This window comes from Musa acuminata, unplaced genomic scaffold (genome assembly GCF_036884655.1).
Source record: "Musa acuminata AAA Group cultivar baxijiao unplaced genomic scaffold, Cavendish_Baxijiao_AAA HiC_scaffold_1139, whole genome shotgun sequence".
Lineage (NCBI taxonomy): Eukaryota > Viridiplantae > Streptophyta > Magnoliopsida > Zingiberales > Musaceae > Musa > Musa acuminata.
Window position 1 is genome coordinate 2,861,258 of NW_027021351.1, and position 61,243 is coordinate 2,922,500.

General features: G+C 37.9%; 4 protein-coding genes across 10 annotated transcripts in view; 2 read left to right on the top strand and 2 right to left on the bottom strand.

The window, feature by feature from the left end:
• The window catches only part of LOC135671363 (uncharacterized), a 27,567-nt gene extending 17,949 nt beyond the window's left edge, over positions 1–9,618 (top strand). The window contains exons 2-5 of one of the 2 annotated variants that reach the window (XM_065179430.1): positions 5,462–5,628; positions 5,715–6,014; positions 7,931–8,194; positions 9,166–9,618. In XM_065179430.1, the coding sequence (XP_065035502.1) occupies positions 5,462–5,628; positions 5,715–6,014; positions 7,931–8,194; positions 9,166–9,540 (1,106 nt within the window). In that variant the 3' untranslated portion in view covers positions 9,541–9,618. The remainder of the gene's footprint in view (positions 1–5,461; positions 5,629–5,714; positions 6,015–7,930; positions 8,195–9,165) is intronic. The other variant, XM_065179431.1, reaches the window with a different exon arrangement.
• Positions 9,619–11,318: 1,700 nt separating this feature from the next.
• On the top strand, positions 11,319–42,943 carry LOC135671512 (uncharacterized). 6 transcript variants are annotated; one of them, XM_065179690.1, is made up of 11 exons: positions 11,319–11,852; positions 15,201–15,618; positions 15,815–16,150; positions 17,860–18,505; positions 18,613–18,799; positions 22,733–23,090; positions 23,701–23,838; positions 30,855–31,209; positions 33,590–33,815; positions 37,021–37,242; positions 41,891–42,943. In XM_065179690.1, the coding sequence occupies exons 1-11, from the start codon at positions 11,335–11,337 to the stop codon at positions 42,042–42,044; spliced, it is 3,558 nt and encodes a 1,185-aa protein (XP_065035762.1). In that variant the 5' UTR covers positions 11,319–11,334; the 3' UTR covers positions 42,045–42,943. The 6 variants fall into 6 exon arrangements, with proteins under 6 accessions (XP_065035762.1, XP_065035765.1, XP_065035767.1 ...); XM_065179693.1 differs by having other exon boundaries at positions 23,701–23,811; XM_065179695.1 differs by having other exon boundaries at positions 23,701–23,811; positions 31,026–31,209.
• A 3,119-nt stretch (positions 42,944–46,062) lies between these two features.
• Positions 46,063–50,773, bottom strand: LOC135671350 (probable anion transporter 6). The gene is made up of 2 exons (XM_065179400.1): positions 50,649–50,773; positions 46,063–47,828 (listed from the first exon to the last, which is right to left on the bottom strand). Exon 2 carries the CDS (start codon positions 47,575–47,577, stop codon positions 46,258–46,260), a length of 1,320 nt encoding a protein of 439 aa, XP_065035472.1. The 5' UTR covers positions 47,578–47,828; positions 50,649–50,773; the 3' UTR covers positions 46,063–46,257.
• Positions 50,774–57,516: 6,743 nt separating this feature from the next.
• LOC135671508 (gamma-tubulin complex component 3-like) lies at positions 57,517–60,743 on the bottom strand. The gene is made up of 3 exons (XM_065179681.1): positions 58,336–60,743; positions 57,864–58,247; positions 57,517–57,752 (listed from the first exon to the last, which is right to left on the bottom strand). Exons 1-2 carry the CDS (start codon positions 60,582–60,584, stop codon positions 57,992–57,994), a joined length of 2,505 nt encoding a protein of 834 aa, XP_065035753.1. The 5' UTR covers positions 60,585–60,743; the 3' UTR covers positions 57,517–57,752; positions 57,864–57,991.
• Between the last annotated feature and the right edge of the window lie 500 nt (positions 60,744–61,243).

Sequence of the window (61,243 nt, forward strand, 5' to 3'; positions counted from 1 at the left end):
AACCCTTAATTATTACTTTATTCAATATTCATTTAGGTTTTAATTTGATTACTTCTCATTGCACTCTTTGCATAGCTACCACTAACTCTAGACCAAACCTAGGATGCTTCGATCGCCTTGTCAACGTTGATTACTTTATTCAATATTAATTTGGGTTTTGATTTGATTACTTCTCATTGCACTCTTTGTAGATCTACCACTATGACTGTAGACCGAGCCTAGGATGCTTTGACCAAGGTCTGCCATACCGAAGCGTACCGCCCAGTATCACTCTTTGTAGATCTACCGCTATGACTGTAGACCGAGCCTAGGATGCTTTGACCAAGGTCTGCCATACCGAAGCGTACTGCCCATGCTGGGCGGTACGTACCGGTCCGACAGGTTACCGGTACGCGGATCGCCCGGTACCGCTACAGTGCTACAGTATGAAAAAATATAAAATTGTTCGATACACCAGGGTGTACCGCTCGGTACACCCTGATGTACCGCCCGGTACACCGGTACCATACCGAGCCCGGGTCGAAATGTCGGTACGGTATGGTATGATGAACCTTGGCTTTGACTGTCATGTGAGCTCTGATAACGGAGCATGATGAACTCCAGAGTAACATGGTCGAAGTGTCTTGGTACCATAAGCGGGGAACTTGAGAAGCAATAGGAGGTGGAGAAGCGTGTTGTAGAGGATGCTCGGGTCGATCGACAATGTTATTGCGAGATGGTGCGCAAGCTGCCATCACCTCCCTCCAACATATAGTGAAGTGCCTCATCGTGCAGTCAATGTTGAGGAGGCTCGTTATCCGGAATACAAGGTCAAAGGGGTGGCAAAATTCAAAGGCTTGTGGTGATTATGGATAATCAACCGAGCTCAAATCCAAGTTTGGCCTGTATTATGACTCAAGTTCGACCAAGGAGCACTAGATCCAATTTGGTCCCTGCAATCACCATGAGTTGGACTTGTCTTGAGAAGACCTCACTAATTATAAGTCTAGGAGTCCCTTTCATGGGACTAAGAGTTGAACTCTAATGAAAGTCCTCTAGTTATTAAAAGTCTATGAGTCCCTACGTGGGACTAAGAGTTAAGACTCTGATTGAGAGTCCTCTAGTTAGGAGTCTTCCCTCTTCACAACTATAAGGGTGGTTGGCAACCCTTGGAAGAAGAGGAAAAAGAGGAGAGAGATGATGACAAGAGCGAAGCCTTAAGAAGATGAGCTTGCATGCTCAAGATGTTCGAATTATGCTCAAGAAGTTAGAGCTTGTTGCTGACGAATTCTATGCAATTGCATGATTAGGTTCCTTTATCAAAAAGCAATCTCGATCCTTTTTCTCTTTCATATTTCTCTTATTCCAATGTCCCTATCAACCCTCCCATAAGGCATAAATTCACTTGAAGGATTTGATCATTAAGTCCTTCCCCAAACAGTTCACGTGGTATCAAAGCGATGATTGTCATTAATGAATAGTTACCACCAAGCAAGAATATAAAAATTCAGGTGAAGAACTTCATGAGTTGGAGATGCAACATCGATTATCGAAGAAAAGAGACAACACGATGGCAGAAAGGTCTCTAATAGCATCATTAGATCTTGATGCTGAAGTCGTATCACTCATGCAAAAGATGGAGGATGTGGGGTTGGATCCGATCCTAAGCTAACACAATAACAAAAGATGTAGATAAGCGTGGTGTAGCAAAGAGGAAGGAGCTATCTTCCGTCAAATACCAAAATTGGTTTGCCAAAGATGCACTGCGATGACGACGATGACATTGTAAAACCGATGGCAAAGATAAGGTTTCAACCGTTTCGAGTTGAGGCCTGGATTGATATTCCCACCTACAATGACTCCAGCAACATAGAGATGTTAGATGCATGGCTCGATCAACTTGACACTACTTTACCCTATAGGGATATAGTAGCGAAGACAAAGTCATGCTTGAGCGACTCAAGTTGACAGACGATGCTCTAGCATGGTGGAACACCTACCTGTGAGCCTACAAAGATGAAAAGATGATATGAGGGCAATTTAAAAGACTCATCCGACAAGAATTCTACCTGATTGTCTACCTCGAAGATTAGTGGAAAAGATGACATAACTTACGCCAAGGATGACACCAATCTGGGCAAAGACTACACCATTAGTTTTTGACGACAAGCTATGACACTCGGAATCTCTCCTGATAGCTATTCGATGGTGATAAAGTTTACCGTTGGTTTGCATGCCTAGATGAACACCCTATTGAGCCTCTTCAAGGTTCATGACATCTCAAGCACTAGTAAGATAACTATAATGATCGAAAGGAAGATCAGAATCTACAATAAGAGGACTACTGAGAAGGACAAAGAGGGCTACTTGAAAGCCAAGAAAAAGTCTAAGAATAGTAAGAATGCTTCTTCCTCGAAGAGAAGTGATGTCTTTTGGGATCACTATAAAATTGTAAGACGAGACATATAAGGGAGTAGTTGCAAATGGTTCACCGAGATTTCTCGAAAAAGTGAAAGAAGAATGACCAAAATCTACAGACAGCAACTGCGACCATCGACGATGATCCTACCGAACTTGTTGCTTTGAAATACTATTCCATTATTGAAAAGGAAGTTCTCAACCTCCTTTGTGTCTCTTGCACCCATAGCAATTCAGCTTGGTTGCTTTGAGATGGCAAAGCAACGTGCGTGTTGCCCCTTCCGTCATGTAGAACCCTTGTGAGTTCTCATCGTGAGATCCGCCATGATGTCTTGCAGATGTTGCATGGACTCCTTAGTATTTTTCGCTAGTCGGTCAACCCAAGAACCCATCATGTCGATCCGAGACTCTGCTTTCTCTTGCGAGTTCTCTCCCATAAAGAACTTTCGCTAACCTTGGTAGACAGTAGGGTGGAGGCAGACGAGAGGAGAGAGATCACATGAAAGAGAGAAAGAAAGTTGGTGGGGAGAGAGAGTGGAAAGAAAGAAATAATAAATAGCTATCAAAACTAGGAAAAAAATGATAAGGGTATTAAGTATGAAGCCTTGCAGTTTTAACAATTACATCAGACCAAGGTTCATAATTTTGTATTGTTCCGGTGTTTCGAACTCAGCTCGGTACGGTATGATATAAGTATACCGAGCGGTACGTTTCGGTATACCGCTCTCTGCTCGTGTGAGGAGGAGGTTTCCTTCTCCCCGCACTCTGCCCGTGCGTAAGGAGGAGGTTTCCTTCTCCCTACGCTCGGCGACGTTGCTCTGTTTCTGCCTGCGTGGGGAGAAGAAACCGTTTCCTTCTCTCCGCGCAAAAAAAAAGAGAAAGGAAAAAAGAAAGGCGATGTCGCTCGGTTTCTGCCTGCGTAGGGAGAAGAAACCGTTTCCTTCTCCCCGTGTGGAAAAAAAAAGAAAGGCGACGTCGTTCGGGTTCTGCCTGCATGGGGAGAAGAAACCCGCATGGGGAGGGTTTTGTCTCCCTGCGCAAAAAAAGTAAAAAAAAAAAAAAACACCTCGTTCCTTCTGCCTGCGTGGGGAGAAGAAACTGCTTCTCCCCCCGACGTCGCCAAGGCGTCGTCGAGGCTTCTTCTCTCCCCGCGTGGATGAGCAGAAGTTGCCGATGATGCCGAGGCCTCGTTGCCTCAAACGAGGAGGCGACATCATCTACGGCGTCCGGGGGAAGGTAGCGACGGATCGAGATCGTCGAGGGAGAGTGGCGCCGAATCTTTAGGTTTTCTCTTTTCTTCTCACTCTGCTAATACCATTCGGTAGCAGGCAGTGACGGCTGATTTAGGGTGATAACGGAGCGAAAACAACCGCAATCAACACTACCGTCCGGTAACGGGTGGTTCGTGTATCGGTCTACCAACGGACCGGTACGTATCGCTCGGTACGGGCGCTATTATTCGAAATTAGAATCCTTGCATCAAACTATATGTTAGTAAGATAATTATAGTGATTTAAAAAGCACTAGGCGCTAAGGTCCCAAAATGCTCGAGGTTCTAGGCGCTTGCCCGAGCGTAGCAAGACGCTATGAAATATTTAAATATAAAAAAATATAATATAATTGATAAATATGATTATATAAATAAAAATATGACATTAAACTACTATTAACAGTAGTTAGAGGGGGAGAAAAGAATTGTTAAGATGGAGAGAAAAATTCACCGACAGTGGCGACAACGGAGGAAGCTGCAGATGACAGTAACGGTGAAAGCTACTGACAACAGCAACAACAGCGGCGGCAATTGTGGACGACGACATCATGGGCGGAGGAAGCTTCAGAGGTGTCTGTTGGTGGTGGAGGAAGCTGCAGTCCTCTCCCTCGACGGTGGAAGGAGCTACACACGGAAGCAACAACGGTGGAAGGAAGCTGCGGACGATGGCTAGGCCATCGGACTTGTTCGTCGGCGAGAGAGGAAGCCTCGGTCCACTGTGTCTACAGCGAAGGTAGCTACAGAAAGCGTCGTCAGCGGAGGCAGAAGCTGTGCTAGGGTTGATGGCTCGGGGTCGCTCGAGGGTGCGGGGGGTGGCTTTTGCAGGAAAGAAACTGGCTAGTTAGTTCAATCGACCTAACTAGCCGTTGTTGAACCGAACGAAACGTAAAAGTCTGGTTCAGTTGCTTCATTTGAACCAGGTGCTCACCCAAGGCGCTCGATGCCTAGGTTCAGGCGAGCGGCCAGGAGGCACCACTAAAGCGCGTCGCCTGGTCCACCCTTGAGGCACTTGGGCCTCACCTCACATCACGCCTTGCCCGAGTACCTAGGCGAGTGCTCGAGCGCCTATTTAAACCACTGGATAATTATACTGGGTGGTAAGCCTATGAAAACTAGTGGTTTGCATAGCGGTTGGTATGACTGATTCTTTAAACCTTGGCATCAATAAACTACCAGATTATTGAGAAGCAGCTGTAAGCCTAGTTATAACTGTTTTGGGAACTAGACTTTAGAACCTTGCTTACTTCTACGGTTCATCTTCCTGTATTAACGACAAAGATGCCTTTTAGTGGTGACCAAGATGATCTCAGTTAAGGTGGCTAGATTTCTAGTTTACTAAGAAAAATTATACAAGAAACCATGGTATATGAAAAAGAAAGCAAAGGAACACTATTTCTATCTTTCAAACAACAATCTCAAGGCTCATGCTTCCTCTTTCTATGTGACTCTGAACTAGGATGATCCTTGCAACTAGCATTGACTTAAATTCCTTCATGCTGCATTAAATGCATATCTTCTGTAGCTTAAGGATTTGCCTCATTTCATATAATTTCCAAATTCAATGAGGACTTGTAGCTTTTTCCACAGTCTACCACGTCTTACTCATTACATTAGATGGTTTATAGTTTGACTTGAGAGGAAAAAAAGCAGCAGCAGTAGCAAGTAATTGCATGATGCATACTTTCGGTGGTGCTTAAATTGTTCTTGTTTGATTTAGCCTGTGACTCTTATTTTGCAAATTTGGCTATACTGATATTTAGTGAGTAAATTGGACCCTGTGGGAGCATGTGACAGACGAACTATGGGCGATGAGGTTGGGCTTGAAACTTCTTCAAGAAAGGGCAACCACCCGTTCCTTTTGGTGGCCATATATCAGCAATTTGCCAGAAACTTTTTGTATACCTATTTTCTTTTCGGGGGACGACATAAAGAACTTGCACTATGCTCCACTAATACATCAGGTATTGGATATATATATATTCTGGTCAGTCAGGTTTAAAATATATGTCAATATACTATCTCATAAACATGTTCTATACTGTTCCAGGTAAATAAGAGATGTCGTTTTCTTCTTGAGTTTGAGAAAGAGATAAAAAATATTCTTGACAATGTTTCCTTGAGAAATCATCCCTTTGGAGGTCAAGATGTAAATTCATCTTCACTTGGCTGGGCAATGTCAGCAGTTTCTTCTCGAGCATTCCAGTTGTATGGTGAAAGTCTTTACAGTGACAAGCATAAAAACATCCCTATGCTCCTTCCGGTCATTGATATGTGCAATCACAGTTTTGCTCCTAATGCTCGAATTGTTCAAGAGCAAAACATGAACAGCCAGAACATGTCAATAAAGGCAAGTTCTTCTGGTGTTCTATACTTCAGTAAGGTTCTTCTATTGGATATTCATTTTTGTAGAAGCTCATTGGTTGAACTAGTAATGCATCAATGATCATTAGTTTCTTTGTTTCATCTGTCTTATGCCTGCTGTTCTCTCTCAAGAAGTCTTTCTGCTTTTCTTTTTTTCATTTCATATTGAGATTTAGTTATATATTTAGTTTTTTTGTTTTTATCCACTCTCAATAGGCAACAACCTTTGTGCACATGTCCATGAGCTTGAGTATGTGAATGAATGAATAAACTTATATATATATATATATATATATATATATATATATATATAGAGAGAGAGAGAGAGAGAGAGAGAGAGAGAGAGAGAGAGAGAGAGTGTGTGTGTGAATATATATGTATAAGTTCAGATCATGCTTATGATGGGTTAATGAAATTATACTTGTAATCTTTGCCTTAATGATGTCATGTATGCCTTACAATCCATGCAGATAAATTTCTCTAAAGCCTAGTGCTTGTTCTATAATAAAAACAAAAGTTGGATATTGTAAATGAAAATAGTTGAAAATCTCCCTTCATGTGATGCCACGTCATCTACCGGTTTGAGGCCATTTTTGGCGTATTTCTGCTTTCGAACTGAATTATAAGTTATCTTTTTTGTCCATTTTCCCTCTGCTTATTTTAGTCTTTTTCTTTTGTCTTCTGGATTCATACCATAAGAACTCCTGCGGAACCATTATTTTAGAACTATTCAGTGTTGTACTCCTTCCTGTTACCATGTTCTTCTCTTTTCCTGTAGCTTGAAAAGTCTTTATCGAACCTCAAATTGTTGTGACAAAATCAATCAAGTAGACGATTATATGCCTTATTTGCTTTCTAGATTTAAGACATCTCGACTAGAATTGTCATCTAGGGTGGTATTTACCTTCATCTGTGCCAATGACCCAACAACAGTTACCGTGTATGCCTCAATTTATTTGCCCATGAATTAGTGGTCAATTGGATGAAAACAACGACCATCATGACATTGGTTTCTGCATTCGCATGGACTTCCAGACTAAAGTTGAATTTGTTGTCCAAATCATAATTTGCCTGGAAACTAGTTTCCACTGGGTTTGCAGGCAAATTTCTGATTTTGACAAAAATCTATTAATCTGACTCACACTGTGTTGTAACCCTAACATTGCGAAGTATTTTCTTTCTTCTTGTGTCACTACATTATTGTTTTGTATCTTTATGTCATTAATCTGGCTTTCTGTATTGTTAAAATCCCTTCTTGATGCATAAAGAGCAATGTTTATTTCATGCATGCTCAAATTATCGGGCACACAGGTCCCAAAGACGAGGCAGTATTCCTCATTTCAATGGCATTCTTATATTGAATTTATAGCAAATCCTTCATGTCTACTGTAAGTTACTAGGTGTTGCAATAACATTATTAAGCTGGCATACTGAAATTTTTTGAAATGTTGCTTGAAGCAATTTGCTTATTTTTATATGCTTTTCCATATTTTTTTCTTTTCCTGATCTTGCATACAAACATTAAGATTTGATAAGATGAAGGAAGATTTTACGTGCTATTTTTTTGGTATTATTAACTGCCATAATCACACTATTTGAGACATCAGTGGTTAGGTGACCATTCACATTTGAATATAAGGATTTCTATATGCAATAACACATATGTTGGATTTACTTCCATTGTAATTCCAAATTAATTTGACAATGCATTATTTTCTTTACATGTATTGATCGACAAACATCTTTATACCTCATTATCCATGTTGGGATGCAACCTCAATATTGGCATGTGTTTATGCTAGTTTTTTGTGTGGACTGTCTACTGAGTTAATAAAGTTCTGCTCATTATCTTCCATAGTTCCATAGTTTTAGGCTTATGTTTTGTTTATATCAAACAAGCAGGTTGTAGCAGATACGCAAATTAAGCAGGATACACATGTCTTGCTCAATTATGGCAGTTTAAGCAATGATTTTTTCCTTCTGGATTATGGTTTTGTGATTCCATCAAATCCACATGATCATGTAGAACTGAAGTATGATGAGGCTCTTCTTGATGCTGCTAGTTTAGCAGCTGGAGTTTCTTCTTCCAGCTTTTTGTCTCCATCTGACTGGCAGCAGGACATACTATCTCGCCTAAATTTACGGGGAGATGAGGCTCTTCTCAAGGTTTTCCTTCTCAACTCATGAATTTACAGCCTCAAAGACAATTTCCAAATATTACATTTGAACATGGAAATTTAAGAAGATTGCGGAACAGAAGCTTTGTAAAAATATTTTCTACAGCACAAGTTAATCAGCATAAAGCGGCGGGAGTGCAGGGGATGGTTCTAAGAATTTTAGGACTAGAATGACACGGGCAAGCTACAAGGAATAAGGTTAACACTAGACTTGGGCATTGGGATCAGGCTGAATAGGGTCATCAGATTAGCTTGGCTGGAATCCATCATCCATGAGAATGAATATAACATGTTGGAGGTAAACTGACAACTTTAGTGCTATGAGCATTAAATAATTTGGTAATTGAAGAAAGCTATCCACTATTTGGAGAAAGAGGCAGTGTTCAAGTATTTGGTGCTCTCTTATGATTTCATTTGGGAATAACGGAGAGGGGATCCAACCATGAGAACTAATTGTGTTAAATATTCGAGCACTGCCCCCACAAGGATTCAGATATAGAACATCTTCAAAATGAAGAGGGGACCAAATCACTGGGCCAAGTCCTGGTTGGAAGTACTTCTTGATATGTTACAAGCAGGGTTTTCTGTGGATTACAACGTTGGAAGTAAGAGCATATTTCATAAATAATCACTCAAAATACTGAAGTTTGATTCAGTGACTTAGATACACATGAGAACATTCTTTTATGATCTATTTTAACTTGATATGCTAGATTCATTGTACCTCCTGGACATGCTGAATAGTGCCTTTTTGGAGTTGTTGGTTACTGACGATCATTCATAAAATTTTATAGTTCCCTTACCTTTTATGACCATTAGCATCCCTGCAAATGATAGCACAGAAACTAAGGGGCTTTTCAAACTGTAGCTATTTTCTTAAAATATGTTTCTTTTAGAAATATTTCAGGAAATTCTCGATTTCCAGATCTTTCTGAAATTTATTTCTTTTGTTTCTTTCAGGTGACTTTAGGTGGCCCTGGATTGGTTGACGGCCGCTTGTTGGCTGCCCTAAGAGTACTGCTCTCAAGTAACAAAGAAACAGTTCAAAGGCACGATTTGGACACTCTCATGTCGTTATCAGAGGAAGCTCCTTTGGGAATGTCCACCGAGGTTGCAGCTCTCCGAACTGTGATTGCTCTCTGTGTTGTTGCACTAGAATCCTTTCCCACAAAAATAATGCAGGATGAGTCCATCTTAAAGACTGCTATATCCTATTCAACTGAATTGGCTGTCCGGTTTAGGATGCAAAAGAAGTTGACGATCATAGATGTCATGCGTAAGCTCACTCAGAAGGTTAAGAAGATATCCAAGATGGAATTAACTGCTCAGAATTAGGCTTATATGACTTGTAGTGGGTTTTTCTCGACTCTTAACTAATGCCTTTATTTCAATAGACAAAATACTCTTTGATTATTTTCTTGTTTTCGAATGTCATTTTTCTCTGCTGTAGTTTTCTTTTGGCATTAAAGAGGGTGGGTCTCGGTACAATAGTAAAGATGCTCTTTTGCGACCTAAGAGATTAGGATTTGAGTTACGAAAATAGTCTATTTAAATATTTAAATGTAAGGCTGTATACATTAACTCTCCGTATTGGTGGGAGTCTTGTGCATTGGGTATGTTTTTTTTTGTGATGACATGCAGTTTGATCGCATCATCCGGACTGACAAAGACCTCTTGTGATGGTTGAACTTGCTAATCTTGTGATTTTCTATAGCTTCTTCTATGACTGGACTGTCTAGTTTTTATGGAAAACTAGGTGACTCAAAAATATTTTCAGGATACTTTGGGAGTTTTGGAGGAGTACAGATAGTTTTGATTTAAAGTCTATTTTAGCATTCATCACATTGTTCATAAATAATTTTGAGTTTTGAACTCTTTCTCGTGCTAATGAAGATTGCGATTCCTGCAATCTTGAAGGGCCTTTCAATACTAAATCCGGTTCGCTTGAATCTGTATCCTTTTCTCTTTTTTTTTCTTCTTATTTTAATATAATTTTAATCAAAATAAGTCAAAATTGAATAAAATATCATCAAAATCTCAAACAAAAATTTTAATTACAAAATATATGACATAGGAAATATTTATAAAGAGTTTATAAAATTATTTATGAAAAATAAAACATAAATAATTATTTTTATATATAATTATAAAAACCTTAAAATTACCAAAATAAATAATTGTCTACACTCATTTCAAACCTATGGGAAAAACTTTCACTTACAAAAAAATTCAATGACATATGATCTTACTCTGACTTAGTTATATTTTTTAATTAGTGTCAAATAATAGTGTGAGTCTATTCAGAATTAGGATTACTAGCGTATATGTATGATTTTTGCAAAATATAATGTAATGAAAAAGTTTGTAATGGAATAAAAAACATAATATGAAGCTTTCTGATTAAAAACTTAAAATTAGCACACTTTCAACTTCAAATAATTTAAGAATGTTGTAACTTACCAATTTGAGATATGAAAAATTATATAAAATTATAACAAAAAAAGAATTCAGTGGAATATGACTTTATTTGACATAATTATGCTACTATTTGAATAGAGTTACAATATTTTTAGCATTGTTTAGAAACAATATAACCAAATTCAATATTAGGGTAAGATGGAAGTAATAGATATTATTACTAATTATAAGTAATATTAGTTGAATATTTTAATATTTGATTACTTGATGAGCTAATATAATGACACTATATTTATTTGTTATTTTATTTAAAATATATAAATATATAATTATATTTTATTATTCAAATAAGACAGAAATATAGCATTAGGCTGAACTTTTCTTTATTATCTACTTTCAATGATCCTCTCAAACAAACTGAGAATGCCAACAATCCAACAAAGAAAATGATATGATTATATTATTATTATTATTATTATTATTAATTTGTAAGTTAAATTTTTTAATATATAATTGATAATATATTAATATTTTAATTATTACATAAATTGGCCTACATAAATATATTGGTTCACTTGGACGGTCGATGATGAGGGATCAAAACCATGTTCAACGGTGGAGAGCCAAGGCGTGACCGGCTTAAGCGGTGCCCGTGAGTTGGTCGGGGTCTTACCTATAAGTGGCTCGTCCTCGCGTTCCGTCTCAAACGCGATGGAGGCGGAGAGATCAGGCGGTGAAGAAGAAAGGCCGGAATCAAACGCCCTAAAACCCTCCCTCTTCCCCCTCTCATCAAACATTTCTCTTCCCGATTCGTTCCCCTCCAGTGCTCCCCAGTGGCTTTCCAACGCCAGCTTTAGCTTCGACGTCTCGTCCCTTCCGGGAAGGGGAAGCGACCGGCCTCACTGGGAGGAGCCGGCGAGCCCCGACTCGGACGTTGAGGCCTCTGGCGCTGCCGCGGCTGGAGATCCCACGCCAGCATGGCGTCCTCAACGGTCCTATGATCTCGTGCCGTCGTCGCCCTCGGAATCTTCATCTAAGGACGAGCGTCGCTCGAAGGGCAAGGAAAGGAGGAGGAGAAAGAGGAAGAGGGAGAAGGAGAGATTGGATGATGGCGCTTCGAGGAAGTCGGAGGTTCGAGCTTGGGCGGGGTCCGATACCCAGCCGGCAAAGGAATACTATTTCGACGCTCATGGGGATAGGGACAATTTGGCGTTTGGATGCCTTTACAGGTTCGTGTACTCCCCATAAAGCTTCGCGTTTTTCTTGTGAATGTTGCTGAAATTTTTCCTCGTTTGGCTAATATTATTTAGTGGTTGCTGTTTCTGAGGCAATTCTTTTTCCGCAACATACGCTGGTCACCGTTAAGCCTAATTGTCGTGTATCAGTAAACTTGAAATTTAGTGGAGATGATTGGGGCTTTCATTTTATAGTGATATAGTGTAATGTTTTTAGAATCTCTCACGTGGTTCTTGGTATGCTGAAGACTTCTGTAGCTCTAACTTTCGTCATGTATATTTTGGGTTCTCATGTTCCCTGTGAAAGACCAATGGTGGAACCATTATTTTAGTTCGATGAAGTCATTATTAAAAGTGTACCTAATTGTTCTTATCCATGCTTATTTGGAGGTCATACTAGGTTTCTATTTTGTGCTGTGATCTTCGTTGTTACTCTGGTCTGTCGTTGTGTGTTATAATTTTTTACTATTGTAAGTTAGACAATGTATGTAAAGTACAATGGTGAAGGATTAGTTACGTTTGTGATGATGGAGCAATTCAGTTTATATGTTATTTGAATAAATCTTATTTTGTTTAGAGATATTTTCCGTAAGTTGTCACATGACAACATCTATTCAAGACAAAGAAAAAGAAAACAAATGCAGAAAAGAGTGGAAGAAATAAAGTTCGTTATTGATTGAAGATATTAAAGATTCATCTCTATAAAGATGAAAGTCTATCAATCAATAATATCATTAAAAAAAAAAGATTATCCTTCAAATCAAGTCAAGAATATTATCTTTTTTTGTAGGAAACAATAGATCGTATATTTTATTTGATGCGATTATAATTTTTTATTTCTCTAATTTCCTTTTTATTCTTGTACTTGAACGGTTGAACCTATAAAAAGGGGCTAGGACATTATAATGCATCAATCAGAAGTTGGTCAGTAAATTGAGTTCTTCCTATCTAATGTGCGAGTGGTGTGAGGCCACATTTGTTTTTTCGATAGAATTATTCCATTGTCCACATGCGAGATGTGTGGAGGTATGATACCTTCATTCTAGGAGTTCGCTCCTTGAGCCAGAGCGAGTCTAATAGTTATCTAAGTTTTTTTCTATTATGTTTCAGTTATTATCTCTTTTTTTCTCTCTATCATCAGAAGAAATCTGTTGCTACTCGTCCTACATTAACTAGTAATAGTTACATAGGCTTAATTAATATTACTAGCAGGAATATTTGCTATTATAGGAGGAGATACTTTGTAAAATATGTGATACAGAAATCTTCTTTCGGGTCCTTATACTAGGCACTGTTGCATACTGATTAAATTCAAGTTTTGGTCCTTATACCTTAATAATTTTGAAGCAAATGACCATAATTGTGCAATTTTAACTGCTAATGTCCTCCTCAGGACATCTGTCACTAGCTTGCTTTGCGTTTTCCCATCATTGCTACTTATTTGTCATGAAGTTTCACTGCATTATAATTTTAATTTTTTTTTGTTCCAGAAGAGCTACTGGTGCAAGTTTTGTGATAGGTCATCTCTTTAGAAACTCTGCTCTTTATCATTGTGATGGGGTGAATAAGTGATTGTAGGAGAAAAGGAAACAAGCATAATAGCTAACATATAAGACCATCTGTTCTAGTGTTGCATTATAAGCCCATCTGGTTTATAACATGTCAAGCTAAGAAGTGGTCAAACATCAGTCAATATGTCATTAAGATCCAGAAAACAAATATCTGACAATATATTTGTACTAATTAGTATTTACTGGTCTAACCAAGAGTTAGTACTAGACCATATAGATCATTTTTCAGTTTTGAATTTTTTATTATTTTTCTGGTGATATTAGGAAATATGGGTTGATATTCTGGTCCAAAATAAAGGTCCAACCAACTTAAAATCCTTGAGTAAGATTTTCAACAAATTTGTGGATCTAGATAAATTCATATTTAATATGCAACAACAACAAAACCGTAAATCTCAATTATTTGAGATTGGTTACATGGATCTTTTACTATCATTGAGATCTGTAAAATGCCATATATTTAGTTAAGTTTAGAGTATCTGAATTTTTATTTATAGTTTCTATTAGTCTTTTTAGGTCTCACTATCATTTTTAGAATAGTAGTTCAGAGTACTTAAATTCATATTTAGGATGATTCCATGAAATTCCTAAAGCCTTTATCACATTCTCTGCCACTTATCTCACTACCATTTTGGAAAACAAATTACAGTTAGTTTTCTGGTTCCAATCTGATTTGGTCCAATGATTTTGGGATCTGTCCACACTTATGGTGTTTCCCCTTGATGTCAAGGTCCCTTGATGCCATAGTTTGTTTCAATCCAGTCTTTTTCAGTTTTCGGTACCGAGCCCATTCCAGATCAATGGCCATATCATTAGAGGTCTGGTCCATTTCAATGTACCAACATATGCTACATCGGGGTGCACCATGGTTCAAGGAGAAAGGAGGACAGGCTGGAAGGAAGTGGTGGAGAAAAAGAGACGCAGAGGAGGCAAAGGAGTTGGAGGAGGAGGAGGAGGATGAATATTACATGGGGGCAGTGGTGGTTGGCAGGGCCCTGAGGCAGTGGATGTGGGCCAGGGATGACAGGCGATACCGCAAGCGACAAATGCTGCAGCCTCTGCAAGAACAAGGGTGGGGGGTTGTGGATGGATGATTATGGGGTTTAAAAAATAAATAAAGCTGTTAAATTAAAAAGAAAAAAGAACCATGTGATCAGCCCTGTTTCAGAAGTGGACCACTCGGTTAGAGCAGTCTGCCTGCCAGTAACCAAACGGATTGATATGTATTGGGTGCTACATTTTAGATATGGAGAACCATGATTTCAAAGAAAACTTCAATCTGTGTTCAAATGTTATTCTGGATCAGTGGTTCAATTGTTGATTCATTTGCTCCGAACTGGTCTAATAATTTATTGCAGAAAATGTTTCTTTTCCTAATGTTCTTCTTCATTTTGTTACTTCTTTTTCCCTTCCCCTTTTTCTCATGCTCTTTTTTGTACATCTTGTTCAAACTCACATTGAATGTGGTTGCATTCTCATTATTGTGAATTGATGCATGTCTCTGTGGTCTATGGCTAGATATGTTCCGTTTAGAAAGAAGTTGGTTGGTTCTTGGATTAGTATGAATATTATTCAATTATGAGATAACATGAAAAGTTACTTAAATTATTTATCTGACTACTGCATCAATGCTTTATCTGTAGCCATTTTGTTGGTTTTGAGAAACATTCTTTGTTTCATATTTGGAATTTAATAATTGTTTTAATTCATGTTGTGGGTTGTAGAGCTCCTGAAGGAAACACTTGAGATATATTGGCCTTTTGGTTTGTAGGATGGACATTGCTCGTTACAAGATTCAGGATTATGGTGATTCATCTCAGACCAATTTCTGGGCATTATATCGCTGGAGAACTTCAGCTTTAAACATGGATACTGAGGGAGATCATGATGTACTAGACCACAAGCTGAAATCAGGAGGCCGTTATTATTCTGCAAAATTTACTATGTTAGAACGTAATAGGGCTTTTAAGAATACTAAATTTGTTAATAGAGCCATGTCTTCAATGATTCCTGGGGATTTTGTGCCGCTGTTAGATTCACATTCTTCCTCTGAAAATGTTCCATCAAAAAATGAAGAGCTTGAGGAGTCTTGGGAAGATGAAGTGATTCAAAGGACAAGAGACTTCAACAAAATGTCCAGGGATTGTCCTTATGATGAGAAAGTTTGGCTAGACTTTGCTGAGTTTCAGGTATTCACCTACCTTTTTGTTTTAGATTAAAGTTGGTGTTGAGATTCTATCTTATGATTTTGAACAGTTAATCCTTACAGCATGAACTAAGTTAAACATCCTATCATTTAACATTTACAGTTTTCCTTCTCTTAATATCAATCTTGAGTTCACGAAGTACTTGGTTGAAAAAAATCTATTTTATGTCAATGATCAGGATAAGATTGCAAGCACACAACCACAAAAAGCAGCACGAATGCAGATGCTTGAAAAGAAAATTAGTATTTTGGAGAAGGCAGTGGAGCTTAATCCAAATAGTGAGGAGCTCTTACTCTGTCTCCTGAAGTCTTATCAAGGCAGGGATAGCATTGATACTTCCATTGAAAAATGGGAGAGAATACTCATCCAGCATTCTGAGAGTTGCAAGTTGTGGAAAGAGTTTCTACTTGTCTGCCAAGGAGACTTTTCTAGGTTCAAGGTTTCTAAAATAAGAAGAACCTATGCTCATGCAATCCAAGCATTATCCTCAGCTTGCGACAAGCAGCGTAGGCAGGTTCTATGTTTTCTTTTTTTATAACACTGCCTATTTACTTTTACATATATCATTTTCTTTTATCATAATGCTTGGATTATAGATTGATTAAATATAATTATTATTCTCCTTCAGCTTATGTTGGGGAGAACTTACAGCATTCCTTCCTTTTTGTATATCCTTGTTGTTTATGGCTTTGGTGTTGTGACCTATAAGGCCTGATAGATCTCTTAACTACATTTAATTTATACCTAACCTTATCTAAACTTCAAATCCACATTGTTTAGCCTCTCTATCATTCTTAGTGACACTTAATTTTACTTAAATGTCAAATTCGTAATGTTTAACCCTGGTTTCATTCTTAGTGCCATATCCATAACATGTTCAGGGCCTTTCAAGAACATGTATGTTGCACCATGAATGGAACCTTGAAAATTTTTTAAGGCCACCAGGGTCTTTGCATTTGTTTCTTCCTTTGTGGACAGTCCTGTAATGAGGATAAAGTATTTGTGTAGCCACCTACATGTGTAACTATTCTTGGACTTATAAGTTTAGTGTTTGCATTAATATATGGGAACAACAATATTGTATAGTAATTTGTCTTGATTATAATACTATGTTTTCCTAGAGCTTTCTGTGAAAATAAGGCCAGGAACACATGCAGAACTGCAAAAAGCCTTAATTGTCCTAGTCATATGTGGTTGGCATGGGTTGGTATGGATGGGTATTTTACTATTTCAACCATGTATCGGTATACATACCATTGGTTTTCGCTCAGTTTTGGTACATACTGGGTGATGGGTGTACCGTCCAGTTTTAACCAGGCCTACCTAGATGTAGACAGTACTAATAAACTTTTTTTAATCTTTCAGCAGTTGTGATAGCGGTCACACTCTATTTCTCACACTCTCTCTCACCTCTCACCTCTTCGCTGCACCCTACCACCTCTTCCTCCACTTAGCCTTGTTGTAGTTCTCTCTTTTGCTCATCGTGGTCACCACCTCCTTCTGCCGTTAGATCTCTTCTATCTCTGCCTTCTCCTCATGCAGTCCTCATCCATGGCCAGTCCTCTTTCTCGGCATCCTTCTCCAATTCCACACATCTTCTTTCTCTCTGTGGTTCATAGTTCATACAACACCAACCCATATCGAGTGTCAGTACATTAATCCGTACTAGTACCATGCTAGTTTGTACAGATCGGTGTTAGCACCAGAGTGTCTGTACATTAATCTGTACTGGTACCATGTGTTAGCACTGGACTGAATTTTAAACCTTGGTTGTTACATGCAGAATTTGTAGAGTGCACATTAGAGGTGGTGTATGGTGGATAAGGCAAGTGGTGCTTTTGGAATGGAGATGACTTGATGGCTTAGAAAGCAAAAGAAACTTTGACAATTTTCTATCGGCCAATCCAAGCAAGATACCTGTAGTATAAAAGAAATTGTTGAGATTTGTGGTTCTAGAACCTCAAAATGATACAATGGACTCCAAGAAGTACTTGCTGTGCTTTGGTGTTGAAAAAGTGTACCTTTGGGGTTCAGAAAGTAACTTTCCCCCTGTAATGCCCTCTTCTTTTTCTTCTACAAATTCATGATTGAAGCAGATAATGAGTTGGGAAAATGATTTTCTTGTTGTTATATTCTTAATTAGAAAGTCAAGGGATCTTTTCTCTTCTCTTACTTTTTATTCAAGCTTATTAACCTTGGTCTATTATGTTCCTTCTGATACAGGAATTTGCAAGTTTGCAATCAGGTGATTCTTCTCTAGTTCAACTAGAACTTGGCCTGGTTGATATATTTGTCAGCTATTGTAGGTTCGAGTGGCAAGCAGGTTACCAAGAATTAGCAACTGGTTTATTTCAGGCTGAACTTGAGTACAGTTTGTTCTGTCCTTCCTTAACTCTCAGCTCACATAGTAAGCAAAGGCTCTTTGATCACTTTTGGAAAAGTGGTGTTGCCAGAGTTGGGGAAGATGGTGCACTTGGTTGGTCATCCTGGCTGGAAAAAGATGAGCAGAATAGGCAAAATACTACATCAGAGGATAGCACTGCTGAGACTGAGGTTGGAGGCTGGAGTGGTTGGTTTGAACTTTCATCAAAAAAGAATGTCCCAAGCAAAGATCCAGAAGTATCAGTGGATCTTCCCATTGATAATGAAAATACTGAACAGAACCTTGAATCTAAAGAGAACCTTGACACTGAAGAAATTCCTCCAGTAGATGACATTGAAGCTTTGCTGAAAAAGCTTGGGATTGACATAGATTCTGAGCCGAACAGTGAGGTTAAAGACACAGAAACTTGGAATAAATGGTCAAAGGAGGAGTTATTAAGGGATAGCGAACAATGGATGCCTATTCACGAGGACTCTGGTTTGTATGGTCGACCTTTTTCTCCTTTTGTGATGGATGGTTTTACCTGCTAAATAGTTCTATAAGTCTGTCTTTTATGTACTTCCATAACTAATGATCCTTATTTATATGAATAGGTGAAATTGGAAAGTCTGTATCCCTTCATTCTGATGATAATTTAGATGATGATCACAATGAACAGCTTTCAAGAGTTATCTTGTTTGAAGATGTCAGTGACTATCTATTCTCATTGTCCTCAAAAGAGGCACATCTATCGTTGGTGTTTCAATTTGTTGATTTCTTTGGAGGCAAGGTTTCTCAATGGTTAGTTGCACACGTGATAATGTCTTTTGTTATTATCAATTAAACCATGATCAAGAATTATGTTATTCTTTGACATCAAGCATCTACTTAAAGTTTAAAATATTGATTTTACACAAAGAATCATTTTCTTTCTAGTTTCTTGTTACTGAATGACATTGTTCTTAGTTCTTGGATACTAAAGTTTTTAAATTCTTCTCCTTTTGATCTTGACCACTATTTTGCATTTCATGGTAGATGGTTTTCAACGTAGATAACAGATAGCATATGAGCCATAAGCAGACTTTGATATATATATATATTTATTTATTTATTTATATACCACCAGAAGATGTCATGTAAATGGGAGATGGCCAAATGCTGTTCTTCATTTACAGTTTACCATACATATCTTTTATGTATATTGGATACCTTAGATGATATTAGAGTGTCAAAATGAAACACGATCATCCACAGTTCACATGTTTTGTGAATCATGAAAATGTGAGGTCAGCATGGGTGAGATAGAAAAGGGAAAGAGTGAGCATGAGAAATAGGGAGAAAAAAAGGAAGATTAAGAGGAAAACCTGGTTACAGTATGTGCAGTGGGATAAGAGAATAATTGCCATATGCCATGAAAAACAAGGGGGATTGTGTAATCAGAGTTCAAGAGTACTTTTTTATTTGGACCTCTCTCATTAATTAACAATTTAAAATTGGATCAACCATAGTTTCCTTGAGCATGTTTTTATCAATTTATGTTGGTTTATAAGTCCAAAAATAAGCTTCCTTTAGTAGATTCAAGCTCTTTTCTAACTGAATTATATGGCCACTGGGCTTTGAGCTTCCAGTTATAACATCCGTATAGTCTGCCGTCACTAATTATTGGAGGCTGGAGCAATAAATTTTAGCTGAATATTTGTAATTGAACATTTGGTGCTTTTGGTTATTATAAAGCAGTTCTAGTTTATATCTTAGGTAGCCTATGAAAGGAGTATTCGGCTGAAGAACTATATATGGAATAGACATGTAGGACCATATATTGGTTGGACTTAAATGTGAGGGCTTGTTACATGATGCTCAAAAACTGTATGTCCTTTGCAAATGTAATATGCAAAGTACATGTACAGCTAAACAAAATCTAATATACTAAATCACCAAGTATAACCAATCTGGCCATGTAGGCTACACATGTAATTGATATTGCTACACAAGGTAAGTAACATGTCAACTAATATAACTAATGATTCCATATCATAAAGTTTGGTCAATTCAGAGAATTAGAAACAAATTCAGGAATTAGGCTTGAATTTCAATAGAAATTGATACTTAAATTATAGATAGATGTGAATTTGAATAGGCCATGTGATGGAATCATTGTTAGGCCTGAAGTTGTTTGTAAAACCCCAGTTTAGGTAAGTTAGATTGTGCGTCCATGAAATTGTTCACAATTAAGATCATTAAAGAACAATTGAACCAGGAGTTAATTTAAAATGCACAGTCTCAACATGAAATTTAAATTTATACCACAATGAAAGTAAATAAAATAAATTAAATTGTCCATTCCAGAGGTGCTTATGTAATTCAATAAAAAAATTGGAAAAATTAAAAATTAGTGTACCAGAATTGTACCCAATTGGATTATATTATGATTGATTCAAATCACAATTGTCCTGTATGTCTGGTTTCTAGTTAGACTAGGAGTGCTGGAATTTGGAACGGAATCACTGTCCTGTATGTCTGGTTTCTAGTTGTATACTTGCTGGTTTTTATTGAGTTTAGATGTACATCTAATATGAAGATTTTATACATCTCTAGCCAATTAGGTTCTTGGTGACTTATCCTGTGTGACTGAAGTTATTTACCAAATCAATATATTAAAAGATGTGATGAACTAAGAATAAAGATGATAGATGCCTTACATTGCTTTGTGGGCCTCGCAGATAAGTTCTTTATAAATGTGAGAAATAGATCTAGAGGGAAAACTATCTAAAGTTCAATATGAATGTTTTGCCTTGAATACTATATGATATTTAATTGGCTCTATCTCTCTACTCTTCTGTATCTATTTGAGCCAATCTCTCTCTCTCTCTCTCTCTCTCTCTCTACACACACACACACACACACACACACACACACACACATATATATATATATATATATATATATATATATATATATATAAGGTTTTCGTCGAGGCGTCGCCTCTCTTCACCCCGTGGCGTCGATGATCCTTCTTCCTGCGCACGGATGAGAAGTTGCCAATGAGGAGAGTGGCGTCGATCTCCAGGAACTCTTCTTCTCCCTTATCTTTCTTCCCCTTCTTCGTCTTCTTTTCCCTTCTCCCTCGGTCACCGTCCGATTTAGGACGATAGCGGAGCAAAAACAGCGTCGATAAGCCCCAATCGACGGTATTGCTCGGTAGCAAGCGGACCGGTATGTACCGCCTGATACGGGCGGTATCATTCAGTATTGCAAACCTTTTCGGGTAATAGGGTTTGCCTTTCGAGTACCAGACTCATTTCGGCAAATTGTTGGAACAGTATGTATCGATCTGTACTAGTGTATCGACACATGATACATTGGTGCGTGTTGGTGGCTCGGCGATGAAGAAAAAGAAAGAGAAGTGGAAGGAGCAGTAGAGGAACATAGGAGGAAGGAGGAAGGAAGAGGGACGAAGAGGAAGAAGTGGAGGAAGAAGGAAGAAGAAAGAAGAGGAGGAAAAGAACAACGATAGCGAGGCAACGCCATCATATGCGATGGCGAAGCAATAGCTGTAGCAGTGGGGAAGCGAAGTAGCAGTGATGGCAAGGGCAAAGTAACGATGGTGAGGCAGTGGCCCCTTACGTGACGACGAAGTAGCAGAGGTGAAGCGGCAGCGACGAGGTGGTATCACCTTACGCGAGAAGAGGGCTCGCATTCGCAAGCCCTAATCTCTTTTTTTTTCTTTTTTATGTTGATTTGAACATGGGCCCCACCATTTCTTTAATTATTTTATTAATTTAACTGGACTGCTCGATATAGGGTGGTCTATAAACTGGTTGCCTATCGGATTAGTATGTACCACCTATATTTGGCAGTATACTGTGGCACGACAAACCTTGGTGTGTAATGGCTTACCTATTAGGTTGAGGGTTGTATGAAGTTTATGTTATCGAAAAAAAAAAAAGGGGAAGGGTGATGAGGTCTGCAAAAGATGGCGAAAGATGTTTGAAGCCTTGTAACATGTGCTATTTTCATTGTTTTATGTTGATTTTAAAGACAGGATACTTTTTAGTTTTTTCCCCTGCTACCTCTCCTCTTCATTGCTCTAAACCTTGTTTCTTTATCCTGCTATGCTTTCTCATTAGTGTGTCTTAATATAATGCTCTTTTCTTAGTTCTTTTGCCTTCACCAGTATTAGTAGTCGAGGTACACCTTAATACAACATCATTGAGAAAATGGTTCCTTTTTTATTTTTTCCCTTGGTTTTTTACAGTGTATACTCTTTAATTGAGGTTATATTGCATGGTATCATATGGAAAATTAAGTTCCTAATGGTGTAGTAGTAGTACCATGTATTATTGCACGGTCATATTTGAGGGCTCCTTTATATCTACTCTCTGAAAAGTTCTTTTTTTTTTTTTTCCATTTTCTCCAGCGTTAGAATAATAAAAGGATATACAATAATGAATTATGTATTACTTTTGTTTCCTTTTGATTAAGCTACTGCTCATTTGAATGTTGCTATATTATAATATTTGTTCTGTGCTCAATACTGTTTCCCATTGCTTTTACATCTGGAAAAATTTTCTTGTGCCCTTTTGTGTGTTCTAATCGAAAGCAATTACAAGAATGTATTATCTCTTGTTTTTACAAGTTTTTTTCCCTTTTTTCCTAATTGTTTATTCTCTGTCATAGCATTTGTTTCAATGGACATGCTTTTCTACCTTTTGTTAACTGTCCCTTTTTATTCAGGGTAAGTACAAATAAGTCAAGTTGGATTGAAAAGGTTCTCAGCTTAGAGACAGTGCCAAATATTATTTTAGATGACCTAAGGACTGTTTTCCAACTGGTAAACAAGAGACAAGATCCTCAAAGCCATTTTGTGTTGGAACCTCTTTTAAGCCATGCAAGTATCTCATTGGGAACTAGTACCATGAAGTTCCTTCGAAATGCGATATTACTTTTTCTTGATATTTTTCCACGAAATCACATGTTAGAAGAAGCCCTGCTTTTTGCCGAATGTTTGTTTGTGTCTGAAATGAAGTCTTCTAGTTGCTCAATTAATCCATCTCGAGCATTGGCCAAAAGCTTGTTAAAGAAAGATCGGCAGGTACTCTTAAATTCTTTACATTTATATATCTTTTCATTTACTAGAGTATATGTTTCTTTTTTTTTGATAAGTAGAGTATATGTTTCTTTGAAGAATGTATGTGTATTTTCAGGCATTTATGATTCTAATTCATTTTATACTGTATTTATTGGAGACAGATATCTGTTTTGTTTGTACATTATCTTTTTTCCTCATTTTTGATGAACCATTCTTGTTCCAGAATATTTTGATTTAAAGCCAACTGATTTTATTTATTTATTTTACAAAATTGATTTGCGTATGTAGTAATTGTTACTTCTTCCAGAGCCAACATGTGTCTTAGGTTTACCTCTGCTAGCTTTTAAGGTGAGTTCCATGCTACAGTAAAGGTTGTCTGTGTGATGATGTTGACCTATTCAACATCAACCCAAATTGGAACTATTGCAATTATACTTTCTTTTCATAGTCTCAACTCCAAATTCTTCTTGTACTCCATTTTGGGGATATTGTCAATCTCTGAAGTCTGAACAGTTAAATATGATTTTCGGATTCGAGCTTGCTGTTTGACGAATATTTATAGATTTTCTCTGGTTATGCTCTTAACTTCAATATTTTATTTCTTGTGAAAAAGGATTTACTACTTTGTGGTGTGTATGCACAAAATGAAGCCACCTATGGGAACATTGACATGGCAAGGAAGATATTTGACATGGCATTATTGTCTACTGATGCACTGCCTGTGGTAATTACTCAAATGTTCATTTACTTGGTAAACTAGATTTTTTCTATAGACTTAATTTTTCAGTATATCTGTTATACATCATTTCTGGAATCATGTGTAAATCTTAACTCATGTCATATAATTAGGCATTTTTTATTTGTGCCCTATACATTTTGTTGGCCATGATTTTAAGTTAAGTGCCAAGCTTCATGCTTATTTTATTGTTTCATTTATCCATCTTTTAGTGATGTAGGTGCTGATGTTTAACTTTGCTTTTTATGCTTACCTAGTGATGAACACATTAATCCAAGGTGGATTTGCTTGGCACTTACTCTAGATTTAGTCCGATCTTGTTAGCACTCAATAGCCTACATAGACTTATAACCATGGTTATGGAAACTAAGACACCTTTAGGGTCTTCATTAAGAATGGAAAATGAAATGCCACTCGAATCCCCTTGGGTTGGCGATGAACGTATATTCAAGTTTAATTGAACTTTTTTTTTATTTTAGTCTAGTTGTTTTTTCTTTCATTTGGACTAATTTAGTACTTTAGGGGGGTCTTTTAGAGGGTTTTTTGAAAGAAAATATAAATTTCTGTATGACAACAACTCCTATGTTTCTATTTTTGTTTCTTAGATTGTTTAGAACTTCAAGTCCAATAAAAAAGGAAGACAATAAAAAAGAATGAAAGAAATCAATATTTAGGTTTCATTGAAGTTTCTAAATCCTATTGAAGATTTACCCCCAAGAGGAAGTCCCATAATAATTAAAGAGTCTACAAAGGAAAGGGTTTATCAATCAAATATCTCACAGCAAGGAAGATTATTTTTCGAAACAAATTTTAAAATGATCTTTTTCAATAAAAAGAAACAATAAATGATTGATTTGCTTTATGTAATTTTGTAATTATATTATTTGTTTGTTTTGTTTGTTTTCTTTCTTTATTTATGCTTAGGGATATAAAAAGAGGGAGTGAGAGAGTGTAACTAAATCATCAGCAACTCAGTGAATGAGTTATATAAAGTTTTCCCACAATGTGAGTGGGGTGAAGCCACAACCTTCTCCCGGTACAAGGTTGGAGGATTTGGAATAGTTGCAAAAACATTTTCTATTTCATAATTTTCTTTTCCTGTCTTCCACTTGTATTACTTTAATTCTACCATTGTATAAGACCTGAAGCCCCAAAATCTCTATTGTCCTAAATATTTTCCTGTCTCCCACTTATATTACTTAAATTCTACCATTGCATAAGACCTGAAGCCCCAAAATCTCTATTGTCCTAAATATTTTCTTTTGACGACGCTGTTTTATCAAACCCTATTCTGCTTGTTTGGAAGAAGTGGTTCAACCCCATGATGAATTTACATTACTCGGAGAGGATGGCATCAACGTTTATCTGTCTCCTTAAAATTAGTGTATGTTAACATGTGAAGCCTTTATTTTCATTGTTGAATTGATTTTTTTTATGAAACAAGAATGCTAGGGTTTGAAGCGTGTACCCGCTTATGCTTCATATCAAAGTGTGTACTCGCCCAGTGCCTACCTTTTGCCCATCACCATCGGTTTGTCCAAGCTCCTAGCATTTCTCTTCCTCCTCTCCTCTACCTCCCATGTCTCCTCTTCCTTTTTTCTCTTCTTCCTCCCAGTGATTTCAAAAGGTGCTCGGGCACTCGCCTAAGTGCTCGGGCGAGGCAAGGTGAGGCCCGAGCGCCTCGTTTACTATCTAGGCGGAGCGACACGCTTCAAAGAGGCGTCGCTTGTGCGCTCACCGAGCCCAGACGTCGGGCACTTTGGGCGAGCACTCGGGTTAAGGCAACCGAACCAGCATGTTAGGTCTAGTTCGATCGCATTTGCATTAGTTGGTTCAATCGAACCAACTAAAGTACTGATATTAGCCTCTCTCCATTGCCCCTCGTGACTTCCCCAACCCTAACCTGACTCTCGTCATTGACATTTTCTTTATGATGTCGCTACTCTCCGCTGTCGCTGCTCTCCACTTTGCCTCTCTCTGTTGTCGCTGTCGCTACTCTCCGTTGTCACTGCCACTGTCGTTGCTCGCTATTGCCTCTATCGCTGCTCGCTATTGCCACTATTGTTGCTCACCATTGTCGCTGCTCTTAGTTAGCAGCCTCGGTTTCTTCTCTTCTCACACTCTTCTCACACTCGACTCAGTATACTGTTAACACTAACAGTATACTAATAGTATACTGTTAACAATATGTTTTATTTATTAGATTAATAATATATTATTTCGATTTTAATACTACTAACTTTATTTATTGTTTTGAATTTTGAGACTTTTGTTAATGTGATATTATGACTTTATACTTAAGATTTTCTTAATTTAATATCATATTGTTATTTAAATAATTATATTTATTAATTATATAATATTTTTTTTTATATTTTAGTGCCTCGTTTTGCTCCGGCGAGTGCCTGGGCGAGCGCCTAGTGCCTCAAGCATTTTGGGACCTTAACGCCTTTTAATGCATAGCGCTTTTTAAATCGCTGCTTCCTCCTCTCTATCTTGTCTTCTCCTCCTGCATCTCCTCTGCTTCTGTCTTCTCCTCAGTCCCCTCTCTCTTCTTGGTAGGATTGTACGCATCAGTGTATTGTTTGTTAGCATGTTGGGACAAAGAAAGAGTTATCTCCTTCTCTCTTCACCTCCACCTCTCTGATTTCTCCTAGGTTTGAATGTGATCTGAAATTAAAACTGCCTAACTCAACTGATATCAAACTGGATGAACACTTGACATAACATGGTCTTAGCATTGTGCGAGTTCGACTAAGGCTCCGTATTGATATTGGATAAAGATTTAAAATCTTAGTGCCAATAATGGATCTAGATTAAAATGGAGATTTAAACTAGATTTAAATGGATCTAGAATTTAAGCTAGGTGGTTGATGATCAAGACTAGATTCTGCATAGTTCCAGGCTAGATCCAAATGGTTCAACCCTAGGTTAAGATAGATTTAAGCTAAATATTCAAGGATCAAGGCTAGATCCATTTAGATTTAGTCCAGATCCATGAGGATAAAGGCTTGGTCATCATGAATATAGTTTTAATCAATAATAATCTGGTGATAAGTTTAGTACAAAAAGACCCAAGATTGAGTCTACATATAAGAGATCTAACCTAATATGGAAGAACGAACATTTGTCCTAACCTAATTACATACCTTGATTTGAAGAGAAATTGGACCAGATCTTGAGATTGAATCTTTTTTTGTGAGAATCAACCTCCCTTAATTGTTTTAGAAGGAAATTAGAGAGATTTAGGTGACTTTTGGGATAGTTTAGGAATAGAACGAATGTTAGAAAGAAGGGAGTGTTTGAGAGGGAGATGGGGTGAAAGGGGGGATGGCTGGTTAAATAAATCCAAAAGTATGCTACTCAATTTATATAAGCCAACCATGGGATGGCTATAGAATCAGTTTGACCCGTGTTTGACTGCAGTTAGAGACACCTCCATCAAAGTAGCTTGGATACAGGGACTCAAATTGAGTTGAGGCATTTATTGGGAGGATATGGATGCATTTTGAAGGTTGTAGCTTGGACGGGAGACACTGATATAGTCACGAGGGATGGCTGGGTCCCCCTAGTCCACTTAGGAGGGGTACGAGTCCTTGCTTGTGGCGCTTCATCACAAGTTCCCACCTTTATGATCTGCCTTGTTTCCAGGGTGGATGACTGGTTCCCTCTAGTCCACAAAGAAGGGGAATGAATTCTTGCTTGTGGTGCTTCATCACAAGTTACCACCTTTCAGATCTACTTTGTCGTGGAGCATTGATATTGCCGAACCAAAGCATAAGATAGTTTGGAAGTCCAACATCTAGAACTTTGTAATAGGGCTGCTTGTTCTTACTTCAACTTCTCAACTATCGTGTAAACTTGATTATCATTGTGTCGAAGTGTCAAATCAAGTTAGTGCCACTTTGTTGAACTATTTCATACCAATAGTAGTTTCAGCTTCCTTGAGATCAGTGCAGTAGATTGACTAGGTATTTCTCACCTTGGAAGCTGATGGGCATATTGATGCATCTAGTTAGTTCATCAGTCATCAGTAACCTGGATTGATCAAAAAATTTTAATGGCTCTTTTCTACAAACCGATTCGTTTCTCAAGATCAGTTTAAATGAAATGTATGTTGGTCTGTTATCTAGTCTCTGTGCACTGATGGGGAAGCTTTTCAAGCAGGCAGTAAATTGCATGGTGGTGAGAGAATGTACTTGTCTGGATAGTACAGAATGAGATTTCTAAATCTTGGAGTGGTGGTGGTGGTGCCACTGACTGATGCAATCAGTGGAGTCATGGGTGACTTTTTTTTTTTCGGTTTCAAACAATTTGTGTCCATGCTTGTGGCTGCTTTAGGTAAGAAAGTTGATCCTCAGCTAATAGGTTCTCATTGGCTGATGCAAACAATTTACTGGGCTTTGAGTATTTCAGTATGTAATTACTTCCTCAATTGACCTATGAGCATGACATTTAAATTTTGATTAGAGAGTTAGGGAAGTATATTGATTACCTTTTCAGTTCTTGGTGATAATAATCCATTGATCTCTATTGTTGTAGCATGTAATGATTCACCATGTATTTCGTCGTCCTTGAAGGCTTGGTTTCATCACCGCCCTCAAAAATTTGTAGTCAAGTGAGTTTCCAATATGAGATACCACTTCTATTGGTATGCCTGATATTCCAGGGCTAAAACTGCTAGCATCACTTTGCTTTTCTGGTTGTATCAGTGCAATTGAGGAGCTACTTGGTTTAAGGAAGCTTGTTGGTTGAAAAATGAATTTTCTTTCGTGTAAGGAATGCTGAGATGTTGTTGCAGCATATGTTGTGATGCAGTGCCTTGATAATTTGACCAATTATTCTATTGTTATTATTGGAAATTCTATATCACTTGTTGCGAAGCCGGTTCAAAAGCCTATTGTCTGACATTAGGCACTGTAGTATACTTGTAGAAGCCATACTGGGGCTGTTGACATCTCAAAGAATTTGGCGGTGCTAGTCATTGTAGGAGAGCACGGGCATTTATTGATATCATTGAAGTTCATAAATAGCCATGAGCATTGGAGCATGGGTTGGACCACTTCTGGTGGTGCTCTGCAGGAGAGGTTGATGAATTCCTAGTATTTGCCTGAATTTGCAGCTGGTAATGACAACACAAATGTGTTATCTACATGATGAGGCTGTGGTGTGGATACCTAAAGCCCAAGAGCATTGTCTATATGGTGTGTCTATCCCCATATCATGACCAACCACATAGGAAGATTTTGTGTAGGTTCTTTCTCAGGATGATGGTGATTAGAAGTGCATCTGTATTCGTCAATCCATTCCCATTTCCTCTCTCGGTTCAATCTTTGATGAAACTTTGCTTGGTAGGTTCAGGGTTTGTTTTGTTGGAGTTGGGAGTAGTAGTGCTTTTACCAACTGGATCACATGAATTCCTTCATGTTGATGGCATCTAGATGTTCCTCTTCTAATCTCACAATGTAGTCGCTGATGTCTTTAATCTTGGGAACACTATAAACATGTCAAACACCTTAATAGATATTAAGGACATTGAATTGATCCAATATCGATCAAATTTTGATTAATAAATCAACATTAAAATCACTGATCGCTGCATTAAAAAAATTTATTAAAACCTATTATACCATCACAAACATATGATCCAATCCTTAAAATACATGAAATATAAGCATTTGACCTATTAAGTCATACATCACAGAGAATAGGCTTAATCATCTCATAAATCAATAAAAATCTAGAAAGAGAATACATATCGCTTGGTTAAAAAGTTCTTAATTCTTCTAAATTAGCCTCCTAAATTGATCCAATCCATGAATTGTTGTTTTGTTGAGTTTAGGAGAGTGAAAATGTGAGAATAAGAGAGAGATTGTGAGTGAAAATGAGTTTGAGAGAGTTTAAGAGAGTATGAGAGTGAAATGAATTGAAAGAGGGTGGAGGAAAGGGTTTAAAAACCCTTTAGGATTCCTCCAACGGTTAAATTGATCGTTTGAAAATTGATATAAGTCGGTAATGGTCGAAATCGATAGGTACCACCCAGTACAGGTCGAACCATTACCACCCGAAATAGCCCCATATCGCCTGATATGGGGTCAAAATTTTGGTACCGCCCGTTAGTGGGCGGTCTGCGTGCCAAGAGGCTCTTAGACCAGTACATACCGCTTGTATCGAGCGGTACACATCGAAATTAAAACCTTGATATATATATATATATATTCTTTATTTTGTCATTTAGGTTCTACCTTTCATGTTTGAGGAGACGGGACACTTGCAAGAGAACTAGGTGGTGATGTCGTTTATGTGGGGGAATTTTATCTAATTTCCTCCAAAGTACTCTTGCTTATTTTTAGCAAGGACTCGATTTGAAGAAAACTCGTGGCGATAGGTCATTCCTATCCAGAATGCAGTTTGATAGTATTCCATATTAAGGTTCAATTGAATTAGGAATATATCATATACAATAAAAATGGGGTAACCCTGTAACCCTTTTTCCTTTCCTGGACCATATAGCAAGTTCATTATTTGACTTATATATAATCTATAATTGGCTAGTACCACTATTATAAAATGCTTCTATCTTTTGATGTCTGCCCACTATAGATGTGTATCAGGGATAGCATATGCTATGCAAATATTTTGACCATAATTATCTGGTTGGTGATTGTAATCAAGACTTCTTGTTTTGGGGGCATCTGCAGAAATACAATGCCTTTTCAAATCTAGCCTCATGTTTAACTGTTAAATAATTGCAGGAGATTTTAGTTTGTCAATAACTTTCTATTGCTTATACTCACTTATTTTGTGCAAGTCTGTTTGAAGTTGTCTATATCTATCTTGGGAGGCATTAATTGCTAATATATTGAAAAAGATATTTTGCTTTTCTAGTTTCTTGGAGCTCAAAAAATGGTTTTTGGTAAAGATGCAATTATCACCATATAACTTATTACTAAGGCTGTGCAGCTAACTGAACTTTTGACAAACTCAATGTCTGTTTCTCTAATATTTTGTGATTGAAACCAATGTATCAGGATCTTCGTGAAAATGTTCCACTTCTATACTTATGGTATGCTGATATGGAAATAGCACTATCCACTTCTAGCAGCAACACTGAGTTCTCGCAGCGTGCAATTCACATTTTGTCTTGCTTGGGAGGGAATGTGAAGTATACTCCTTTTAATTGTCAACCATCGCCTCTGCAGATCCTGAGAGCACGTCAAGGATTCAAAGAACAAATTAGGAGCTTGCGAAATTTGTGGGCTCGTGGTTCTATAGGGGAACATTCTATTGCTTTTGTCTGTGCAGCTTGTTTGTTTGAGACATTAACCAATGATTATTGTACTGGTATTCAAGTTATAGAGGAAGCCTTCTCAATGGTACTTCCAGGTCATTCATCTGCTCTTCTCCTCTGTTCCTTTATTCGAGTTCATCTCTCTCTTTCAACTAATGGTACTTCATCTAGTATGCCTGGGTACTTGTTATGACATAATTTTCTTTTAATGTCATGCTAACTTGATGTCAAATAAAATGCTATATTTACTTATTCCAATGCTTGTCCAAAGGAACAAAATTGACAAATGAAAATAAGTATTGCAAATAGATGGACCAATTTTTGGATTTATAGAGCATTATATTACTGTGCTCTTTTGATTATGTACCCTTTTTGCTGGTAGGCTATTTTCTTTTTTGTCTCAACTTGTATTAAAATCCATTGTCAAGAACTCAAGATAATGGCAAATCCTACAAATAAAAATGCATAAGTCTACCACTAATAAGAGATCCAGGTAGGGTCAATGTACACAGCCGTAAGTTTACATATAGAGAGGCTGTTTTCGTGAAGTTGCAAGGGAGCAATGTTACGTTGTACCATGCATGGAAAATACAACAAATATTGCAAGGCTCATTGAGACTCTGCATGAGCTTAGCTTTGCTTGAAGCTCAACCTTCCTGAGGTGAGCTTTAGTTGCACCTTGTGAGCCTTTTGAAGGTGTCCATGCTCCTTAGCATGTATATATATTTTTTCACTAACACGGTCTACTATTAAGTGAGGTTCATTTCATTTATTTCTTTGATCTTATTTATTTGCTAAATAAGTTGAGGTCTCTTCAGTTTGAGAAAGGAAACATGATCAACTAGTATAGAGGAGAAGGTAATCAGGTGAAAGGTGTGATTATAAGGTCTCTGCATATTCTGTTTGTCTTTGTCATTATTCAACTTTGATTCTTTTTTATCTTATGGGTGCTCGTGTGTTGTTTATCTTTGTCATTATTCAGCTTTGTTTTTTTTTGGTTTATTCATTTACTTCCTCTCTATGGGTGCTCGTATGTTGTTTGTCTTTATCATTATTCAGATTTTTTTTCTTTTTGTTTTATTTGTTTACTTCCTCTCTTATGGGTGCTCGTTTGTTGTTTTTCTTCTCCTCTTCTTTTTTAACATTTTTGGTTTTTTTAATTTTCCAGCTACCATGAGTAGTTACACTAATTAGAATTAGCCACAGTTTATTTGTAATTATTTAGACATTTCTGAATGATAACTACATCTTAGTTTATGTTTTTATTCCATTTTTATTTATCCTGAGTTCTCTAATTAAATGTGCGTTACTTTATAGTAATGGTCTGAGTTCAAGAAGGTCGTGATGAATCTTAAATTGCATCAAGTTATGGTTCGGCTGAATATAGTCCGATCACCGACAGGTACACGGACCAGCACAAACTGGGCACTCCGGTCCTGTTCTATTTATATATAGTATTCATTTTTCCTTTGACTCAGGGTTTGGGTTGTGACTCCTTATGCTTGTGAGATCTTAATCCGCCACTTATATGCCATCTCTTCCTCCGCTGTCTCCTGTTCTTTTTCCTCATCCTACATCCTCTTCTTCCTCCTCATCCTTCTTCTTCCTCTTCATTCTTCCTTGTCTTCCTTCATCTCCCCTTCTTGCAAGATCTTAATCTGCCAACCATGCAAGATCTTAATCCGCCATCCATACTCCTCCTTTGCCTCCTCTTCTTCTTCTGCTTCCTTCAACCTCTTCTTCCTCCTCATCCTTCTCTTCTTCATCTTCATTCTTCCTCGTCTTCCTTCCTCTCCTCTTTTTGTCCTCTTCTCTCCCTCCCCGAATGATATCATGGTATGTTCGTATTGTGTGTCAGGATGCCGAAATGAACAGGGTTAATGTATCATGTGTCAGTATGCTGAAACGGATTGGGCTCATACCGGTTTGGCCATGAACCAGCATGGTCCAATAACTGAAACTGCAATTCTTAACATAAAGGTTTTAAATATTCATTTAATAGTTCTGATAACCTGTTAGACTAGCATGATACCTGATATCATTGAAGAAAATAAAACAACAATTTATTGAATGTTACTAAGTTGTATGTTTATTGTGGGTACCTAGTTGAACCAATAAATAGTGTTTGGTACTAGTTTTGAAAGATATTTAAATTCCTAACATGCATGTAAAATGTAACTCAGAGAACTAGAACGAAAAGCTAGCAATTTTTCATGGAGCTTTCACATACGAAGTGTTTATCATAGCATCCATTCTCTTAAAAAATCAATACATAGGATTTGCACTTTAATTTGGTTAGTTCTACTTTCTATTGCTATAGATGGGTTAGTTTTGGGTATGACTACATTTAAGATTTTACAGTTGTGACTTGTTGGGAATTCAGTTCTGCAGTATCTTAGGATTAGGGAGAATTTTTTAGGTATGCAGATCGTTCCATCTTTTATTTTTAGATAATCTGAACTGAATCTTTTTCAGAGCGAAGAAGTCAGAGCCTGCAACTTGAATCCTTGTGGGTCTATTACATTAAGGTGCTTGAGAGACATCTAAAACAGTTCAAGTTCTCAAGGATATGGAAAACCACATTACAAGGGTATCAAATATATCCTTATAATCCAAAATCATTTAGAGCCATGTTACAAGTGAACTACCATTATAGTGTGTCAAGCAAAGTGCGACATTTATTTGATGAATGCTGTCAAAGGTAAGGCTTCATCTCAAACAACCTATAGTTTCTTGATCTTTTGTTTGAATTTAACTGAACAGTGCAGTAATGATGTTTTCTTTTGAACAGTTGAATATTTTATCATTTGTCCTTGAATTGTATATCTATCAACATTTGAGTTGAAATTTTTGACTCAGTTTATCGTAATAAGACTGGAGAATAATTAAGTTTATTTATGTTGGACTTTAACTTGATCTATTGTTTTCTGTCACTCAAGCTCTTTCTTTGAAATCTTTATGATTGTGTGCAAGGGTTTAACTTTTGACTAAGAATTAACATAGGCAACCTACTGGATCAATACAATAATATCGGTCTAGTGGGCAGCATACTGACCTATACTGCCATGCCCAAGGTCAATGAATTAGGTAATAAAATAATAAAAATGAATGAATGATACCAGTACTTAGTTGGACTGGTAAACAACCTATACAAATGAGATTTAGAACCTTTTTTTTCATGCTGGATAGCATTGAAGTGGCTTGATACTCCAGAAAAGTGACACCATTGTGGCATTTGTGTTTCGTGTGCAATGGACTTTGATGCATTCTTCATGATATCTTAGTGACTGGCCCCCGAGCACCTTGAACTGATTCAGTTGGGCGACTTCGCATGTTTGCTGCCTACGCAGGTGCCTGAGCCTACAAACTGGGCGGTCTAGGTGCTCGCAGGCAATAAATATTCTAATCATGATTCGGAACATAGGATCTTCTGATTCTATGACCTAGATGAAAGTTGGTCAGTCAATTCAGTTTAATTGGATCCTAGCTTGGACTTGCAAGTTGATTCAATTATATAGGTTTAAAAGATGAGAAAAAGAAAACATTGATCTGTTCTAACCGACTGACCTGCTGTTAACCTAGCAAAGAAACCTTGCTGCCTCGTCTTGCCATGCTACCACATTTCAGCATCTTGCTTGGCCGCCTCACCTTATTGTCTCGCCTCACTTTCTCACCACCCCAACTCATTGGCTTGCCTTGCTGCCTCTCTGCCTCACCTTGTCGGCTCTCTGCACCACCTTGCCACCTTACTGCCTTGTTGCTGTGCTTTATGTAGCTCCTCTTCTCCCCTCCGTCCTCTCTATTAATAACCCTCTTTTCCTTCCCTTCTCCACCTTCTGTCTCTCTATGATAGCACCCCTTCTCAAATCCGACATTGCACTTTATTGAAGGAGACAAACAACTTACTGCTACTTGCTGTTATATTTGCTGTTATATGACTATATCTATTGGACAGATAGGATATAGGAAAATGATTAATCACTTTAAGAATGATTAATTAAATTGATTAATCATCTGTTCCATTATTGTATAACTAGATAGGAGAATCTATTCTATTCTTCTTCTTACAGCAGTATCTAAAAATGCATTATTATTGCATAACTGAAAGCTGTTTCATATTTTTTATAATTTTTATATTGGTGAACATCTCGTTTTGCTCGGGTGAGTGCCTAAGAGAGAACCTAGCACCTCAGGAATTTTGGAATGCTTGTGCCTTTTGGTGTCCAATGCCTTTGACAATATCGTGAAAAGGGAATATGGATGTTTAACAAAAGAGATTTTTTTTTGGGAGATGATCTTTGGTAGTAATAAGAAGCAGTGAGGTCTTCAGACGCTCACTTAGGTGCCTAGGTGAGGTGAGGCATGAGAGCTCACTCACTTAGGTGCCTAGGTGAGGCGAGGCATGAGAGCCTGGTAACTGGTCTGCGTTGGCGATTGTGCTTGGGTGATGCTTATGTTGGTCTTGGGCATTGTGTCACAGACTTAACTAGTTATACCTAAGTCATGTAATATTTTTACATGTCTGTCTGCAAATGGATAGTCTGCTTATAATCTTTCAGGGTCCCCAAGGATCTGCAAAAGAAAAAATGAGTTAGTAGAACCATTAAACTCAGGATCCCACGAGCAAACATTTTAGCTAATACTTGTTAGGTAGTGTAAAATACAAAGGTGAACTTTGCAAGCTTTGAACGATTATGCAATAAAGGAACCAAGGTAGCTCATCGCGCCTAAAAGTCCCTACGAACAAGTGCTCATGCCTCTTAAATGTAATAACCCAATTAGTCCCATATTGGAAGTGGGCTAAAACTAAGGTTGACTTATAAGAGTCTAATGGGCGAACTACTATTAACTTTAGCTTAAGTATTTTGGCCAATGGTTTGGGCCTCAACAAAGTTAATAGGCTAATTATCCCATCAGGTTGGGTTGTAATAATTGGTATCAAAGCTGAGTTAGTATTAGAGCATAGTGAGGAGCTCGAGTAGGAAAGGACTACTCGTGGACAGGGCCAGAGAGCACGTCACAACGTGGAGCCACCATTGGGCCAAGCCCGTAAGTAAGGGAGATTATAATACCCTGATTAGTTCCACATTGAAAGTGGGCTACGAGTACGATTGATTTATACGGGCTTGATGATTGAACTACTGTTAACTTCAGCTTAAGTATTTTGGTTAGTGGTTTAATCTCAACAAAGTTAACAAGTCAGTTATACCATTAGGTCAGGTTTTAACACCAAGGTTGATTGTTTGGGTCAAACTTGACCTGCTTTGGGTTGATATTATATGTACCGTCCAAAACAGGTTGGTCCGCATACTGGTCAGTAGGCAGACCAGCACGTACCATTTCAAGTGTACGTCCAACATTGTTTATATGTAAGTTTAACATGCTGTTATACTAGATATTACTATTTTACGAGATTTTTGGTTGGAAATGGAATTTCTAGTACAGGCCCGGTATGGGTGTACCATTTGATTTACCTTCGTCCATGCACCAATAATCTACTAGACTGGTAAATATCGCTTGTCCCGAACCATGCCGGACAGTATTATGAACCTTGTATGTAATTATATATTAGTTGTCACTTGGAGTTCCTGAAAGTTGGTATCATGTTTTGCACTTGTTGCACATGGAGCAACCATAAAAAGGCCACTCTCAGTGGGCACCAGAAAGCATTTCATAGCTGTAAACTAAAGTGTCTATTATTGTGACAAAAAAAGTTCCAATGCTGGATGTTGATGTCAAGTAGCTGTAGGTCCTATATCCTTAGGTAGATAATGATTGGAATGATCTTGCTTTCTTGCTCGTTTTTGCTTTGTTGGCCGGCAAAAGATTCTTCAATTTGTAATTATATCACATCATTCCTGCTGAAAGTCACCTTCTAATCATATCTTGCTTGCCAATTTCCCCAGATATCCATCTGTAATTATGTTTCTTTTCGCATTATCCTTTGAAATTGGTGGAGCTGGTTCTGAACACAGGATTCATAGTCTGTTTGAGAAAGCACTAGCTAATGACAAGTTGCAGAAGTCTGTGTTACTGTGGCGCTGCTACCTTGAATATGAAGCAAATATTTCACGTAACCCATCAGCAGCAAGAAGAATTTTTTTTAGAGCTATTCATGCATGTCCATGGTATGAGCTCTGCGTTCATAAATTAAATTTTGTTAACTTATTTTCTGCTCTTTATTATACTCTCCTGTTCCTAATTTGGAAACTATTCTAGTGTTCAATGAAGTGCTAATGGGTGCCTACTTGCTGTGTTTTTATCAGATACTCTCATTTTTTATGTCCTTTCTGCTTAGTATATAATAATTATTTTCCAAATAGTTCTTTTGTTGATTAGAAATTGTTGTTTTGTGAATTTCTCCCATTGAAGAACTTCCACATTTTCTGATTTCTTCTATCTGGATGAATCTGTGGTTGAACTTTTATTGATTGTTTGTTGACCTTGAACCATCTCTCTATATATATTTTTTGTAAGGCTTTCAAGGGGTTAATCATTGTTATAAGTTATATTGTGATTCTCAAGTCATAAGAGAATCTAGATAGTTGATAGAATAGGAATCTTTTCTTCTTCTACTTTTTTTCTTTACTTTTGATTGGTTTTGATTCTGTTAAAAGGAGGTTTGAAGAAAGTCAGTCTAAAATTTTTTGGGATATATTTTCTTTTTTGTTTTTAGGCTACATTCGTGGTTTTTCATAAGTAGATTTAGCTTACCATAGGTCTAGTTAGGTGCTTGAGTTAGATCTTGATTGGTTAGGGTTAGACCTAGGTCATATTTGGACTCTTTGTAATGTCGAGAGGGAAAAACAATGCACTGATGTTTAGCAAATTGACAAATTTCACACTGAAATGGAGAACTGGCATTGTTTATGAACACTGAAGGCAAAAACTTTTGCAAATAGGGAAAGCTTGGGTGGCCTAATCTATAGTGCCACAACATTATTTCACTACTAGTAGAGAGGGTATTGTTATTTATTGTCAATTGAGCTTGTCCATTCCAAGTAGCATCCTCTTCAAGATAATAAAGTCCTTTACTCTCCTTAGCATTACTATCATCCTCCCCAAATACAGGTCCTGAAATTCACTGTGAGAAGGTAAGAGCTTAGCAACACAATGCAAATTCTTTTGAGTTTATTAATAGACAAGAAGTTACAAGATAAGTTGGGAACATGAAGCATAGAATTCAATACAAAGCAAGGTTTTGAATACAATACCGTACCGGTATGCTCGGTATGATACGATATAGCGTACCGAGCGGTATGCCTAAACATAGCGAAACCAAAGTGTAAAATCTCCCGATAAATTATACAACACACAAACAGATTAAAGGCAGGAAAACACTGCCTGATAGTACTGGTGCCATAGTTCAAAATCTCATTTTGGCAACCCTAAACACACTAATAGACGCAAAAGCCCCCAGGAGCAGCGTTCACTAGGCTTTAGCTATCTGATCCGAGCATAAACCCCAACGAAAACCCTGAAAAATCTAAAATAACGGAGCCAAATCAGTCTTTATGCAAATAAACAAATAGGAGAACAACCGAACAAGCAGATCCAATCAAAGAAGGTCAAAATCAAAGCGAAAACCGATTGAGAAACAACGAATCGACTCCCCAGGCGGTGGAAGGATACAGTTAGCAAAAGGAGCAGGGGCCACAGCTGCCATGGTCGGATCTGGAGGTCGTGGAGGAGCTGGAGTAGTGGGCGATTCCAAAAATGATCTGATGGCCCAATTCTTGGAGAGGGTGGCTGGGGGGCAGGAGAAACCCTAGAAGAGAGAGGAGGAAGAGGCAACCACCACGAGAGTGACGGAGAGAGGGTTCTGGTCTTCCTCCTCTCTCCCGCCACGAGAGCCTAATTCTAACTCGATACGAGGCCAAATGACTGATACCACCCGGTAGGAAGCAGTTTGCATACTGGTTTGCTGGCGGACTGGTACATATTGCCTGTACCGGGTGGTACGGTACAGTATTGCAAACGTTGATACAAATGAATTTGAAATTGCAATCATGCCTTTTCTTGCTATAGAAGAAAGTGATCCATCAGCAACTTTTATTTTAGAGTTTCCAGAACAAGGTGTAGGAGGAAAACAAACGTGAAAGGTTGGTCATATGGTCTATCATGCCTGAATCTACGATCCAAGGAGCCTTATAACCAAAAGAAGCAGACAAAACTGTGAAACAATTATCTTTCTTGGCCAAAGAGCAAGATGATGAAGAAGGATTAGGATTTTGGGACTGGTTCAGAAACTTAAAAAATTGTTCAATTTGTTCTTTCGTGAACAGAGGCATTTCTACTCCTTTAGAGTTGATGGCAGCTTGATGGTCTACTTGAAATCCTTGGTTATTAGCCTTCTTTGGAGCTCGATTGCTCTTTCAGTTTATTGGTTTTCCATGTGTCTTCCACCAAGTTCCTCTTGTGTGTCTTGGTTTATTGCAAAAATGACATCAAACTTTGCCTTTCTTATCTCCCTTCCTTTAATTACGTTGCACAATATTAGCAGCAGAATTAATTTCAGCTGTCATAACAAATGCAGAATTTTCTGCAGCCATAGATGGAGTAGAAGATCCCATCATGACTTGTCTTCTACTTTCCTCTCTCCTAACTTCAGAGAATATAGCTTGGAGAGACGACAATGGATCCTTCCCCAATATCCGCCCACAGACTTCATCTAGTTCTTTGTTTAAACTTGCCAACAATTGAAAGACTCGATCACTCAAGCATTTTTTGTGTACCGAGCACTATCAGTAGCATATGACCATTTTTTCAAAATCATAAAAAATATCAAGCTCTTACCAGAGTGTCTTCAAGGTGTTAAAGTATTTTGTAACACTAGTATTACCTTGTTTAAGATCTCTGATCTTGTTTGTAATCTCAAATACTTGAGCTGAATTATCCATATTTGAATATGTCTCGACCATAGCATTCCACAACTCCTTTGCTGTTGGCAAAAACATATATGTTTAGCCAATTTCTGGTTCCATAGAGTTTATCAACTAAGATATGATCATGGAATTTTCAAAATCCCACGCTCCGAACTTGGGATCATCCTTTGCAGGTGTTGACGTTAATCCGGTCAAATAGCCTATCTTTCCTCTTCCTCGAATATACAACTTTACAGACTGAGACTAACGAAGAAATTTTTGCCCGTTGAGTTTGTGCATTGTAATCAGCAAGGATGGTTTGTTGCCTAAGTTGTTTGTTGGAGATGGAAGCATTGGTTTCAGCTTCTCTCCTCCAGACATAATGGTGCAAGTTTTTCACAAGCAAACAAGGAAGAAGAAATAGTTGGGATTGATCTTAAGAGTGGCATAACAGAGGAAATTTTTTTTAGCAATTAAGGCTAAAAAAAAGAACAAAATGATTCTAGTAGGAATCAAGCTTTCATACCATGAACACAGAGGTATTTTGCAAAAGAATACAATTTTTCTGTTCATCGTTTTCTGTATAAAAGGAAGATATATAGGCTGATTACAAGTTGTACAACTAAAGAAATTAATTCTGTACAATATTTCATTCTAATCTATTTACTATAATATGAGCTGATTTGATCCTAATTGTGTGGTCCAAAATAGGAGATAGATTCCCTTAATCATAGGATTATAGAATCCCTTAATTATGAGGTTTCCTATATTCAGAACCCCTTAATCATAGGATTTCCACGGTTAAGATATGATTGTCAATTTGTATTTTCCCTTCAAGAGCAATTTCCAACATGCCTCCTGGTCTCACCTAGTTGTGTATCAGTAGAAGTATGTTACACTACAGCTTTACTTTTCGGTTATGGAAAAGATGTAAGTTGAATCTGACAGCTGAAGGTCATGCTTAAACTTTGGCAAGAAAATCCCATGGGTGGGACCTGGCCCATAAAAGATGAGCCACCAACTGCTACTAATTTGGATTAGTGCTGCCATCTATGTTTTATTTCTTGTTCTCCATTCACCTTTGGGTGCTGCATGTTTATCACTGGCAAGACTTATTACAAGGAAGGCTCTTTTAAGTTGTTTATTCGGCTTTGGCATATTGTTATGTTGACAGAATCTACCATTCTTTATCTTGTGAGTTGCAGTTATTCCAGTAGGTTAGGCCTTCTGTTTCTATGAGATACTGCAGATGGCTTTAGTACCTTGACTTTCATTTGGTTGGTCTGGTTAGTTAAAACCATTTCCTTTTTGTCAGCAATTGATTGGAAAGTCAGAGCATGAGAAACAACACTACTTCTATTTGCATGATTATATGTATGGCTTCTTGTTACCTCTTTAAGGATTGCCAAAAAGTTGAAGAGAACCTGCATCCATTGCTTTGAATCTGTGAATACTTTGATGTCCACTGACGCACTCGTAGCCTGTTCAACTCTGGATACTTTGCATTCTTTTTTCGGCATACTAGAATATAGAAATTCTTCATTCTTGCATAGAGCACAGTGGAACTCCATTTAAGAGTTTCAAGTCATACAGAAGCTTTCATGTATCATGGATCATCTATGTTTTATCAGTATCATGGTAATTCTTGCGGTGCTCTTTTTCTGGTGTTCTCTTGGATCTACCCTTGATGAGTAGGAATAAGCTATTGAATTTCTTGTGACCTTGTTAGTAGTATTGAAATATAATCAATTGTGACTGTTTAATTGGTTTATTTATTTATATTTTGCATCAACCTGATTCTGTTGCTGTTTCTTAGTCAGAGGAGGTACATTCATGAGTGATGTTTGTTACTTCTATGACAGAATTGTATATAGGTGTTGCCACTGTTAATCCACTTTCTCTTTCTTTCCAGGTCAAAACGGTTATGGCTTGATGGGTTTCAGAAATTGAGCTCTATTTTGTCTGCAAAAGAGCTATCAGATCTCCAGGAAGTCATGCGTGACAAGGAGTTGAATCTTAGAACTGACATCTATGAGATCCTCCTGCAGGATGAGGTGCCAGCATAATGACAGATTGTTTCACATTCTGTGGTTCCAATATGCTTGCGTTGTCTACTGCTGCTGATTGTTCGTATTCTGGGATAACAGAGTAAAAGGCTTTTGTTGTTGATTATTCAAATTCTCGGATAACAGACAAGATGATGATACGATGTTTATGTTGTTGTTGATTATGAGATCCTCCTGCAGGATGAGGTGCCAGCATAACGATAGACCGTTTCAGGTTCTGTGGTTCCAATATGCTGATTGTTCATATTCTGGGATAACAGAGAAAGGCTTTCGTTGTTGATTATTCAAATTCTGGGATTACAGACAAGACGATGATACAATGTTCTGCGTTGATACCATTTGTGTAGGTTTGCTGCTGGGGCATAAACCTTTGTCCTTGAAGAGTTTGCATGAATAATCAATCTGCCTGACCACTTGCATTACATTCTCTGACTCTCGTACGAGCTACCAGAGGTCCAGATTTATATCCCAGTGTTTAAGTGTTGTGGTTGCTGAAGGCAGACGTCGGTAGGAGAAATTATTCATATGCAGTGTTTTTTGAACTGGAGCAGAGAAGGGGTAGCAGCAAAAGAGAACAATGCTTTATTTGGTTGTCAGCTGCAGCGATGAGAATCCAGCGGGTTCATGGTGATACAATGACTACTTAACAATCTGTGTATTAAGGCTTTTGTGACATTTGGCTCCTTTTCAAATGCAAAACAAATAAATGGATATCACACTATGTTTTGCTAAAGCCATTATTAACAGCAAACAAGCTCTTCTGCTTCTGAAAATTAATTACGGCCAAGTTTGAATCAGAGGAAGGGGATTGACATGTAGCAAGTTTCAGAAGCGTCTTAGTTGCCTTGTCATGATAATTTATAGTTTTCATTAATTCAACTATAAAAACTTATGTCTCATTGAGAATTCCTGGTATAATATTTGAGTCAGGGATAATATTTGAGTCTATATTATTCATATGAGACTATAAAGGGTGGTAGACCTTCATAATATAGGGTGGTATCTGCAGCTTCCTAACCTTCATAATATATTATTCATTTGGTTGGTCTGGTTAGTTAAAACCTTCATAATATAGAGTCAATGATAATTTGAACGACGGTCCATCTTCTCAAAGAGACTATAAAGGGTGGTAAACCTTCATATCGACCCAGGGATAATATTTGAGTCTACAAAGGCGGAGGCAATGAGGGAGGTAGTATGAGTGGTATCTGACGCATTATAGGGAGAATTATAGAGAAAATATATTATCAGATAATTTTTTTGGGATAATGTGCTATCATCTCAGTAGAAATGTACTATTGAATGGTAAATCTATGACTCAGATACGTGGGATGTTATTTAAGCCCACTTGTCTATAGGATAGGATTTGATTCCTTCATAATATTTAATATGTGTTCGACTATCTAATTATTATATTTTAAAAAAAATATGAAAAGTATATGACATGTAATATAGGGTTAAGGTTGATTAGCTCATGTGGTTTTGTTCATTTTTCATTTAACTTCTTATGGTTTATTCGTATTAAAATAATTATTATATTTTAAAAAACATAGCACAATGACTCTTATCAAGTTTGAGTTAACAGACGTTAAAGTCTATTTACATGATATGCTCACTCATAATAAATTATTAATATAATGATATATGTAGTTTTAAGTTTTAAAAAAAATCTATTTTAGCTCATATAGTTTTGATCATGGATCACTTAAGCCCTCATGATTTTGTCAATATTTAAAATAACCCTTACATTTTTTAAAACATAACATATCTTTTGTCGAATTAATAGACATTAGAGTTTGCTTGCTTATGTGACATGTTGACTTACAATAAATTATTAATATAATAATACATATAATTTAAATTAAAAAATTAAGATTATCATCAATTGCGGGAGGAGGTGTCGTTGTGGAAGTGACCACCAGCAACAGTATCGAGCCATTGCTACCTAGTAGGGTTGTCATACACATGCAACCTCTCCTATGCTAACAACAAGCTCGGGAACTTTCGGTCCTACCTTAGGTGGATGTGCATCAACTAGTCTGACGCTATGCATGCAATGGTCTCCTGATTCCTCTTCCTCCTCTCGGGCGTCTTTGTCCCTACCACCTCTCACTTCGTCCTCTCTTGGCCCCCACCCATTGCGCCTATGACGTGGTGGTCCAACTCTCCCTCACCTCCACCTTCGGCCTTTTCTACCTCTATCTCTTCGCCTTCGTCCACTACCACGGCCTCCATAGCTTCGTTTTTTTCAACAAGATAGATATTTTTTTTAACTTAAATTATACATCATTATATTAATGATTTATTGTGAGTCAACATGTCACGTAAGCAGACTCTAACGTCTATCAACTTAGACTTGACGGGAGGGGCTTATATGCTATGTTTTTAAAAATATAGAGATTATTTTAGACACAAACAAAAAACCATAAGGGCAAAAATAGATTTCTTTTTTTAAAACTTAAATTACATGTATCATTATATTAATAGTTTATTATGAGTTCAGAGGGTTAAAATGAAGAGAGACTTATATGCTACGTTTTTAAAAATGCAAAGATTATTTTAGACGCAAGTAAACCATAAGGACTTAAGTAGTCTATGAGCAAAACCACATGAGCTAAAATAAACCTTAACCCTATAATATATATATGTATACCATGAAGAGAAAAACAAAAGGAAATACATCGATAGGTAAATACAAATAATAATGAATGTGATGAAGTTGAGTTGTTCATTATTTTTGTACTTATTATTTTCTTGCGTAAAACGCATGTGTTATTTTTACTGATATGATGTGAATAGTATAAATGTGTCAAAACTCTTGCTTACTCGTCCCGCGAGCGAGGCTTGCTTACTTACTAGCTATTTTATTTAAATACTCACCTTCTCCTGTCTCCTTGTATCATCGAAGTATAGGATTTTATGAATTGATGAAAGTATTGATGATAGAAAAAAAAAAGTCTTGTATAGTGTTAATCTTATAAATATAGTGATTATTATTTTTATAGTTATAATGTGTATTTTTTTTTTCACTTGGGTGATTGTGAGTTAGACTGATTTTTTTTTATTTTTCGCAAAAAGTATAGTTTGACTTGAATTAGTCTAACTCATGACTCTTTTTAATGCATCTGTCACATCTCAGATATCGGAGCATGACAATACTACAGATGATAGAGACATGTTTACTAAAGAAGAATCTCAGCTTTTTAGTATTGAACACACAGGATTAATTATATATTATTCTTTTTAATTAGTTATCTTTAACATTCTGATCTCTATACTTTCAGAAGTTATATTGAGATCCTTGTACTTACGAAAGTAAAATTTCTATACAAGATTAAAAAAATAATTTTATGATTAAAAATAAAAAAAGAGAAAGAATTTTGTTGGAACAATCAGGTTAAATATTTCACTTTTGTAAGTACAAGGATCGGGATAGGTAATATGTAACTAGCCTTTGCCTACCCTATGTATAGTCCGACCTATGATTGGATGGTTCAAATTGATTACTCATAGGTATCTTTAGGAAAGATTACATGAGTGAGGAATTTGTATTCTTATAGGAGTGGAGGCAAGAGAATCCATCACATGAGTTAAAGACTCCATGGGCAAACTTGCCTTGTAGTAACTTTTTGGCAAGGATTAGACCAATGTATAAGGCAGACCCAAAAACTTTCTGGATTGTCTATATGCAGACCAACACTCAGCAGAAATCTCTTCAAGTGTCTTAAAAGTATCAATAGCTAATTCTACAATTACTCCTTACTGGGGCTACTGTAATCCCCTAACTCGGCACCTATTTGTGGTCGGCAGCCCATCGGAGCACCGACCGGAAGTTGCTGCACTTAAAGGTCCAGAGCTCAGTCTATATCAGGTAGAATGTGGTGGCTTATAAAATGACTGAGCAGTTGTAAAAACAAAAGATATCGAGGAAGAAACGAAAAATGCAATTACCAAGAAGCGCTAAAGAGGACCGACACTAGTCTTTTGCTAATTACGCAAAACGTCATCCAAGACACAGTTATATGAGCTCAACTAATTCAACTGACATTACTAGAAATATAACGGAACAAATGATGATGTGAACAGTTATACATACCCGGTATTCCACAGATTCCCTCTTTGTAATGCTGTTAGCTAACAGTATTCGACACGTTATTTTGATATCGAGTAGTCTAAAAAATGGAACTTCAGGAAATGGATCGGGAGTGGTTTGTTACTCGAAAATTTTTTCCCCCGTTGCAAATATTAAAAATATGAGAGAACTAATTATGCAGAGATAACCTGGAATAAAGAACACACTTCTCCAACTTTCGGAGCTTGAAAGATCCACATCGTCTTTCTTTGCTGCCTCTAGAATCCTTCCTGTGAGTCCGACACCAACGATACCAGCCAAGGTCCCAGCAGTGTTGGAAATTCCCATGACAATTCCTGCGTATCTTGGAGCCACATCCATGTGGTTTACCGCAAATCCAGCTCTCCCGAGTGCTAAGAAACCAAGAGAAACCGAGGAGCAGAGCACGGTTCCTCTGGAATTTCTAAATGATGGAAGGGCCATTAGAGCAAGGGCAGAAACGATAAAACCTACGGTGTTGAGAAGTTTACGTGTCTTGGTCACCGAAAAGATCCTTCTCGTAATCAAATAATCGGCTAACACTCCACCTATGTTTGAAAATATGAACATGTTTAGATATGGCATCATTTTGGAGGATCCCATCTCCTGAAGACTGAGCTGAAGGCCCAGTTCAAAGTATGTTGGCAACCAGTTCATAAGAACATAGAGCGCATAGTGGAAAGTGAAGTTGTTGACCACAATTGCCCAGACTGGTAAGCTGAATATCATTCTCTTCCATGGGATTTTACCGAGGGACCGTATGCTTCCAGCACTCGGGATTCTCTTCTCTTTTAGAGTTGAAACTGGTAACATGGAATCTCCAAAACCAGCAGCAATGGCTTTCGGATGCTCAGAACGAAGTGGGTCGCTAGCAAACCTGAACCACATAACGGACCATGTGACACCCAAGGATGCTTCAACCAGAAAAACTGACTGGGCCCCACCGTATTTCACCAAACTCGGTAGTAGGAGCATACCACCGGCTGCTCCTAGGTACATCCCTGAAGTAGTAAGAGACACAGAACGAGAGCGCTCATGCGGAGGGACCCATTGTGCTAGAATTGTGTGAATGGACGGAAATATAAAACCTTGTGCCACCCCTACGAGCAAGCGGGAGAGCACCATTATATACATTCTGTTTGCATCTAATGGGACCAAAGCACACGTTAGTGACCACAGCACAAACGAAAGAAGCAGAACACGTCTTCCTCCAATGTACTGTGCAGCCCAACCTCCAGGCACTTGTGACACGACGTATCCATAATAGAATGTCGAAAGTATCAGGCCCTTGCTTGATTGATTCACACCGATTGCATCTGCAGCCGCCGTATAAGCAATTGAGAATCCGATGCGCTCAATGTAGCATACACTTGTGCAGATGAAGGTCAATAAAATAATAGCATACCGCTTTGGAAATCTCATTTCATCAAATTTTCTGGTTGGTCTTTGTAAATAATGTGCCAGTGTCCCAATTGTTGTCCTGGTGTTACATTACTCTTCAATAGATTATCCCTTCACGATTCTGTTGTTCTGTGTTTTTCTAGCATAAAGACGTCTTAAAGCAGAAGCTATAGTTCTTGAAGCAATTTCCATAAAAGAAATCTAAGAATCCAAAACTAGTCACGTAAGTGAATATAATTGGAGTCGAAAGATGACAATTGGTACCTGGATGCCTGATACAGCACACAAAAAGAATCAGAATCCAAATCTTATCTTGTGAGTTAGTCTACACAAAAGGATTCTCAAAATTGCATGTTATATAATGTTGACAATTCAATGAAAGAAAATTGTTTGTTGAAATTTCCTACGGTCAGCAATATGATACAATTTCATTAGCCCATATTCAAGGGATGAGTGTGTTGGATGTGATTTTATCAAGTCTAACCAAGATGCAATAGAAAATTGGACAACTAATAATTAAAGAATATAACAACATAAATGTCAAATAGCAAAGAAATAGTTGCTCTATAACTTTCCAAGTGAAAATATCAAAAATTAATATTTATCTGACAGCAGTGGGAAGAGAGGATCGTGTGTTGGTGAACATAATATTATTCTCTTCAAGCATGTAGTCCCGTGAAGAACTTCACAAAGTATATTCAGCTAATTCAGTCACTGACTAAAATATTGTCTCAATATTTGATGTTATCATCATAACCATTCAAATTGTAAGCATAGAACTAAGCAACTGGAAAACTAACAGTAGAGGTTTAACAAAATCAATTTACTACTGAACGAATATGAATCTTAAATAGGCCTCTGATCCAATTCTAAGTAGATAAAGTTGCAATCTTGTGCTATTTATAAGATATTCACAATTTCCAAGGAAAACAATACAAAAGGAGGGCTCACAGTCCCAGATTATTGAGTAAAGGAGATGATGGATCATACTGGAGCATTTAAAACACAAGGATACCAAACAAAGGGCATTATATGATGATACTTCAAAGTCGTAGCCTGAAGAGTGTTAGATAACTTTGGGTTCTTTTATAAAGTTTTATGGTATTCAAAGATATTTTAGGCTCAGGTATTGTTCATGACATTTTTCATGTAACTGAATGGTGAATGAGAAAGAATTAACTTCATTAAGAAAAGTACAGATTGCAGATTGTTTATTCATTTATTGATTCTGATCAGACTAACCTAGATAAGGAAGCTCATTTTCTGGCAACATACTCAAAATCCCGAACAGGAGCAGAGATAAGAGTGTTTAGATTAGAGTTTTCCCACTGAGAAAGAAAAGTATCCATTGATTATCTACTTGGAAGTTAGATTCCTCTTATGGAAGGGTTTCTCACATTTTAACTTCACTTTGGTGCATCTTTTCTCCTTAATCTCTTTGGATATAAATGTGCATAACTCTATTCTTCCCGTTTTTTCAATTTTTTGAGAAGGGACATTAGACACAGGATGCAAGCCTCAAATCATCCTTGACTAAAAGTAGGATATAAGACTCATTCAATCTAGTTCAAGCACAGAAGTCCACCAAGGGGCATCATCGACCATAATGGTGACCAGTGTGCAACTTGTGCAAGACGAGGATTGAACTTCTAATCCCACACTAAGGTGATAGAATCTGCAATTAACTAGAAGGAAAGATGTCAAGTGTAACTCCCATTCCCTCCATATTATTGTCCACCAGATTTTTTACATCCTATTGAACTTTGTCCAATGTATCTGAGAACATATATGTCGCTTAAATAAGTTAACTCAATCTTCACTCAACTAATTACCCGTAAATTACTCTAGAAAACTTCATAAGTTGATTGGTGATGCAACATCACCTTTCTGTAACCTTTTCCCTACCTCACAGATGCCATCTCTCCCATGCTTGTTGTCACCCTCCTCGCCATCAATCCCTTCCAATCTGCAGTTTCCTCCAACCCATTGCATTGGACCATATGATCTTCTATATCTTAACTATTCAAAGCAGAAGAAATCACCAACCCTTTTCACCAAACTGTCCCTTTCTCTTCTTCTAATCTGAAAGATTTTTAATAAAATATGCACTACTGATTCCTTTTTTTTTTTTTTTTTCTTTCCAGTGTATTAGATTTTTGTTATCGTTTATAACTTTTCCCCCTTTTTCTAAATATTGCTTCATTGTTGTACTACTTGATGAATGCAATATTTTTTTACTTCTTTTCTCCACATTCTTTTAAGGTGGCTTCCAATTCTGGGCCTTCAATACATAAATCTTACCGATTAATGGTTCATTTAATGTTATTTTTTCTTAGACTAATTCAGAGATTTCTTTCATTGTGGAAAATGTTGTTTATGGTCGGACATTTTGTTCTCTTCAGTAATTCCCTAACATACAGAATACAGTCCAACTAGCAATTTTTTAATACTTTCTGATATAATATTTTTGATAATTTTAAATTAACCATGCAGTTAGTTCTTAGGTTTATTCATTCAGAGATTTCTTTCATTGTATAAAATGTCGGTTCTTGCAAATTTTTTCTAATGTTATATGTAATATATATATTATAGTTTAAAACATACGTCTTAAAATTAAACATATACAATCCGATCAGTTGACCCACTGACTGGATAGCAGTGGACAGCAACCGCAGTGACCAGACCCTTGAACAGTCACTGTCCAGTATAGGTACCCTTAATTGTTCCTAATTTTCTCAGAAAGGTTTATCAATGCTTACGATCACTAGTTGCTTACACACACTTGCAAATGATGTTTAAATTGCACAACAGAGTGATACATGTCTCGACAATCAAAGAATTAGCAGAAACTGGCCGATCCGGATCTTAATTGGCCATGTTTGACCACGATCTTCCGGATCTGCCCGACCCCCTCTTTTAGATTGTCGACCTCCCCGGAACAAAAAGGAATCTGCCAGGTTCGACCGATTCCGGATGCATTCAGGCCGTTAACGACCAGATCCAGTAGGACCAACTCGGAGAGGAGAAAGAGGGGTACGAAGAGGAAGAAAACAGAATGGGAGGATGAAGAAGAGAAGAGAAGGGCGAGGTACCTGTGGCTGGTCACAGCCGCCGCTGGCCCGATGCGTTCGTTCGCGTTGCAGAAGATCGCGGGCGAGGAAGTGGGTAAAAACAGACGACGGTATATAATTATGACGCCCGAAAAGAAGGACCTCAGTAGGTCACGATTCAGCGGGTTTCAGGGTCTGGTGTTAGAACCGAACCGTTCCGTTTGAACCGGACCCGGTCGAAAATAAAACCACTACCGAGGATGAAGCTTATTTTAGTTGAATATGTTGGATATTTGCATTTGGAATGAATGATATTGAAGTCGAATGCTGCTGTTCTTTGAATTTGATTATTGACGTGGGGAAAAATGATTTCGATGCTAATCTGAGACTAAGTCGGATGCTAAGTCAATACATTACGAATTTTTGTATTCGAATAACATTCTACGATTACGTCGATGCTAATATGAGGTTTGGACCTTGTATCAAAATATTATCATGTACTAGAGATCAAACTTCGAACATCGCATCAGAAGATCAAATGTTATGATAAAGTTGACATGTCGAATGATTGACGATATACTAAAAATTCGAAGATATACCAAATGAGACGATATCAGGCGAAATAGAACCCACTTCTCATGAAAGCCATTGAGCTTAAAGTTGGGCTAAATTGAGCCCATTGGAAGGTTAAACAAATAACCTAAACTAGTTTGAGGTGGTGGCACTGCCAAGCCTAAACGATAATACCGCTTGAGCCAATCGACAAATACTATTTATGTTTTGTTAACCTTTTTGGTAATGGTATCATTATAGTGACGTGACGATGTCCAGAATTAAATTTATAGCTCATGTCAAAAATTATGATAATATTGTTACTTGTTGCATATATTGTGATATACAAAAACATTCTATGTTGGTTAAATGATTTGCACTATGATTAGCACCAATCTTCTTTTTTTTTGTCCTGTCTGTTGAGCATCAAGGAGCTGAGCTCATTAATAATAAGGACGATCAGTACGTGCACTATGTTGATACTATCATGCAAAGCAAGTTTAACATAGAAAAGTTAAGAGAAGGGAAAATTGATGCTTCTAAAAAATATACATAGCTGAATCACTGACAAGAACACTACAAAAAGTCTCGGGGAAAATTGATGCTTGGAAAAAATATATATAGCTGAATCGCTGACAAGCACTCTAAAATAGTCTAGCAGTCAAACAGGAGAGTGATACAGATTGCATAACATGATGGGTTAAGAATGATAAATCCAAAGGGATAATTATCTGTTTTGTTAATTTCCACCAAGCAGGAAGATGGAATCCTACATAGATCTTCCCAGTTTGTTTAACACCAAAGCACATCCAGAATAAACAATTAAGTCCGCAGAAATGTCAGTTGTACAAGTTATCATGAACACTAAAATCAGATTGATGGTCAGACAATAGTCAGCAAATATGAAACTGAGTTTGCATTGGCAGATAAGTAATCAGTGCTAAATCAGATTAATAGGGGGGGAGGAAAGCCAAGAATTGTTACATTTGCAAACATCCAAAACAGAGTGATGATGTAAAACTAATTTTCAGGGACAACAGCAACCTGACAATATAAAACACAGCGACAGTATGAAATATTACCAAGTGGTACCATATGATCTCAAATCTACATCAGTTTGAGGATTACTTGCATTTTACTTGGAAAATGACAGACTAACTACTACTATCATGCTACAGCCGCTACACTGTTGCTACAACACAATGTGTCACGTTACCACTTTAAATGCAGTTTGTAAGCAAGAGGTCCACATTACATTGCAGTTCATATTGACCAAAACAAAAGAACATCAAACGGATCATGGCATAACAAGCTGTTTCCGATACAAATGCTTCTTGATACAAGGTTTAAAACAAAATGTAAATTTTGGAACTAAATTACTGCATAGTCATGACCTTACTTGAACAGGTTCTGTTCTTTAGGCTCGTACATCTAGTCCTCGAGCGCCAAGGAGACAGGCAACTCAGACACAAGGCTTCAAGATCAGAGCATAATTAATGGCTTTGATCTTCCAAGATAGAGACCGTAGGTGACATTCTCAGCTGGTAGTTGGGGGTAATCCTGAGTTTGTCTGATAGACCACCTCACAATGTTTAAATTCTTTACGTGAACTCTCCATCCAAAGATGATATCCATCGGGCAGAACTTTTATGGAGATGGTGTCGGCATCTGCTCCTGCCTCTGGGCCCATCCCTGCTTCCTCTAATGTTTCACATCCCAAGCTCCCTAGTCAGCATACGGATTCTCCTCACAAAGCCACTGCTGGGAAGGTTAAGACCAACATGGCTACCAAGGGTAAAGTTTCCTCAGCAATAACAAGACCCCATTGACTCGGGTGAAAGTGCTCTCAGGTCAACATCACCAACATGATTCTGGAATGAGAATTCTCACCAGCCCTAAATTTGAAAGATTAAGAGTCTGGCCTCTGATGATGACAAGTTAATGGCGTAGTGGAGGCCTTGGACCTATAGTCTAGTGGATCAATTCCTCAGGTGACATCTGCTGATGGAGATTATTAAATATGCCATTTGTGGTTTATGGAAGGTAACTCAGGCGCCTAAGATTCTTGACATGAAGACCGGTTTCATTCTGCTTAGATTTGCAACAGAGAAGGATGCATTTTTGGTTCTTATGGGTGGGTCTTGGATTTTTCAAGGTCAAGCCATCCAACCAATTCCATGGCGATCAGATTTCCAGCCTTTGATAGAATCTATGTGCATGGCACCAATTCGGCAGTAATTACCTGGGTTGCCTTAGAATTAATGGAGTCACAAATCCCTCTCAACCATTGTGGTTGTGCTCGGTTGGCCTCTCAGTTGATGAGTGCTCCCTTCGATTTGAAAGGGATAGTTTTGTCCGAGTGTATGTACAACTTAATTAATCCAAACCCTTGAAAAAAGGATTATGGATTTGGTAGAGCACAAGTTGATTTCTTTCAAGTTATTGATTATAAGAATTTATCCCAGTTTGCTTCCAATGTGAATGTATTGGCAACAGACTGTTTGAATGTTCCTCAAGGCAGGGTTATTGCTCCCACCACGATACAATGAGGCCAATGACCCTTAGTCGTGCAGCACCCAAGTGACACCTACTTGCAAAAGGGTCAGCCTTGTTGCAACCTCTTCTTTGGTTACAAAGAGTTGCAAAGAAGAAGAGTCACTCAAGGAGGCAAGTCACAGACAAAGTGTCATTCTCACCCTTCAAATAGAACCAATTGACTAACAAGAAGTTTGTTAAGGCCAAAGAAGGCAACCACAAGTTTGAATCCACGATAGTAAGGCCAATGACCCTTAGACAGGGGCTGCCACTCGGATTGGAATGGTGCAGCAACTTTCCAGGAAGTAGACTCATGAGGATGAGGACTCTACGTGGACCTTGGATTCGGAAACAGAGGAGAGGACCTTCCTAGAGATAAGGACAATAGAATCTAGGGACTCCAAGTTGCATATGACATTAAGATGCCCACTGGTCAGATGGAAAATAAGGGTTTGTTGTTGCAGGGTCATGATGCGACACAACCTCTAAAACATAGTATTGGTGATGTGTCATGGATTTAGCTTGAATTACCTAAGTCATGTAGCACCAAAGAAACACAGAAGAGTCAACTTAGTTGCAACCTCTTATTTGGTTACGAGGAACTACAAAGAAGAAAATGAGTTGCACGAATAGGCAAGTGACAAGCAAAGTGTCATTGTCACCCTTCAAACTAAACAACCAATTGTACGACAAGAAGTTTGTTACGGCCTAAGAAAGCACCCACAAGTCAGAAACTCCAACGTACACAGTGTGTCAAAGAGCTTGATGGAGCATAATGCTAGTGAAGCACACAGCAAATAGACTCGAGTGATTGTCGAAGTTCTCTCATACACTATCTAGGAGCCCCCTCTAGCTAGGTGCCACCCAAGGGTTCCTAGGTGTTGATATGGCTGACATTTCAGCCCACAAAACCAACACTTTAAAACACTATAGCAGTAGAGGCAAACGAGGTTGTTTTGGCTTATTTTGGTCCAATGCAAGTTCAATCGAGAGAATGACCTACGAACTGTCCATACAAGGACAAAGCAAATTGTATGCAAAATTAGGTTGCTGGGCTAACTATAGGTCTTAGTATTTACATCATACAAGAAAAGTTAACAATGAACAATAGCAGAACTACTTGCACAACAAAGGTGCTATCGCTGCAAACTCGTTGCAACTATCCGTGACACTCTCTTCCACTTAAGCTATTGATGCCTTCATCAATGTGTGTCGATATGTCATGATGATGTCTTTCAATGGTGAAGGGTATCCTCCAACTCCCAACCTGCTTGTGTCTTTAGAAGGTTATGCCACTTTGCCAACTACTGTGTTCTGCTCTGTTTGGAAGCTTCCACTTACAATCCGCCAAAATGGCTTCAACTCATGGCTTGTAAGACATCCTTGTGTAGGGTGGATGTGTTCATATGTTCCTTGGTCTTGTGGATCAAAGTGGTAAGCGTTTAAATTGTTTGCATGGAACACATTGTGGAATATGAACCATGTCAGGAGCTGAACACATTGTGTATTAACATTGTCGACCCTTGCAATGATGGGAAAAGGGCCTTCATATTTGCACATCAATCCTTTGTGCACTCTTTGCTTGAAGAATTGAAGAGATGACAAGTGAAGGTTGACCAACACAAGGCCACCAATTTTGAATTATGGAGGTTGCATTTCCAGATTGGCCCCCTTCTTTATTTTCTTAGCAACCTTCTCCATGTATGCCTAAGCTATCTCTGCACTTCGATCTCATTCCTTGGCGAGCATTTTGATGTCATTCCTTGGAGAGATGATAAGTTGAGGGGAAGTGCCCGAGCTATCTCTACATTTTGATGTCATCTTTTGTCGAGATGATATGATGAGGGGCAACTTCCTATGTAATTACTTTCTTTTTTTATTTTTTTACAAATTATAAGTAGTGTAGACAGAATTTGATCCCAAGATCTTGATATCAGACTAATTACTAGCTAAGCTAGATGATATCCTCAAAAGTTTATCTCGAACTCTCTACCTTTGCTAAATGAGTTAGGTACACCACCACTAGACTAAAACATGTTTTAGGCATAAAATTTGTCGAATAAAATTGTGAACCCTGAACCTTTGGCAAGCAGGTCTACTATAAAATTTATCAGATAATGTTTTAATCATCAATCTTTGGTAAGTGTATTTAATACACTATCACTTAGGTGTGTTACATCCAATAGCTTCACCCAATCTCTTTGGTTGGCACTTGCATAGTGTCACAGATATTACTCCAATAGAGAATTTATTTGTTTTCTTTTGGTTGACAATTTGAGGATGTGGACTCATGGAGAAATATAGTTTGGCACCAAACAGTTCCAAAATCATCTAAAGAATTTTGAATCTCAATCAGTGATGATGTTCTAAGGCATCCCAAAGTTCTTCACCACATCTCATACTATCAACTATGTTGCCTATTTAACCATCTGTCTTGGTTTAGTTGAGCTCTTCTTGAGGCTCCTATGATCCTTATCATTGATCTTGCTTGACTGCCTCAAAGATAAAACATGATGGACGTAGAGGATCTCCTACCACATCCAAAGGTGGATTACCTATACTCTCCACCTTGTACACCCAATTAATCATCGAATACAAGCCATTATTATAAAATTGAAAGTCAAATGGATCAATTGTGGACTTCTGTATTTCTTGTCTAGCACAAGACAACACAACCATACGCATAAGCAAAATTAAAGCACCCACAAAAGAACACTTCTATGTTTTGTAGCGTCACTTTGTTCTCATTCTCATCCTTTTGTCAGTATCTTTAATCTCCAATCATATTTCTCAGTAAACATTTATAACTCATTGACCAAACTATCAAATATGGCTTTAAACCTCAGAGATCATCCAAAAAGATGTGGAAATGATGAGTGACGCATCTAGATCCTAAATCATAAATTAACAAGGGTTAAATTCAAAACCTTATTAAATAATTATGGTTAGAAAATCTAGACACAAATAATTTTATTAAACAAATAAAGTTAAAACATCCTAATTTCATTTGGCCTTTAACGGTTAAACATTTTCTTTAGAAACTTTAATCTTTTTCCATAAAATAATTTCAAATTTATCAATTCTTGGACCAAAAACAAGCTTAAACTACTTTTTATTTTGTAAAAATTATAGATAACAAATATATTTTTTATTAGATTATTAATTAGAGAGCAGGTCTGAGTACAATGGTAAGGTCGTTCCATTGCAATCTGGGAGACCAAGGTTATAGGAATTTAAGGATGGAGCACATTCTAGTGCAGTGGACTAAACCCCTAGGAGATGGATCAAGCTGAATACTAATAGGACTTTTATTGTTCATTCACTGACGAGTGAGGCTAGCTCCATACTCAGAGCAGAAGATGATCAATGCCTTCTGGCAGGATGTAAATTTTTGAAGGATGGAGGGATCAAGCTGCAATAGCTGAGGGTTCCCAACCAGTTGACATTGAAACTGATGCTCTTCAAATTGTTAAGAGTCTTCAATTGTGAGGGACCACCTCCTTGAATGTATACTGTGTGTGTTAGAAACAACTTTAACAACCTAAACAAGTTGCAGACTTGTAAAATCTCTCATGTATTTTGGGAGGCTAACCAATGTGCTCACTGGTTACTTTTGCAAGATGTAATCAGGTGGTCCAATTGAAGAGATCTGACTAGCCACAGGGTTTTGCTTGTTTTTTGAACTCTGATGCGTAAAGCTTTGGCTGTTATAGACATCTAACTTAATATAGTTTCTATCTTTTTGGAAAAAAAAAAAAAAGCTTTAGGCATCAACATCAAGAAGTCCAACTGAAGCAAACATTAAGAGGAAACGGACAATAACTTAGTAAAGGATCGTGCAAATGGTAGATTCCATCATTTACTAAAAGAATCACATATTTCATCAGAAAATACAAGCTTGGGAAGAAAATCCTCATAACCATCACTCGACAAATCCAAAGACATAATAAAACCATCAAATACATGACATGTACATCAGCATATCCAAATATAAAACCACAACTAAAAGCGTACCTTAACCTCATTATGTGATTCTTCGTGGAATGAAAAGCTTAATATCTGCAACCAAAAAAAGGCTAATAAATATCCCATTTAAACAGAAAGATCAATGAAAAAGTAAAAGAAGTTTCAAATGTAGAACGCATTGTAATATGAAGACTAGAAATTGACCTTTATGTTTGTTAAATAAATGATATACAATCAACAGTCTGAAATGGCCAGTAATCTCGTAAGTTGCACATGAAAGAACAACTGACATCACTGTTTTCGCATTGCTTCTTCTGCAGTATGCCCAAATTTTACTTGCTAGGGGAAAGCCGACTATAAAATTCGGTAAAGTCTAGACGAAAAAGAAGGAACTTCAAATCAACATGTTGTTGCATGGGCAACTGAGAGATAAAAGCATCAAGTGATGCTGAATACTCTTTTGCAATCTTGTCAAGGTCTTCACCCATGCGCTGTAGAAATTCTCCAGCAAGTTGCATTATGGCTTTTCTACCCACATCAGGATATGAACCTGGCTCCTTCAGTTTTGTCTTTAATTTGCTCTTCCCTCTGTGAAAGATATCAAGGACAAACTGAGTAAGAGAAAAGATTAAACAAACACTTTACAACTTCATAGAATAAACTAATCCAAAGTCACCTAAGCTGCAACTGAAAGATGCTTTCAAACCACCTCTCTGCATGGGTTCGAAGCCGCAGTATAAGATCAAATAGAACAAACAGAATCCTAATAAGACCCTGAGATTGCTCCCCTAGAAGAGACTTCTCCACAATTGAGTTAAGATACTTATCATGAGCAGCAAGAAGATCATCTAAATCTTTTGCAGCATCCATTTCTTCTGAGAAATGTGCCCATGAAACTTCAAGAACCTCAAACATTATATAGTACTGAAAGTTTGTCACGAAATGGTTCATTTCATTCCACAGTACTTGGCACCTTCGTAGAACAGCGACAAACTGTGCCTTAACGGCTGCACCTTCTTCGGTGTAAATACAAGAAATAATGGAATTTGGTTTCATCATCTTCCATATTCCAATCAATGCGTGCTCAACCCGTTTTAGTTTCCATAGAAAGTTAAAAATCTTGAGGTACTTCTTCATGACAGATGCAGTAAATACTGTGTCCAGAGGCACTGTCGCATCATACTCCAATGAGAACACATCCCATCCCCTATTACCATCACCATGCTCCATCATCTTTACCTTCAAATGATCTAGAATATCCCAATCATCATACTGTGCATTGGATGCACGGATTGCCATCTCTAGCAACCCTGACAAGTGGAATGAGCTGATTGTGTTGGCTGGTTCTGACAGCTCTGGGCCTATAATATCCATCAAATACTGCACAAAGTCTCCCTGACCAAGAAGCAAGTACCTTTTGATTGCTAGACAATGGTCCTTGAACCGATACCGCTTGTGAATCACATCCATCAAATGACGATCAATCCGCTTAGCTGCCTCGACAACAAGTGCTTCTAAAGCATTTGGCTCCCCATACACAAGCCCACCCCTCCTAGTAGTGGTCCCAACATGAGCTGCTGCTTCAGCAGCAGCGGTAGCCCAACCATTGTCCTCACAGCAAGCTCTGAGGAAATTGATGGACTTTCCTGTCCGCAAGATCCTTTGTGCCAGAGCAGGAGAAATGAAAGACGGAAGCATAGCAGACTGGATTTGGTAGCCTTCTCGCCATAGAGACTCGGCCTTTACAGCTTGGCCGTGTATGAAGAACTCCGCAAATGTATCCTCCAACTCCCCCTCCAAGACCCAACTCCGGACCATCTCAAACAAAGGTGAGCAGACCCTCCGGAGGAGACAACCCATGAACTCCTGTACCAATGGATCCCCATGCTGTGCCCTCTCGTGTATTGCACCAGCCATTGCTCCACCTCTAAGAGATCGACACCCATCAACTAGAACTGCCATCAATCGCATCCTAACCATGGGTTCAGCGAGCCAGACTGCAAGCCGTCTCAAGGACAGGTAATTCACTGTTACCCCCGAAACGGAACCAGGAGTCGGGATCGGATTCAGAGAATGGGACTCAAGCACAGCCAAAAGTTTGTAGTAGTCTGAAAGCTCATCCTGGAGAGCAGAGCAGAAGGCCTGGCCGACTGTACCAACCTCCTCAGCAGGAAAGCAGCTCATGCTCTCAGTGATATAACCCCTGACTTTCCGGAAGAGCCATCCGAGTTCAGAGAGCTTGCAGACCATCGTTCTCATGGATCTTGGCAGCTTCAGCAAATCCGGAGGTTCATAGCGGTCTGACACCTTATCGAACCTCACATACCGCCCATCGATACCCTGGGAAACAAAGAGGATATCCCTCACGAGGGCCGATTCCGAGACCTCAGTCTCGTCCATGACTACATCACCGTACTCTCGGAGTGCGATCTCACGAATGTTATCTGGATCCTTGGAGACGAGGAGGATGCCGCAGGACGGGGGTAGGGTTTTTTTGGCGGCAAGAGGCGATTGGTGGGTCAGCTGAGGGTTGAGGGGGAGGGCAGGGAGGCCGGTCGTCGTTGAAGACGGGAGGAGGGGTTCGCGGCGGCGGGCGTCGGACAGGGATTTGAGGAGGTAGAGGAGGGCCCAACGGTTACGGATGGATCCGGGAGCGGAGGAGCGGGCCGAGAGCTTGGTGCGGAGGTCGGAGAAAGCCAGGGCGTCGGAGGAGCGACCGCAGGCGGCGAGCTGGCGCTTGATTGTCTCGGCAAGTACGAGCTCATCCGGAGCGAGGGAAGGTGCCATGCGGCTGGAAAGGAGGCGATGAGCGAAGCGTAGGGCTCGGGGAAGCTCATCGATGGCGTCGGAAGAGGGAGAATCGACAGCAGAGAGGAGGCGGAGGACAAGCTCCTTGACGAGATCGAGGGTTTTGGGATGGTCCATGGCCGCCGGAGTAAGAATCTCGAAGCCACGGTAGGGTTCATACGTCCCGTTTTGTTTATTGTTTTCATTTCAAAGACTATAATATCGTTAGTTTGGGCGGCGAGAGACGGGAATCTTTTGAGAAGGATGAGAAGTTAATTGTGGAGCCATAACTTAGACAAATACCTTGGAAAGCATATATATGATTTTGGGTTTATTTGGGCGTAAGCTTTGTCACGAAGATGTATTTTTATAGTGGCCCTTCTTTGTAAATAAATCCTTTTTTTCTCTTTTTTTATTATATTTTTTCTATTATGTTACAAAATTTATGATATTATTGAAAATACTATAGATTTGTATAAAAATATAATAATTAAACTTTTTTAGGTTGATTTTTATATTTGGTTTATGAATCAAAAGTATTTTTTTCTAATTTTTTTATAAAGATACATAAGTTAGATTCATAAATATATTTTAGCATATTTTTTATTGTTATAGTGCTTTGAAATAGAATTATAGTGTTTTTTAAAATATGTCAAAAATACTGCAACTAAGTCAAATTATTTGAATATTTTTATTTTCTAAAATATATTTTTTTAAATAAATATTTTCTTAAATATTTTAATTTACAAAATAAACATTTAAATAATTTGATTTCTATATAAGTTACAAGGTTTCAA

Bases quoted from the DNA above. Each gene is read 5' to 3' on its own strand.
- LOC135671512 (XM_065179690.1), top strand. From the start codon at position 11,335: ATGGAGGCGGAGAGATCAGGCGGTGAAGAAGAAAGGCCGGAATCAAAC. The intron at 18,800-22,732 runs GTTAGTTGCACA...CTTTTTATTCAG, and splicing joins GGAGGCAAGGTTTCTCAATG to GGTAAGTACAAATAAGTCAA. The intron at 23,091-23,700 runs GTACTCTTAAAT...CTTGTGAAAAAG, and splicing joins TGTTAAAGAAAGATCGGCAG to GATTTACTACTTTGTGGTGT.
- LOC135671350 (XM_065179400.1), bottom strand. From the start codon at position 47,577: ATGAGATTTCCAAAGCGGTATGCTATTATTTTATTGACCTTCATCTGC.
- LOC135671508 (XM_065179681.1), bottom strand. From the start codon at position 60,584: ATGGACCATCCCAAAACCCTCGATCTCGTCAAGGAGCTTGTCCTCCGC. The intron at 58,248-58,335 runs GTGACTTTGGAT...TATCTTTCACAG, and splicing joins ATCTTTCAGTTGCAGCTTAG to AGGGAAGAGCAAATTAAAGA.